The 72,089-nt window shown below is 39.2% G+C and overlaps 1 protein-coding gene, 9 non-coding genes and 1 pseudogene across 10 annotated transcripts; 6 read left to right on the forward strand and 5 right to left on the reverse strand.

The window, feature by feature from the left end:
- Positions 1-14,329: 14,329 nt before the first annotated feature.
- LOC147564531 (U1 spliceosomal RNA) lies at positions 14,330-14,489 on the forward strand. The gene has a single exon (XR_015231687.1). It is a non-coding gene; the product is annotated as a U1 spliceosomal RNA (small nuclear RNA).
- Positions 14,490-14,921: 432 nt separating this feature from the next.
- Positions 14,922-15,119, forward strand: LOC147564532 (U2 spliceosomal RNA). The gene has a single exon (XR_015231570.1). It is a non-coding gene; the product is annotated as a U2 spliceosomal RNA (small nuclear RNA).
- A 3,670-nt stretch (positions 15,120-18,789) lies between these two features.
- On the reverse strand, positions 18,790-23,274 carry LOC147564533 (uncharacterized). The gene is made up of 6 exons (XM_086634566.1): positions 21,987-23,274; positions 21,844-21,868; positions 20,854-21,085; positions 20,110-20,472; positions 19,442-19,961; positions 18,790-18,848 (listed from the first exon to the last, which is right to left on the reverse strand). Exons 1-6 carry the CDS (start codon positions 23,272-23,274, stop codon positions 18,790-18,792), a joined length of 2,487 nt encoding a protein of 828 aa, XP_086490692.1.
- Positions 23,275-24,701: 1,427 nt separating this feature from the next.
- LOC147564534 (U5 spliceosomal RNA) lies at positions 24,702-24,819 on the reverse strand. The gene has a single exon (XR_015231550.1). It is a non-coding gene; the product is annotated as a U5 spliceosomal RNA (small nuclear RNA).
- Positions 24,820-25,384: 565 nt separating this feature from the next.
- Positions 25,385-25,501, reverse strand: LOC147564535 (U5 spliceosomal RNA). The gene has a single exon (XR_015231547.1). It is a non-coding gene; the product is annotated as a U5 spliceosomal RNA (small nuclear RNA).
- Positions 25,502-26,629: 1,128 nt separating this feature from the next.
- On the reverse strand, positions 26,630-26,746 carry LOC147564536 (U5 spliceosomal RNA). Its single transcript, XR_015231542.1, has one exon. It is a non-coding gene; the product is annotated as a U5 spliceosomal RNA (small nuclear RNA).
- A 28,998-nt stretch (positions 26,747-55,744) lies between these two features.
- Positions 55,745-55,904, forward strand: LOC147564537 (U1 spliceosomal RNA). Its single transcript, XR_015231692.1, has one exon. It is a non-coding gene; the product is annotated as a U1 spliceosomal RNA (small nuclear RNA).
- Positions 55,905-56,335: 431 nt separating this feature from the next.
- On the forward strand, positions 56,336-56,533 carry LOC147564538 (U2 spliceosomal RNA). Its single transcript, XR_015231582.1, has one exon. It is a non-coding gene; the product is annotated as a U2 spliceosomal RNA (small nuclear RNA).
- Positions 56,534-58,387: 1,854 nt separating this feature from the next.
- LOC147564539 (U1 spliceosomal RNA) lies at positions 58,388-58,547 on the forward strand. Its single transcript, XR_015231689.1, has one exon. It is a non-coding gene; the product is annotated as a U1 spliceosomal RNA (small nuclear RNA).
- A 433-nt stretch (positions 58,548-58,980) lies between these two features.
- LOC147564540 (U2 spliceosomal RNA) lies at positions 58,981-59,178 on the forward strand. The gene has a single exon (XR_015231572.1). It is a non-coding gene; the product is annotated as a U2 spliceosomal RNA (small nuclear RNA).
- Positions 59,179-68,278: 9,100 nt separating this feature from the next.
- On the reverse strand, positions 68,279-68,823 carry LOC147564541 (secreted RxLR effector protein 161 pseudogene; annotated as a pseudogene).
- Between the last annotated feature and the right edge of the window lie 3,266 nt (positions 68,824-72,089).

Below are 72,089 nucleotides of genomic sequence, written 5' to 3' on the forward strand. Positions count from 1 at the left end.
GTAATTCTTACATAGAAAGTCTGAGTGCTTCCATGCTTCAATTGCAGATACATGCTGAACATCTCCATCCCTTTCAAGAGTCGGCTTCGGTTCAGATAGGTACTTGACTAACCCTAAAGTAGTCAAATAGAACAACATCTTTTGTTGCCAACGCTTAAAGTCAACTCCAGAAAACTTCTCTGGTTTCTCTGCGTGAGTTGGACCAACTTGCTTAACAACGGATTCTGTGGTTGTTGCCATTTTCTGATAATCAAAATAACAGAACAAATTAATTTTTTGTTTCAACCAGAAAAACAAAAAGTAAACAACTTCACTGTCTTAAGATTGTTGTTTTACTGGTATTATGAAAAAACCAAGAATCTGGTCTTCCTGTTTTAATAAAAACAGGGATACACCTTAGAGTGTCTTTCTGAAATAAATTCAGAGATAACTTTAATTCTAAAAGTGTTACTGTATTCTAACAGATTAAACAAGAAAAGAAAAACTAATATAATTTAAAACAATGATAAAATAAAAAGTTAGAGAGAGAAAGCCGAGTCGAGTTGTCTCTTTCCTTAAGACAGTGAACACCCTGGTATTAGTACTAAAACCAGTAAGGTGTTTGTCTCCCAGGATACAACGGCTGTACCTTTCAGTGTGACGACTAAGAGTACTTCGTTTTTCTGAAAGCGTGCGAACTTAGAACAAGCAGTAAGAACGACAGGTGACTTGACTTCTTAAACTCTAAATGCTCTTGTAACTTTGAATGCTAAAACTTTCGTGTTTTATTTGCTGGATTTTGTTTGGTATTTATAGAAGTATTGGTGACACTTCAGACAGGTGCCTTAGAAAAGAATGGATGCTTCCCAACAGTCATATTTGTCTATTGGTTTTCGGGTGCCATGTTGACCGTCAGATCTTAACGGATCTATTAAGATCTCGCGCATTGAACGCCCACCGTTAGATCATCAACGGATCTATCTTAAAGAGCGCCAAATATCCTGACCGTCAGATCATATCTATGATCGTAAAATCCAAGGCTCCAATCGCTCCTCGCGACGATGCGTACGTGCGAAGTGCAAAGTGCGTGCGGGCGCCTCAAAAGCGCCCAATGCGCCCTAAACGCCCATTCGCCCACGCCGCGCGTGCGCGTGCGTGGTTTGCGTGGTGCAAACCACGTGAGTCACCTTTCTATTTTAAAGAACATACCATAAATATATGGAAGGTTCTATATAAGGAAATAAAATGTTTCCTCCTTCATAAATGTGGTACTAACTCAAAATCTCGGTTTTGAGTTAATGGTACCCATACCAAACGAATTTTGTAATAACTCACTCATACGGAATCGGATTTGGACAAAATTTGAGTCTAAATTCAAGAGCTCGACGAGACGAATCCAACTAGACGTCTTGATCGAGATTCCGATGAATATAAGTACCTCAAATTAAGGAAAAACCGGTCCAGCTCCTTTTGAGCTAAGTGCCGATTCCAACAATCCCCCACATGAATGATTATTACATGTTCGAAATCACAGCAAACTGACTGACCTTACTATGCTAAAATGCTGACAGACAGTGGTTCTTACGCGGAATGTCGCTGCATCGGATGAAGGTGGCTTTAAAGCTTTGAACCTTTCCTAGTGATAACTATCAGGTTTACAAGGACAACAGTGAACTGTTAGTCTTGAACTGAGTCCTGGTAATTGTAAGCCAAATATAATTAACACACAGCTAATTCCTTACTTGTTCTAAGTTCTCGGTTGTGTTCTTTGCGGTCATGAACGTTCCTAGTTTCGTGTGTGCATTAGAGAAGTCAGCCTAATACGACCTTCTCATAGAACCGACACCAATTCCCACACATATAGGTGTTTCCTACTTAGGTACACTGCTATACCTTCCTTATAGACAAATTTCTAAATTTTTCGGACACATTAAAAGCTGTAAGCTTAACCTCTGCATTGCAGACAACACTGATTTCATCCTAGGAATGGGAAAGAGAAAAAAAAAAAAAAAAAAAAAAAAAAAAAAAAAAAAAAATTCTCTTCCAGTGTTTTGTTCGAGTCAGGATATAACTTCAGTTTCCCTTTGAACCTAGATCGTGGGATCTCCAGTCTTCTAGGTAGGGTTTCATTATGCCTTTACTCATTTACTTTAGGCAGTAAACCCATTCCCCTTGATGAAGCAATTACAAGATCTCTAGGCAGTCCCTTAGTGAAAGGATCAGCTAGGTTTTCTTTAGATTTTACATAATCTATTGTAATAACTCCTTCAGAGAGTAATTGCTTCACGGTATTATGTCTTCGACGGATGTGTCGAGACTTACCATTATACATTTTACTATGTGCCTGAGCAATCGCAGCTTGATTATCACAATGAATCTTGATTGCAGGCACAGGCTTAGGCCATATTGGTATATCTTCTAAAAACTGTCTAAGCCACTCGGCTTCTTCTGCAGCTTTATCCAAAGCAATGAATTCTGAATCCATCGTTGATCTAGCAATACAAGTTTGCTTAGAAGATTTCCAAGATATGGCAGCCCCTCCCAGTGTAAATACATAACCACTGGTTGATCTTGTATCATCGGTATCGGATATCCAATTTGCATCACAATATCCTTCAAGTACTTCTGGGTACTTGGTATAATGGAGTTCATAGTCCTTTGTATACCTTAAATACCGTAACAACCTTGTTATGGCATCCCAGTGAGTACTACTTGGATTACTAGTAAATCTGCTTAGTTTACTAACCGAAAGAGCTATGTCTGGTCTAGTACAATTCATTAAATACATAAGGCTTCCTATAATCCTTGAGTATTCTAATTGTCTTACTCCATTCCCAGTATTCTTCATAAGATGAATACTTGGGTCTAATGGAGTTACTACAGTCTTGAGATCATGTTTACTAAATTTTTCTAATATTTTTTCTACATAATGAGTTTGAGATAAACTTATCCCTTTACTAGTCTTAGTAAGTTTGATCCCCAAGATTACTTCTGCTTTTCCTAAATCTTTCATATCGAAATTCTTAGAAAGCATTTTCTTAGTAGTGTTGATGACATCTAAGTTATTTCCCATAATTAGCATGTCATCTACATATAGACACAGAATAACACACCCTTTATTTGTGTTCTTAATATAGACACATTTGTCACATTCATTTATTTGGAATCCATTTGATAATAATGTATTATCAAATTTAACATGCCATTGTTTTGGGGCCTGTTTCAACCCATATAGTGATTTCACTAATCTACAGACTTTCTTTTCTTGGCCAGGAACCACAAACCCTTCAGGCTGGTTCATATAGATTTCTTCTTCTAATTGCCCATTTAAAAAAGCTGTTTTCACATCCATCTGGTGAATTTCCAAGTTATATAAGGATGCTAAGGATACTAACATTCTTATAGAGGTTATTCGACTCACCGGAGAGTAGGTATCGAAATAGTCCAATCCTTCTCGTTGTCGAAAACCTTTTGCCACAAGTCTTGCCTTGTATTTGTCAATGGATCCATCTGTTTTTAATTTCTTTTTAAAAATCCATTTGGAACCTAAAGGCTTACATCCAGGTGGAAGATCTACAATTTCCCATGTATGATTTTGCATAATGGAATCTATTTCACTATTTACAGCTTCTTTCCAGAATGGAGCTTCTGGGGTAGCCATTGCTTCCGTGAATGTCTGAGGCTCATTCTCAACCATATAGGTGAGAAAATCAGGACCAAAAGTCTTAGCTACCTTTATCCTTTTACTTTTTCGAGGTTCAACCTCATTTTCTTTTTCATCCGTACTATCTCTTTGAGATGTTTCTGGAATTTGGGTATCTTGTTCCCTATCACGTTTTCTGGTTTCAGAATATTTATCCAAATTTTGTTTATAAGGAAAGATGTGTTCAAAGAACTCAGCATCCCTTGATTCTAAAATAGTATTTGGATGAATGTCTGATATTTCTGATTTGTGTACTAAAAACCTATAAGCACCACTATTCATAGCAGGTCCTATATATACACAATCTATTGTCTTTGGTCCTATCTTGACTCTTTTAGGAAGAGGGACTAATACCTTTGCAAGGCACCCCCACACTTTTGTGAATTTAAAAGAAGGTTTCCTTTCTTTCCATATTTCATATGGTATTTTTCCTGTTTTTCTATGGGGCAATCTATTTAGTAGATGGTTTGCTGTGAGTAAAGCCTCCCCCCACAAGTTCTGTGGTAAACCAGAACTTAGTAACAAAGCATTCATCATCTCTTTTAAGGTTCTGTTTTTACGCTCGGCTACACCATTTTGTTGAGGTGTGTATGGAGCTGTCGTTTGATGAATAATGCCACTTTTGACACATAATTCTTTAAAGGGAGATTCATATTCTCCTCCTCTGTCACTTCTTAGTGCTTTTATCTTTTTGTTAAGTTGATTTTCTACTTCATTTTTATAAAGTTCAAACTTCTCTACTGCTTCATCTTTACTTCTAAGTAAGTAAACATAACAGTAACGAGTAGAATCGTCAATGAAAGTAATAAAGTATTTCTTTCCACCTCTAGTTTGAACCAATTTTAAATCACATATGTCACTGTGTATTAAATCTAATGGTTCTGTATTTCTTTCTATGGAATGAAATGAAGTTTTTGTTGATTTAGACTCGACACATGTTTGACACTTTTCTTTAGTGTCAACTTCGAATCTTGGGATTAAATCCATATTCATTAACTTCTTTAATGAATGGTTATTTACATGGCCAAGTCTTTTATGCCAAATACTACAAGAATCAACAACAATATAAGCAACATTATTTTTATTAATAATTTTTGGAGATACAGTTATTACATTCATCTTGAATAACCCCCCACATAGATAACCCTTACCCACATACATACCACTCTTGCTTAATACAAAATTATTAGACTCAAATACTAGCTTGAACCCATTTTTTGAAAGCAAGGAACCAGATACCAAATTCTTACGAATATCTGGTGCATGAAATACATCGTTGAGGGTAACTTCTTTTCCTGATGTGAATTTCAGAACTACCTTCCCTTTTCCAGCAACTTGAGTAGTAGAAGCATTTCCCATAAAGAGGGTTTCTCCTTCTGGAATTTTGGTATATGTAGAAAACAAGTTTTTGTCTCCACAAATATGTTTAGTGGCTCCTGTATCAACCCACCAATCACTTGGATTTCCACCAACCAAGTTGACTTCAGAAACTACATTACATATATTAAGGTTCTGAAGGTCTTCTGTTACTTCTTCTATTTCTTCCTCCATTCCAGTAACCAAAGCACATAGGTTCTGGAGTTCTTCATCTTCCACAAGAGAGGCCTGATTTTTAGCCTTCTTGTTCTTATTGAATTTGCCGTTTTTAGTACGACAATCTCTAGCAAAATGACCCTTTTTGCCACAATTGTGACAAGTACCATCAAAGCGGTCATTTTTCTTTGATGGCTTACCTGGCCTCATTCTTTTTCTTTTCTGTTTGGGGTTTGATTCACCCTCAACCATGTTGACTTTTGCAGAAGAAGACCCAATCTTATCTATCTTCTTTTCTGCATTACGACTATCCTCTTCAATTCTTAACTTGAGGATAATTTCTTCAAGAGACATTTCTTTGTTCTTATGTCTCAAGTAGTTCTTAAAATCCTTCCAAGATGGAGGTAGTTTTTCAATCATAGCCCTCACTTGGAATGATTCATTTGCAACCATATTCTCAGACTTTAATTCTTGTAAGAGAAGTTGAAATTCCTGGACTTGAACCATTACTGGTTTAATATCAGTCATTTTAAAATCCAGAAATCTACCCACTATAAATTTCTTAACTCCTGCTGTTTCAGTTTTATATTTATTAGCCAAGGTCTCCCAGAGTTCCTTAGCCGTGTCTATACCATAATAGACATTGTATAAACCATTTTCCAGTGAGTTAAGAATGTAATTCTTACATAGAAAGTCTGAGTGCTTCCATGCTTCAATTGCAGATACATGCTGAACATCTCCATCCCTTTCAAGAGTCGGCTTCGGTTCAGATAGGTACTTGACTAACCCTAAAGTAGTCAAATAGAACAACATCTTTTGTTGCCAACGCTTAAAGTCAACTCCAGAAAACTTCTCTGGTTTCTCTGCGTGAGTTGGACCAACTTGCTTAACAACGGATTCTGTGGTTGTTGCCATTTTCTGATAATCAAAATAACAGAACAAATTAATTTTTTGTTTCAACCAGAAAAACAAAAAGTAAACAACTTCACTGTCTTAAGATTGTTGTTTTACTGGTATTATGAAAAAACCAAGAATCTGGTCTTCCTGTTTTAATAAAAACAGGGATACACCTTAGAGTGTCTTTCTGAAATAAATTCAGAGATAACTTTAATTCTAAAAGTGTTACTGTATTCTAACAGATTAAACAAGAAAAGAAAAACTAATATAATTTAAAACAATGATAAAATAAAAAGTTAGAGAGAGAAAGCCGAGTCGAGTTGTCTCTTTCCTTAAGACAGTGAACACCCTGGTATTAGTACTAAAACCAGTAAGGTGTTTGTCTCCCAGGATACAACGGCTGTACCTTTCAGTGTGACGACTAAGAGTACTTCGTTTTTCTGAAAGCGTGCGAACTTAGAACAAGCAGTAAGAACGACAGGTGACTTGACTTCTTAAACTCTAAATGCTCTTGTAACTTTGAATGCTAAAACTTTCGTGTTTTATTTGCTGGATTTTGTTTGGTATTTATAGAAGTATTGGTGACACTTCAGACAGGTGCCTTAGAAAAGAATGGATGCTTCCCAACAGTCATATTTGTCTATTGGTTTTCGGGTGCCATGTTGACCGTCAGATCTTAACGGATCTATTAAGATCTCGCGCATTGAACGCCCACCGTTAGATCATCAACGGATCTATCTTAAAGAGCGCCAAATATCCTGACCGTCAGATCATATCTATGATCGTAAAATCCAAGGCTCCAATCGCTCCTCGCGACGATGCGTACGTGCGAAGTGCAAAGTGCGTGCGGGCGCCTCAAAAGCGCCCAATGCGCCCTAAACGCCCATTCGCCCACGCCGCGCGTGCGCGTGCGTGGTTTGCGTGGTGCAAACCACGTGAGTCACCTTTCTATTTTAAAGAACATACCATAAATATATGGAAGGTTCTATATAAGGAAATAAAATGTTTCCTCCTTCATAAATGTGGTACTAACTCAAAATCTCGGTTTTGAGTTAATGGTACCCATACCAAACGAATTTTGTAATAACTCACTCATACGGAATCGGATTTGGACAAAATTTGAGTCTAAATTCAAGAGCTCGACGAGACGAATCCAACTAGACGTCTTGATCGAGATTCCGATGAATATAAGTACCTCAAATTAAGGAAAAACCGGTCCAGCTCCTTTTGAGCTAAGTGCCGATTCCAACAATCCCCCACATGAATGATTATTACATGTTCGAAATCACAGCAAACTGACTGACCTTACTATGCTAAAATGCTGACAGACAGTGGTTCTTACGCGGAATGTCGCTGCATCGGATGAAGGTGGCTTTAAAGCTTTGAACCTTTCCTAGTGATAACTATCAGGTTTACAAGGACAACAGTGAACTGTTAGTCTTGAACTGAGTCCTGGTAATTGTAAGCCAAATATAATTAACACACAGCTAATTCCTTACTTGTTCTAAGTTCTCGGTTGTGTTCTTTGCGGTCATGAACGTTCCTAGTTTCGTGTGTGCATTAGAGAAGTCAGCCTAATACGACCTTCTCATAGAACCGACACCAATTCCCACACATATAGGTGTTTCCTACTTAGGTACACTGCTATACCTTCCTTATAGACAAATTTCTAAATTTTTCGGACACATTAAAAGCTGTAAGCTTAACCTCTGCATTGCAGACAACACTGATTTCATCCTAGGAATGGGAAAGAGAAAAAAAAAAAAAAAAAAAAAAAAAAAAAAAAAAAAAAATTCTCTTCCAGTGTTTTGTTCGAGTCAGGATATAACTTCAGTTTCCCTTTGAACCTAGATCGTGGGATCTCCAGTCTTCTAGGTAGGGTTTCATTATGCCTTTACTCATTTACTTTAGGCAGTAAACCCATTCCCCTTGATGAAGCAATTACAAGATCTCTAGGCAGTCCCTTAGTGAAAGGATCAGCTAGGTTTTCTTTAGATTTTACATAATCTATTGTAATAACTCCTTCAGAGAGTAATTGCTTCACGGTATTATGTCTTCGACGGATGTGTCGAGACTTACCATTATACATTTTACTATGTGCCTGAGCAATCGCAGCTTGATTATCACAATGAATCTTGATTGCAGGCACAGGCTTAGGCCATATTGGTATATCTTCTAAAAACTGTCTAAGCCACTCGGCTTCTTCTGCAGCTTTATCCAAAGCAATGAATTCTGAATCCATCGTTGATCTAGCAATACAAGTTTGCTTAGAAGATTTCCAAGATATGGCAGCCCCTCCCAGTGTAAATACATAACCACTGGTTGATCTTGTATCATCGGTATCGGATATCCAATTTGCATCACAATATCCTTCAAGTACTTCTGGGTACTTGGTATAATGGAGTTCATAGTCCTTTGTATACCTTAAATACCGTAACAACCTTGTTATGGCATCCCAGTGAGTACTACTTGGATTACTAGTAAATCTGCTTAGTTTACTAACCGAAAGAGCTATGTCTGGTCTAGTACAATTCATTAAATACATAAGGCTTCCTATAATCCTTGAGTATTCTAATTGTCTTACTCCATTCCCAGTATTCTTCATAAGATGAATACTTGGGTCTAATGGAGTTACTACAGTCTTGAGATCATGTTTACTAAATTTTTCTAATATTTTTTCTACATAATGAGTTTGAGATAAACTTATCCCTTTACTAGTCTTAGTAAGTTTGATCCCCAAGATTACTTCTGCTTTTCCTAAATCTTTCATATCGAAATTCTTAGAAAGCATTTTCTTAGTAGTGTTGATGACATCTAAGTTATTTCCCATAATTAGCATGTCATCTACATATAGACACAGAATAACACACCCTTTATTTGTGTTCTTAATATAGACACATTTGTCACATTCATTTATTTGGAATCCATTTGATAATAATGTATTATCAAATTTAACATGCCATTGTTTTGGGGCCTGTTTCAACCCATATAGTGATTTCACTAATCTACAGACTTTCTTTTCTTGGCCAGGAACCACAAACCCTTCAGGCTGGTTCATATAGATTTCTTCTTCTAATTGCCCATTTAAAAAAGCTGTTTTCACATCCATCTGGTGAATTTCCAAGTTATATAAGGATGCTAAGGATACTAACATTCTTATAGAGGTTATTCGACTCACCGGAGAGTAGGTATCGAAATAGTCCAATCCTTCTCGTTGTCGAAAACCTTTTGCCACAAGTCTTGCCTTGTATTTGTCAATGGATCCATCTGTTTTTAATTTCTTTTTAAAAATCCATTTGGAACCTAAAGGCTTACATCCAGGTGGAAGATCTACAATTTCCCATGTATGATTTTGCATAATGGAATCTATTTCACTATTTACAGCTTCTTTCCAGAATGGAGCTTCTGGGGTAGCCATTGCTTCCGTGAATGTCTGAGGCTCATTCTCAACCATATAGGTGAGAAAATCAGGACCAAAAGTCTTAGCTACCTTTATCCTTTTACTTTTTCGAGGTTCAACCTCATTTTCTTTTTCATCCGTACTATCTCTTTGAGATGTTTCTGGAATTTGGGTATCTTGTTCCCTATCACGTTTTCTGGTTTCAGAATATTTATCCAAATTTTGTTTATAAGGAAAGATGTGTTCAAAGAACTCAGCATCCCTTGATTCTAAAATAGTATTTGGATGAATGTCTGATATTTCTGATTTGTGTACTAAAAACCTATAAGCACCACTATTCATAGCAGGTCCTATATATACACAATCTATTGTCTTTGGTCCTATCTTGACTCTTTTAGGAAGAGGGACTAATACCTTTGCAAGGCACCCCCACACTTTTGTGAATTTAAAAGAAGGTTTCCTTTCTTTCCATATTTCATATGGTATTTTTCCTGTTTTTCTATGGGGCAATCTATTTAGTAGATGGTTTGCTGTGAGTAAAGCCTCCCCCCACAAGTTCTGTGGTAAACCAGAACTTAGTAACAAAGCATTCATCATCTCTTTTAAGGTTCTGTTTTTACGCTCGGCTACACCATTTTGTTGAGGTGTGTATGGAGCTGTCGTTTGATGAATAATGCCACTTTTGACACATAATTCTTTAAAGGGAGATTCATATTCTCCTCCTCTGTCACTTCTTAGTGCTTTTATCTTTTTGTTAAGTTGATTTTCTACTTCATTTTTATAAAGTTCAAACTTCTCTACTGCTTCATCTTTACTTCTAAGTAAGTAAACATAACAGTAACGAGTAGAATCGTCAATGAAAGTAATAAAGTATTTCTTTCCACCTCTAGTTTGAACCAATTTTAAATCACATATGTCACTGTGTATTAAATCTAATGGTTCTGTATTTCTTTCTATGGAATGAAATGAAGTTTTTGTTGATTTAGACTCGACACATGTTTGACACTTTTCTTTAGTGTCAACTTCGAATCTTGGGATTAAATCCATATTCATTAACTTCTTTAATGAATGGTTATTTACATGGCCAAGTCTTTTATGCCAAATACTACAAGAATCAACAACAATATAAGCAACATTATTTTTATTAATAATTTTTGGAGATACAGTTATTACATTCATCTTGAATAACCCCCCACATAGATAACCCTTACCCACATACATACCACTCTTGCTTAATACAAAATTATTAGACTCAAATACTAGCTTGAACCCATTTTTTGAAAGCAAGGAACCAGATACCAAATTCTTACGAATATCTGGTGCATGAAATACATCGTTGAGGGTAACTTCTTTTCCTGATGTGAATTTCAGAACTACCTTCCCTTTTCCAGCAACTTGAGTAGTAGAAGCATTTCCCATAAAGAGGGTTTCTCCTTCTGGAATTTTGGTATATGTAGAAAACAAGTTTTTGTCTCCACAAATATGTTTAGTGGCTCCTGTATCAACCCACCAATCACTTGGATTTCCACCAACCAAGTTGACTTCAGAAACTACATTACATATATTAAGGTTCTGAAGGTCTTCTGTTACTTCTTCTATTTCTTCCTCCATTCCAGTAACCAAAGCACATAGGTTCTGGAGTTCTTCATCTTCCACAAGAGAGGCCTGATTTTTAGCCTTCTTGTTCTTATTGAATTTGCCGTTTTTAGTACGACAATCTCTAGCAAAATGACCCTTTTTGCCACAATTGTGACAAGTACCATCAAAGCGGTCATTTTTCTTTGATGGCTTACCTGGCCTCATTCTTTTTCTTTTCTGTTTGGGGTTTGATTCACCCTCAACCATGTTGACTTTTGCAGAAGAAGACCCAATCTTATCTATCTTCTTTTCTGCATTACGACTATCCTCTTCAATTCTTAACTTGAGGATAATTTCTTCAAGAGACATTTCTTTGTTCTTATGTCTCAAGTAGTTCTTAAAATCCTTCCAAGATGGAGGTAGTTTTTCAATCATAGCCCTCACTTGGAATGATTCATTTGCAACCATATTCTCAGACTTTAATTCTTGTAAGAGAAGTTGAAATTCCTGGACTTGAACCATTACTGGTTTAATATCAGTCATTTTAAAATCCAGAAATCTACCCACTATAAATTTCTTAACTCCTGCTGTTTCAGTTTTATATTTATTAGCCAAGGTCTCCCAGAGTTCCTTAGCCGTGTCTATACCATAATAGACATTGTATAAACCATTTTCCAGTGAGTTAAGAATGTAATTCTTACATAGAAAGTCTGAGTGCTTCCATGCTTCAATTGCAGATACATGCTGAACATCTCCATCCCTTTCAAGAGTCGGCTTCGGTTCAGATAGGTACTTGACTAACCCTAAAGTAGTCAAATAGAACAACATCTTTTGTTGCCAACGCTTAAAGTCAACTCCAGAAAACTTCTCTGGTTTCTCTGCGTGAGTTGGACCAACTTGCTTAACAACGGATTCTGTGGTTGTTGCCATTTTCTGATAATCAAAATAACAGAACAAATTAATTTTTTGTTTCAACCAGAAAAACAAAAAGTAAACAACTTCACTGTCTTAAGATTGTTGTTTTACTGGTATTATGAAAAAACCAAGAATCTGGTCTTCCTGTTTTAATAAAAACAGGGATACACCTTAGAGTGTCTTTCTGAAATAAATTCAGAGATAACTTTAATTCTAAAAGTGTTACTGTATTCTAACAGATTAAACAAGAAAAGAAAAACTAATATAATTTAAAACAATGATAAAATAAAAAGTTAGAGAGAGAAAGCCGAGTCGAGTTGTCTCTTTCCTTAAGACAGTGAACACCCTGGTATTAGTACTAAAACCAGTAAGGTGTTTGTCTCCCAGGATACAACGGCTGTACCTTTCAGTGTGACGACTAAGAGTACTTCGTTTTTCTGAAAGCGTGCGAACTTAGAACAAGCAGTAAGAACGACAGGTGACTTGACTTCTTAAACTCTAAATGCTCTTGTAACTTTGAATGCTAAAACTTTCGTGTTTTATTTGCTGGATTTTGTTTGGTATTTATAGAAGTATTGGTGACACTTCAGACAGGTGCCTTAGAAAAGAATGGATGCTTCCCAACAGTCATATTTGTCTATTGGTTTTCGGGTGCCATGTTGACCGTCAGATCTTAACGGATCTATTAAGATCTCGCGCATTGAACGCCCACCGTTAGATCATCAACGGATCTATCTTAAAGAGCGCCAAATATCCTGACCGTCAGATCATATCTATGATCGTAAAATCCAAGGCTCCAATCGCTCCTCGCGACGATGCGTACGTGCGAAGTGCAAAGTGCGTGCGGGCGCCTCAAAAGCGCCCAATGCGCCCTAAACGCCCATTCGCCCACGCCGCGCGTGCGCGTGCGTGGTTTGCGTGGTGCAAACCACGTGAGTCACCTTTCTATTTTAAAGAACATACCATAAATATATGGAAGGTTCTATATAAGGAAATAAAATGTTTCCTCCTTCATAAATGTGGTACTAACTCAAAATCTCGGTTTTGAGTTAATGGTACCCATACCAAACGAATTTTGTAATAACTCACTCATACGGAATCGGATTTGGACAAAATTTGAGTCTAAATTCAAGAGCTCGACGAGACGAATCCAACTAGACGTCTTGATCGAGATTCCGATGAATATAAGTACCTCAAATTAAGGAAAAACCGGTCCAGCTCCTTTTGAGCTAAGTGCCGATTCCAACACCTCTTTCGGGGCAATGGGGCATATAAAGATCTTTTGAGATGAGAAACGTAATTCGGATGAGTTATTGTTACATAAAGTTGCTTCTACGAACTACTAAAACAATTGGCTACAGAGGATTGAATAGACTTAGCACTACTGAACATGATTGAACTGTATATTTTAACCCTTCTTTTACGAAAATCAGACAACAATATAATCACAAACTACTTATTTTTGTGATTAAAAAAATGCATTTGTTCATTAGATAAAGTCATGGAGCTAAAACTTGTTTGTTTTGTCATGTGGGGAGGGACAGATGAAGTGATGGAGATACATGTAGTTATTTGGGCTTGATGGAGGTACACTTCCTCCTACAAGTTACTTGGGGCTAGCCTTGAGCTCTAGTAAGCGGCTTCGCTGGATCTAGCAAGGTTATTTTGAAAGAAACCCTCGCCGGATTTGGCGAGGGTTATAGGTCTTTGATGTTTGATTGTAGATACAGAGGAGAGAGCTCTCTAATCTTTGATCTCAGACATGGAGGGAGGGAGGGAGGGAGAGAGAGAGAGAGATAGGGATAAAGAGAGAGAGAGACATAGAGAGAATTCCTACGAGGCAGCCATCAAGAGAGAGATTGAGTTGGGAAACAGAAGGAGAAGATAACTTCATTAGGGTTTTTAGTTTTGTAGAGTTGGAGAAAGAGAAATTAGGGTTTTTATTAAAAAGAGTAATAAGGGTATATATGTCACATTTTTTATTCAGACTTAATTATTCAGATTAAAAAAACAAATATCTTATTTATAAAAAAACAAATATATATGTCATATTTTTTATTCAGAGAGATTGAGTTGGGAAGGAGAAGGAGAAGTTATCTTATTTATAAAATAATTCAGTCATTTCAGATTCAGCCAATTCAGTTCAGCCAATTCAGATTCAGCCAATTCAGATTCAGCCAATTCAGATTCAGACCTCCATGAAAAAACAAACACAACCTTAGTTGTGTGCTCATTCAGAACTTGATAGTCCCACATCAATAAAAGTGAACAAAAAGCTATAGAGAGTAGTTGTACAAGAGAAGATTGAGGAGTGACTCTAAAACATACTTACCTGGACGGGGTCAATGGTTGATCAAGAAGGACCATGGCCTAGGTTAGTGACCTCCATTGCACTTAGGAGGGGCACTCGCCTAAGATCTACCCAAGTGGTGGAGTCTACGTCATAATTTGTGATAGAGGGGGTACGCGTCCGCGCGGCCCCTGCCACTTTTATGTTTAATGTTTGAAATGGTGGAAGCATATATAGACTAAATTTGTGATATTTTCAACTTGATGGAACAAACTTGCTATCCTCTGTTTGTGTTTACACCAATTGGATTATTGCAATATCTCTGGTGGTACAAGCTCAGTATCTTGTTGTAGACAACAATAGCATTCGTTTTGTATGGTTGTTGTTCTTCATGAATCTAATGAATTGAATTGAATTTGATGTAATCTCGTTAGTTGTAGCGGTCTATCCATATCCTCTAGTTTATGAGCAATAGTCACCGGATGAAAGTCGTTTTTTGAAAATTAATCGAATCAATAAATAAGCATAAATATAGGGTGGGTCGACATAGTCCCACACAGATGGGTTCAAGCAAGCAAGGGAGTTGGAAACAATTATAAAAACACAAGACAGATAATGAAGAAAGAATACCTTTCTCGGCCTTTTGGCTAAGATCAAGTGTAGTATCTGTTCTTATCAGTTTAATATCTGATATGTGGACCATTGGTTCACACGATATTAAATTAATTTTTTTCATGGGGGAGGGTCCATCACAGTAGCTTGCTGCTGGGGCTCTCGAGTGTCGCCTTTGTATTGCACTATTGCATTGGCCTGGCACACCCCCTACCAATCCTTAACTTCCAAAATTTGTTAGTGCCTTCTGTCTTTCAGTACAGATTACTGAAAGTAGTTTCAGGTAGTCCTTCCCTAGTTTTCTTATTCTTCAGGAGATGCAATACCTTGACGCAGTTGCATACACAGTATAAAAGTCTCTTTCCTAAGCTGCCCCCAATTGAAGCTTACTCATAATGCCAAAAAAAAATTAAAGCTTACTCATTGAGGCATCTTTGAAGCTTGCTCAAGGTACTGCATCTCGTGAAGAATAAGAAAACTAGGGAAGGACTACCTGCAACCAGGGCCGATCCTGAGATTTCGGAGGCCCGAAGCCAGTTTTAAAAATGTAGCCCACACGCTTTTCACAAAGAAAAAAGTTATATACTGAAACTGTTTATATTTTTTTTTGCACGTAATGTGAGGTATCGACTCGGGCTCGGAGAGAGCCCTCGTCGATCCTTAATCGACCTCCCGGTCAAGTGGTTCAACGAATTGAAAAAAATATTAGAAAATAATTCTTAGAGAAAATAGCACAAAGAAATTCAATCTTTTTTTTGTGCTTATGGTGATAGTGTTGGTTGTGGTTTGATAGTGATTTTAGTGTAGAGGTTTATTCATGGTGGTGGTTGTGGTGTTGAGGTTTAGTAATGGTGGTGGTGATGATGGGGAGGGTCCATCACAGTAGCTTGCTGCTGGGGCTCTCGAGTGTCGCCTTTGTGTTGCACTATTGCATTGGCCTGGCACACCCCCTACCAATCCTTAACTTCCAAAATTTGTTAGTGCCTTCTGTCTTTCAGTACAGATTACTGAAAGTAGTTTCAGGTAGTCCTTCCCTAGTTTTCTTATTCTTCAGGAGATGCAATACCTTGACGCAGTTGCATACACAGTATAAAAGTCTCTTTCCTAAGCTGCCCCCAATTGAAGCTTACTCATAATGCCAAAAAAAAATTAAAGCTTACTCATTGAGGCATCTTTGAAGCTTGCTCAAGGTACTGCATCTCGTGAAGAATAAGAAAACTAGGGAAGGACTACCTGCAACCAGGGCCGATCCTGAGATTTCGGAGGCCCGAAGCCAGTTTTAAAAATGTAGCCCACACGCTTTTCACAAAGAAAAAAGTTATATACTGAAACTGTTTATATTTTTTTTTGCACGTAATGTGAGGTATCGACTCGGGCTCGGAGAGAGCCCTCGTCGATCCTTAATCGACCTCCCGGTCAAGTGGTTCAACGAATTGAAAAAAATATTAGAAAATAATTCTTAGAGAAAATAGCACAAAGAAATTCAATCTTTTTTTTGTGCTTATGGTGATAGTGTTGGTTGTGGTTTGATAGTGATTTTAGTGTAGAGGTTTATTCATGGTGGTGGTTGTGGTGTTGAGGTTTAGTAATGGTGGTGGTGATGATAGTGGTAATAAAGGTACAGTGATAGAGGTTTAGTAATTGTGGTGGTTGTAGAAGTACAATGCTAGAAGAGTAATCGTAGTGGTGGTAAAAGTATCAAGTAAATTAATTTAAAAAAATACAATTTAATAAGAAAAAACTGTTTATGCTTGAGATTGAACTTGGGGTTGTTTAAACTATCTAACATGCTTTCTACCAATTGAGCTACAATAGACTAGTTGTTTGTTAGGTAATAGGTTTTATTAAGATGAAATAAATCGGGGTCCCTTAATTCTTTCACTATAATCATCTTGTGAGGCCCTTTGGCCCTGAGGGGCAAGCAGGCCTCGCTTCGAACCCTCAGGGCCGGCCCTGCCTGCAACCACTTTTCGATGGTCCATCTATCCACCACTTGTGTAATATTCATAATCAATTGTTCTCCCATAGTAATTCTTTTTTTCCTACAAGTACGTTTTGAGAACCTAAATTATGGAATATGATTCTCAAAGTGGGTTTATTGTCGCGGTAATGGCAACGAGTGTGCGGATTGTTATTTTTTACCAACGCTCAAAATTTCATTTAATTCCGACACTTGTACTTCGATATTAGTAGTTTTAGCTGCTTTCCTTTATTTTTGGTCGCATCGATTTCTTCTATATATTTTTCGGCCAATTCCTCTACATCAAGTGACACTATTGATATCAACACCGACATGGTTATCGTCTACGTCATTTACATCAGGGCTATAGTTAGTATCTAGTTCCACAACAAGGACATGGTTTGAGGGATTCCTAGAGTTTGATGCATTGAACAACCCTCGATACGGGCTTGGTAGACAAAACCAAGATCATATTCTGATGAGCCTCCAACACTTTTATCTAGAAGCAATAGCACCAATACAAACTTGAATATAACAATACTTCTATATTGTTTGTTTGGGGCAGCAGCAAGTGGCAACTCCACTACTAGTAAAACTATTAGTACTGTCTTTTTCTTCTACTTTTGTGTTTGCAGTAGTCTCCGAGTATCCTGATATTAGTGGCCATGGAATTACCTTTGCTTTTTCACCCCCAAAGATGTTGTTTCTCTGGTATTATGAAAAACCAGGGTTATGTCTTCCTGTTTTAATAAAAACAAGGATATACCTTCCTGTGTCTTTCTGAAATAAATTCAGAGATAACTCTTTTATGTCTAAAACTTAAAAAGTAAAACCAGTATAATCAAACAAAGATTAATAAAAAAAAAAGGTTAGAGAGAGAAAAGCCGAGTCGAGTTGTCTCTTTCCTTAAGACAGTGAACACCCTGGTATTAGTACTAGAACCAGTAAGATGTTTGTCTCCCAGGATACAACGGCTGTACCTTTCAGTATGACGACGAGAGTACTTCGTTTCTCTGAAAGCGTGCGAACTTAGAACAAGCAGTAAGAACGACAGATGAATTGACTTCTTAAACTCTAAATGCTCTTAACTTTGAATGCTAAAAAATTTCGTATATATGTTTGCTGGATTCTGTTTGGTATTTATAGAAGTATTGGTGACACTTCAGACAGGTGCCTATAGACGAATGGTTGCTTCCCAACAGTCATATTTGTCTGTTGGTTTTCGGGTGCCATCTTGACCGTCAGATCTCAACGGATTTATGAAGATCTCGCGCCTTGAACGCCCACCGTTAGATCATCAACGGATCTATCTTAAGAGCGCGAATCATCCTGACCGTCAGATCAAATCTATGACCGTAAAATCAAAGGCTCCAATTGCTCCTCGCGAAGTGCAAAGTGCGTGCGGGCGCCTCTAAAGCGCCCTAAACGCCCACGCCGCGTGTGGTTTACGTGGTGCAAACCACGTGAGTCACCTTTCTATTTTAAAGAACATACCATAAATATATGGAAGATTCTATATAAGGAAATAAAATGTTTCCTCCTTCATAAATGTGGTACTAACTCAAAATCCCGGTTTTGAGTTAATGGTACCCAAACCAAACGAATTTTGTAATAACTCACTCATACGGAATCGGATTTGGACAAAATTTGAGTCTAAATTCAAGAGCTCGACGAGACGAATCCAACTAGACGTCTTGATCGAGATTCCGATGAATATAGGTTCCTCAAATTAAGGAAAAACCGGTCCAGCTCCTTTTGAGCTAAGTACCGATTCCAACAATCCCCCACATGAATGATTATTACATGTTCAAAAATCACAGCAAACTGACTGACCTTACTATGCTAAAATGCTGACAGACAGTGGTTCTTACGCGGAATGTCGCTGCATCGGATGAAGGTGGCTTTAAAGCTTTGAACCTTTCCTAGTGATAACTATCAGGTTTACAAGGACAACAGTGAACTGTTAGTCTTGAACTGAGTCCTGGTAATTGTAAGCCAAATATAATTAACACACAGCTAATTCCTTACTTGTTTTAAGTTCTCGGTTGTGTTCTTTGCGGTCATGAACGTTCCTAGTTTCGTGTGTGCATTAGAGAAGTCAGCTTAATACGACCTTCTCATAGAACCGACACCAATTCCCACACATATAGGTGTTTCCTACTTAGGTACACTGCTATACCTTCCTTGTAGACAAATTTCTAAATTTTTCGGATACATTAAAAGCTGTAAGCTTAACCTCTGCATTGCAGACAACACTGATTTCATCCTTGGAATGGGAAAGAGAAAAACTCTCTTCCAGTGTTTTGTTCGAGTCAGGATATAACTTCAGTTTCTCTTTGAACCTAGATCGTGGGATCTCCAGTCTTCTAGGTAGGGTTTCATTATGCCTTTACTCATTTACTTTAGGCAGTAAACCCATTCCCCTTGATGAAGCAATTACAAGATCTCTAGGCAGTCCCTTAGTGAAAGGATCAGCTAGGTTTTCTTTAGATTTTACATAATCTATTGTAATAACTCCTTCAGAGAGTAATTGCTTCACGGTATTATGTCTTCGACGGATGTGTCGAGACTTACCATTATACATTTTACTATGTGCCTGAGCAATCGCAGCTTGATTATCACAATGAATCTTGATTGCAGGCACAGGCTTAGGCCATATTGGTATATCTTCTAAAAACTGTCTAAGCCACTCGGCTTCTTCTGCAACTTTATCCAAAGCAATGAATTCTGAATCCATCGTTGATCTAGCAATACAAGTTTGCTTAGAAGATTTCCAAGATATGGCAGCCCCTCCCAGTGTAAATACATAACCACTGGTTGATCTTGTATCATCGGTATCGGATATCCAATTTGCATCACAATATCCTTCAAGTACTTCTGGGTACTTGGTATAATGGAGTTCATAATCCTTTGTATACCTTAAATACCGTAACAACCTTGTTATGGCATCCCAGTGAGTACTACTTGGATTACTAGTAAATCTGCTTAGTTTACTAACCGAAAGAGCTATGTCTGGTCTAGTACAATTCATTAAATACATAAGGCTTCCTATAATCCTTGAGTATTCTAATTTTCTTACTCCATTCCCAGTATTCTTCATAAGATGAATACTTGGGTCTAATGGAGTTACTACAGTCTTGAGATCATTTTTACTAAATTTTTCTAATATTTTTTTCCACATAGTGAGTTTGAGATAAACTTATCCCTTTACTGGTCTTAGTAAGTTTGATCCCCAAGATTACTTCTGCTTTTCCTAAATCTTTCATATCGAAATTCTTAGAAAGCATTTTCTTAGTAGTGTTGATGACATCTAAGTTATTTCCCATAATTAGCATGTCATCTACATATAGACACAGAATAACACACCCTTTATTTGTGTTCTTAACATAGACACATTTGTCACATTCATTTATTTGGAATCCATTTGATAATAATGTATTATCAAATTTAACATGCCATTGTTTTGGGGCCTGCTTCAACCCATATAGTGATTTCACTAATCTACAGACTTTCTTTTCTTGGCCAGGAACCACAAACCCTTCAGGCTGGTTCATATAGATTTCTTCTTCTAATTGCCCATTTAAAAAAGCTGTTTTCACATCCATCTGGTGAATTTCCAAATTATATAAGGATGCTAAGGATACTAACATTCTTATAGAGGTTATTCGACTCACCGGAGAGTAGGTATCGAAATAGTCCAATCCTTCTCGTTGTCGAAAACCTTTTGCCACAAGTCTTGCCTTGTATTTGTCAATGGATCCATCTGTTTTTAATTTCTTTTTAAAAATCCATTTGGAACCTAAAGGCTTACATCCAGGTGGAAGATTTACAATTTCCCATGTATGATTTTGCATAATGGAATCTATTTCACTATTTACAGCTTCTTTCCAGAATGGAGCTTCTGGGGTAGCCATTGCTTCCGTGAATGTCTGAGGCTCATTCTCAACCATATAGGTGAGAAAATCAGGACCAAAAGTCTTAACTACCTTTATCCTTTTACTTTTTCGAGGTTCAACCTCATTTTCTTTTTCATCCATACTATCTCTTTGAGATGTTTCTGGAATTTGGGTATCTTGTTCCCTATCACGTTTTCTGGTTTCAGAATATTTATCCAAATTTTGTTTATAAGGAAAGATGTGTTCAAAGAACTCAGCATCCCTTGATTCTAAAATAGTATTTGGATGAATGTCTGATATTTCTGATTTGTGTACTAAGAACCTATAAGCACCACTATTCATAGCAGGTCCTATATATACACAATCTATTGTCTTTGGTCCTATCTTGACTCTTTTAGGAAGAGGGACTAATACCTTTACAAGGCACCCCCACACTTTTGTGAATTTAAAAGAAGGTTTCCTTTCTTTCCATATTTCATATGGTATTTTTCCTGTTTTTCTATGGGGCAATCTATTTAGTAAATGGTTTGCTGTGAGTAAAGCCTCCCCCCACAAGTTCTGTGGTAAACCAGAACTTAGTAACAAAGCATTCATCATCTCTTTTAAGGTTCTGTTTTTACGCTCGGCTACACCATTTTGTTGAGGTGTGTATGGAGCTGTCGTTTGATGAATAATTCCACTTTTGGCACATAATTCTTTAAAGGGAGATTCATATTCTCCTCCTCTGTCACTTCTTAGTGCTTTTATCATTTTGTTAAGTTGATTTTCTACTTCATTTTTATAAAGTTCAAACTTCTCTACTGCTTCATCTTTACTTCTAAGTAAGCAAACATGACAGTAACGAGTAGAATCGTCAATGAAAGTAATAAAGTATTTCTTTCCACCTCTAGTTTGAACCAATTTTAAATCACATATGTCACTATGTATTAAATCTAATGGTTCTGTACTTCTTTCTATGGAATGAAATGAAGTTTTTGTTGATTTAGACTCGACACATGTTTGACACTTTTCTTTAGTGTCAACTTCGAATCTTGGAATTAAATCCATATTCATTAACTTCTTTAATGAATGGTTATTTACATGGCCAAGTCTTTTATGCCAAATACTACAAGAATCAACAACAATATAAGCAACATTATCTTTATTAATAATTTTTGGAGATACAGTTATTACATTCATCTTGAATAACCCCCCACATAGATAACCCTTACCCACATACATACCACTCTTGCTTAATACAAAATTATTAGACTCAAATACTAGCTTGAACCCATTTTTTGAAAGCAAGGAACCAGACACCAAATTCTTACGAATATCTGGTGCATGAAATACATCGTTGAGGGTAACTTCTTTTCCTGATGTGAATTTCAGGACCACCTTTCCTTTTCCAGCAACTAGAGTAGTAGAGGCATTTCCCATGAAGAGGGTTTCTCCTTCTGGAATTTTAGTGTATGTAGAGAACAAGTTTTTGTCTCCACAAATATGTTTAGTGGCTCCTGTATCAACCCACCAATCACTTGGATTTCCACCAACCAAGTTAACTTCAGAAACTACATTACATATATTAAGTTTCTGAAGGTCTTCTGTTACTTCTTCTATTTCTTCCTCCATTCCAGTAACCAAAGCACATAGGTTCTGAAGTTCTTCATCTTCCACAAGAGAGGCATTATTTTTAGCCTTCTTGTTCTTATTGATTTTTCCGTTTTTAGTACGGCAATCTCTAGCAAAATGACCTTTTTTGCCACAATTGTGACAAGTACCATCAAAGCGGTCATTATTTTTCTTTAATGGCTTACCTGGTCTCATTCTCTTTCTTTTCTGTTTGGGGTTTGGCGCACCCTCAACCATGTTGACTTTTGCAGCAGAAGAATTATTCTTTTCTATCTTCTTCTCTGCATTACGACTATCCTCTTCAATTCTTAACTTGAGGATAATCTCTTCAAGAGACATTTCCTTATTCTTATGTCTCAAGTAGTTTTTAAAATCCTTCCAAGATGGAGGTAATTTTTCAATCATAGCCCTAACCTGGAATGATTCGTTTGCAACCATATTCTCAGACTTCAATTCTTGTAAAAGAAGTTGAAATTCCTGGACTTGAACCATTACTGGTTTAAAATCAGTCATTTTAAAATCCAGAAATCTACCCACTATAAATTTCTTAACTCCTGTTGTTTCAGTTTTATATTTATTAGCCAAGGTCTCCCAGAGTTCCTTAGCCGTGTCTATACCATAATAGACATTGTATAAACCATTTTCCAGTGAGTTAAGAATGTAATTCTTACATAGAAAGTCAGAGTGCTTCCATGCTTCAATGGCAGTTACATGCTGAACATCTCCATCCCTTTCAAGAGTCGGTTTCGGTTCAGACAGGTACTTGACTAACCTTAAAGTAGTCAAATAAAACAGCATCTTTTGTTGCCAACGTTTGAAGTCAACTCCAGAAAACTTCTCTGGTTTTTCAGCGTGATTTGGACCAACTTGCTTAACAACAGATTCAGTTGTTGTGGCCATTTCTGATAATCAAATTAACACAACAAATTAATTTTCTATTTCAACCAGAAAAACTAAAATATAAACAAGTGGTTCACTGTCTTAAGATTGTTGTTTCACTGGTATTATGAAAAACCAGGGTTATGTCTTCCTGTTTTAATAAAAACAAGGATATACCTTCCTGTGTCTTTCTGAAATAAATTCAGAGATAACTCTTTTATGTCTAAAACTTAAAAAGTAAAACCAGTATAATCAAACAAATATTAATAAAAAAAAAAAGGTTAGAGAGAGAAAAGCCGAGTCGAGTTGTCTCTTTCCTTAAGACAGTGAACACCCTGGTATTAGTACTAGAACCAGTAAAATGTTTGTCTCCCAGGATACAACGGCTGTACCTTTCAGGATGACGACGAGAGTACTTCGTTTCTCTGAAAGCGTGCGAACTTAGAATAAGCAGTAAGAACGACAGATGAATTGACTTCTTAAACTCTAAATGCTCTTAACTTTGAATGCTAAAAAATTTCGTATATATGTTTGCTGGATTCTGTTTGGTATTTATAGAAGTATTGGTGACACTTCAGACAGGTGCCTATAGACGAATGGTTGCTTCCCAACAGTCATATCTGTCTGTTTGTTTTTGGGTGCCATCTTGACCGTCAGATCTCAACGGATTTACGGATTTATGAAGATCTCGCGCCTTGAACGCCCACCGTTAGATCATCAACGGATCTATCTTAAGAGCGCGAATCATCCTGACCGTCAGATCAAATCTATGACCGTAAAATCAAAGGCTCCAATTGCTCCTCGCAAAGTGCAAAGTGGGTGCGGACGCCTCTTACGCGCCCACGCCGCGCGTGGGCGGTTTGCGTGGTGCAAACCACGTGCGTCACCTTTCTATTTTAAAGAACATACCATAAATATATGGAAGATTCTATATAAGGAAATAAAATGTTTCCTCCTTCATAAATGTGGTACTAACTCAAAATCCCGGTTTTGAGTTAATGGTACCCAAACCAAACGAATTTTGTAATAACTCACTCATACGGAATCGGATTTGGACAAAATTTGAGTCTAAATTCAAGAGCTCGACGAGACGAATCCAACTAGACGTCTTGATCGAGATTCCGATGAATATAGGTTCCTCAAATTAAGGAAAAACCGGTCCAGCTCCTTTTGAGCTAAGTACCGATTCCAACAAAAGAGAGGTACCCGAAGCACTACCAAGCTACTTCTATCAATCGAACTACTTCTTGCCATAAGTTATCAATACTTTTTGCGAGAACTTACCAATCGAGCTACTACTTTTTGCGATAACTAATTGATAGAACTACTATTTGCGAAAACTATATCAATCGAACTACTCTTTGCATGCCATAACTATAACATTATATGCACACGACATAAGATTGAAAGAAGTCTAGTTTAGTCTATTTCCGTTTAAATTTGTTGTGGGTTTTCTTAATCAGAAAACCCTCCAAAATTAGGCGTATGCCACTTGGAGCGACAAGCACACGGTATTCTTTAGTAAAAGGCGAAAGAATAGTTCGCTTTGTGCTTATCACATGGCTGCGTGGTCTGAGTTGATTCAATGAGTCGTGTTATGTACAGAAGCTAGAAAAGTTGGTTTCTTGTCATTTGGGATGTAGGATTTTCTTTTCAGATTCAATAACTCTTCAATTCACATTCAGTGTCGTGGTTTTCTATCTTCCAACAAAGCAAAATACAGACCTTAGAGTCAAAGCTTAAATAGATCAAATAAAGATAACTTCTCTAACGCATTGACGAATGTAGAGTCTGCACTTGTGGGTATTACAAAAACTCTTCAAGCGCTTTGGTCGGAAAAATTCAACCAACACCTCCTTTAAACCATAACCCGGCAACCCCATTACCAGCAACCATTGCTAAGCCCCCACAATCCACCACCGTCGCCACCACCTCTCCCCTTATTACTACAACCCTACTGCTGTCCCACAGCTAGCACCAATCCCAAACCCGACCATTCCCCATATACCTTTCCCGCAGCTAGCACCAATCCCAAACCCTAATCAGTTGCGGGTCTATCTCTCCATCACACAAACCTGTTGTTCTGAATTGGAAAACCTTCAACAAAAACTTGCAATTTACATTTGTTAAGGGGTTTCTTTGACAGAAAACCCTCCAAAAATAAGCGTATGCCACTTGAAGCAACAAGCACACGGTATTCTTTAGTAAAAGGCGAAAGAATAGTTCGCTCTGTGCTTATTGCATGGCTGCGTGCTTTTCCTTCAACCAGTCCGAGATATTATATGTAGAGAATATTGTAGCTACTAGTTTGCTACTTAACAATGTGGGACTTTATTTTAACTTGTTTTTCAAATAACATCCATGTGTTTGTGCCTTTGTTGTGGGCCGTGGGGGTAACATTCTTCCTCATTTTCTTTTTTTTGAAAGACATTCTTCCTCATTCTACTACTACATCTGAACCAGTAGATTTTGTAATTAGAATAAATATGATCGTAATAATGTTTTCTTATCGAAATTGGAATGTATCTAAAACGTCAAATAAAAGATATCAAAATTGGATTGTGTCTAAAACGTCGAATAAAAGAGATAGAATGCGTCTAAAGAATTGCAACAAAAATGACATTTTTTAAGCATAATACACCTCTTGGAAACAAAAGAAAAGAAAACCCAAGTAGTGATAAATAGGATTGGACCCAAGATCCTTGAAGCCTGAAACAAAGCATGAATAATGTAGGACTTTTCTTTTCTTATACTCAATCTTGACGTTCTTTTCCATTCTACTCATGTAGCTAATTACCTCATATAAAAATTGGTTATTAGTACATTTCTTCGTCGAAATAGAGCGACATCTAAAACACATATTGTGAATCTCACCTTGGTTGATTGGGAACATTGTCTTTTCGGGGGAGAGACAACATCTACACAAATGAGAAGTGTAGCAAAAACTCAAGTAAACTATAAAATAAATGATGAGTCCGAGGCTCGACAAATTGATCTCCGTCCGCTCTTCACTAACATCCCAGCAACAACACACACTCCGGCCAGTCCGAAGCCCAAGGGAAGCGCCGCTCTTCACTAACATCCCAACACACACTCCGACCCGGGGGCGAAGGGGAGCGCCAAAAGAGGGGCAAGCCTACAGAAACCTTCCAATAAAATATGCTAACTCCTCATCTTGCACAACCTCTCATTTGGTCTACAGGATTGCTATACCTGAATCATAACTTGGCTTGAAATGGGGCAACCCCACTAATAACCTCAAGCTGCTTCAACTAGATGATTTTTACTGGCTCGTACTCCAGTACAAACTAATCACTGATTCAGGAGAATTTGTGCACCCAAACAAAATTAACACTTTTTATTTAAGTTTGTTAAGGGGTTTCTGATTAAGAAAACCCTCCAAAAATAAGCGTATGCCACTCTTAGCAACATGCACACGGTATTCTTTAGTAAAAGGCGAAAGAATAGTTCGCTCTGTGCATATTGCGTGGCTCCGTGATTTGTACTAGTCCAACCAGTATTATTATGAATACAAGCTAGAAATGTTAGTCATTAAATAGCTCCGATGTGGGACTTTATTCATTTCTTCTAGTGTACGAATATCCCTCATTCAAATGTGAACTCATTTCATTCACAATGACAGCAAATGTTGTTTTCTTGTGTTTCTGAGTGTCTTTCTTTTTTATTCTACTAGTAGATTAGGATGAATGATTTTAAAGCTCAAAAGTAGTTACTAGCGTGCATGCTAGTTACAATATTTTCTCTTTTGATTTCTCACTACAACAAGTCTACGTGGTCCGCCTCCTTGGACTCCCACTTGAACTGCCTTGAGAGAAACAAAGATTTCTCTCTTTACGTGGTTGAACATGTGGGAGGCAAAAGAAACCTTTGTTTCTCATGGGTACAAAATTAATAGAAACAACCCTAGCATTATCCATCTTCTTTTTGCGGACGGACGATTTTATTATCTTTGGTAAAGCTTCCTCCCAAAACCTCCAAGATATCCTTGACATAATGAAGAGTACGCCCAATTCTCTGGCCAACGGGTCAACTTTGACAAATCCTCCATATTCTTTAGAAAAAGAGTGCCTCAAGCTATCAGGAATTTGTATACTTCATCTCTAAAAACTTCGATCATGCAGAACCAGGCTAATTACCTTGGCTCTTTCATCCTGCAAAAGGTTAATCGAATAGACAGTCATTCTTGGTTACTTGATCAACACACACTCAACCTCGTGATGCACCCGAAAAGGTTGCACACCCAAGCGGAGGTATCAAGTAGTAATCCGGCAAAGCCGGGATCGATCCAAGGATAGGAGGGTAATTCGAATATCGAAGGGTCTTATCCACCAATCTAGGTATCAAATGCTAACTTAGACTAAAAAGGGAAAGGAAACAAAGATAAATGGGGGTTTGATCGAATAAGGTGATAAGAGAATAAAGCAAACAAGTAAAATAAACTAAACTAAACAATAAAAGTAAACGGGCGAGAGAGATTCGAGAGAAGAGTCGAAGGAACAAGAGTCGGGAGACGGTAAGACTCGATTCGGGCAACAAATAAGTGAGAGAGGTGTCGAAGTCCGGGAATCCATAATGATAAACCTACGACTATGTGTAGTCCGATTTAATGTGTCGAAGTACAATCGATGTTCGACTCCTAAAGTAGATGTCTCTAAGTACTATGTATATCCGGAGATCATACTTAGTCAAACAAACGTCTAAATCGGTTAATCCCGAGTCATCGAAAGTGTCGTATAGTCGCCTAACTATGTGAAGTGCATGACAAGACACATGAAATTATGACTTAGACTACGATCGATATCGGATACTTCGTTTCGTCTATTAACTATGCGAAGTGCTTGACAAGACACATGAAAATACGATCAAAACGATAATCGAAATAAATGAACATCAATTTATAATCAAAACATCAAATCATATTAAACATAGTCACGAATTCATCACATTTCATCTCATATAATCGACAAACTAAAGTTAGCTAAACATGGTGATTGAATAAGAAATGGAAAGGAAATGGTGAGAGAATCCCCCTTTTTCGATGTGGTTCGAGGCTAAGATCGTCGGAAAATATGAGTTTTTAGTTGCAGCCGATCTCCCCTTAGCAATTTTCTGGGTTCCCCATAGCGACCACCATCATCTTCTCCATTTAGAACACAACCTCCATTAAAGCTAAACCCTAGCTTTCTCTCTCTAGAAATTGTAACTCAAAACCAAATCAAATCACATGGGAAGTTAGCCAAAGACATGGGGAGTCAAAGCCCTAAGGTTTCCGGCCAAGAAGGTGGTCGGAAATCATAGAAAAAATCCGGCCAAGTTGAAGGAAGTGGCTGTCCAAGAAAGTCCGGCCAGATCCGAGCAAGTCCCGGCCGTCCCTTGCACTCCCGTACGTCCCGAGCTGCAGCCGTGCACATCCGAGCAGCTGAGCAAGCTTCCTTGCGTCCTTGTGTCCGGTCGGAGCTACTGTCCTTGCGTCCCGGAGCTGCTGTCCTTGCGTCCCGGAGCTGCCTCCCATGCTGCTGCTCCCGTGTAGCTCCCGAGCTGCTGCTCGTGTTGCTGCCCGAGCAGCAGCTCGGCCGGCCAAAGCTAGGCCGGCCTAGTGTGCTGGCCGGCCTATGCTTTGGCCGGATCCTCCTCCTTCCTTCTCTCTTTCTAGCCCTCAACCCTTCAAGCTCTCTAACTCCAAGAACAAAAACCCTAGCCTCTTGCCTCCTTCTCTCTCTCCTTTCTTTCCCAAGCTTGAAGATGATGAATAGTGTTTTTCCTTTACTACTTGTGATCCTTTCTTTTTTACTCAAAACCCTAGTCAATGTTTGACTTTGACTCAAACTTTACTTTGAACCATAAAGAGGGTGCCTCCAAGATTTTTCCTTGTCATCTTCTTTGGGCTTGTGTGGGCTTTGGGCTTGGTTTAGAAACCAAGCGAGTGCCTTCATCTTGTCTCTACATTTAAAACCAAAAGGGGGGTGCCTTCAAGAAAAGACCTTAGCTTCTATCTTTCACATCTTCCCCGTCCGAACTCCGAATTGAATTCCGTTTTCACCGTCGGACTTGTCATTAACTCTTCTTGTCGTTTGATTTGCTTGAAGTCCTTTTCTCTCGTTTGTGACACATGAAATGATAGTGACAATTCATTCCCTTTATTCCGATTTACATGTTTAACTCCAAAATAGGTACCTAACATGAAAAACACATAAAATATTATTGATAACACTCAAAAAGGACTAATTAGTCTAAGTTAGGCTCTCCAAATGTGACATTTTCGTGTCACATCACCTCGCGCCAGTCTGAAGCCTAAGGGGAGCGCCAAAAGAGGGGTGAGCAAAGACAAGCGCGTCTACAAAAACCTTCCCATAAAATATGCTATCACTCCTCCACTTGCACAACCTCTGGTTTGGTCTACTCACATTTCTTTTCTTTTTATTTCGAAATTAAACCTTTCATTAAAAGAAATACCGGTTAAGCTGGTACAACAGGGACTAAAAAAGTAAGGATCTAACTGGAAAGGGGCAAATGTTCGAATTTGCTAAAATATAGACTTAAGTTGAATGTGCTAAGTCACGTGACTCTGAATTGCATTCACGTCTAGTAAACTGAATTGTTGCGTGGCTAACATGAAGTCTTCCACGTGTATGAAGGATCTCGTTATTTAACCTCCACGGGATAGCTTGTGAAGCGTTCAATAGGAATGTTACCAAATAATGTGAGCCAGACTCAACTATAAAAGAGAAAAACCCTAGGAGATTTGCTAGATCTAACCCAACCTTCACCGCTTGTAACCCACTGTGTAATAATGATTTAGGGTTGAAGCTTCGAACCCTTGTTTCTAATGTGTCTCCCATCGAATGTTTTGCTATTGTGCCGCCGATGCTCGTAAGCGGTTGTAAGCTCCGTCGACATTGATTTTGATTACTCCAGCTGCCCTAGGAATCCATGAAAGAGTTTGCAAATCAACTTGGTTAGTAGTTTGAGAGGGTGAAGGAGATGTATACCCGAGTTTTAGGTGTATCATGTTGTAGATTTGAAGGTGGTTGATCGGTCTTTGATGGAAAGCGAGCTCATTTCTTGCTTTCCACCACTGCCATAAGATGAATATACCTTAACCATATCTCATTCGCACTATCTCCTTTGTTGAGTAAATTTTGTATGGTTGATATTGGGTTTGTATCTATATGACTTATAAACTCTGGGTCGGATAAATTCGATAAAGATAGAAAGCCAGAGCATTCGCCAAATAAATGTAGAACTGTTTTTTGGTCCGAGTCACAAACCACACATGTTTGATTAACTTGACTTATTACCCTTCCTATGTTTGCCAATACTGCTATGCCATTGTGCAAAACCTTCCATATGAATAGTAGAATCTTAGGTTTTGCAGATTATCAGGTTGCATTTCTATTTTTTCCAGAGCTTACTACAAGGGAAATCTTCTGAGTGTGACCTTAATGGAGGCCTAGCTTTGATGGAAGAGTAAAAAGATTTGGTTGAGAATTTACACGTATCTGTTCGAATTGGAGTCGATTTTGGCTCGACTTGACTCGTCAAACTCATAAACAAAATGCTCCATTGCATTCGTCTCATCGAGCTCTTCAAGTTAGAGCCAAAAATCACTCGAATCCGATTCCGAATGAATGAGAAATTCAAGTTTGGACGATGATCGATTGAAACAAGGACTAAAGCGTCAAGTTGGACAAGTCACTTTGGGGGTCGTTTGAGCGAAGCACGCGCGTCCAAATTTGGACGGTTGGCGTTCAGTCCGCGAGAATTCGCGAGATCTGGCATCAACGCTTATGATTAGCGGGACAGTGTTGAGATCACGCCAGACGCGTTGGATCAACGAGAACCAACGACCTGCGCTTACTTCACGTCGGGCAGCAAGTGGGCTACGCCCAATCTGTCCATCCAACGACCATTTCGCTCCACTGTTGGGCAGATTTCGGGCCTTAGCTATCTCCATCCAACGGATGGCGTTTGTTTCGCGGTTTTAAGTTAGATCTAACGGATCAGATTGCCACTGACTCTACATTCGATTCAGACTTCAAGTTTAGTCCCTAGTTCCGAACCGTTGTGTCCTAACAACCCAATAGACACATGTACCCATTCACTTCCTATATAAACAACCCAAACCCATTTCTCTTTTCAATCAATTCATTCTCTTCTTCTCTTCTAACAATCAATATCTGATTGGGAAGTATTCTAGTATATCTAGAAACTCTTCTAACAAACAATATCTGATCGGGAAGTAGTCTAGTATATCTTGAAAAAGGAAGAAAGAAGTTTTGAGTGAAATGATAATCTTAAAGCGTCTAGAAGATTCAAGTCATTATCTTTTTCTCTTATCTTTTAACAATCAGTATCTGATTGGGAAGTATTCTAGTATGTCAAGAAACTCTTCTAACAAACAAGATCTAATTGGGAAGTATTCTAGTATATCTAGAAAAGGAAGAGAGAAGTATCCGAGTGTCTAGAAGATCTATTCGCCTCAATCAAGAGCTCATAACATTTACGAAGGTTTGCCCGCTTTCAGAATATAGAAGTACCATCTTAAATTCTGAAAGGATAGTCGTTGTATCCCGAAGGCATACACCCTAACGATGAGTACTGTTACGAGGGTGTAAAATGTCTTAAGGAAAGAGAATTTATTCTCCCCTCAACTCCAATATCCTTTGTCTATCTCGGTTAATCCGAAAGAAGGAATTACTGATAAAGTCGGTATTCGCTTATCGTTTATCTCTCTATAACTTAGAGAAAGGAATCTCCCTACTTCAACCCAGACTCTGTCTTAATTAAGACAAGCCAGAGATAAAGTGAACTCAAACCATAACCAGAAGAACAACAGTCTCTGTATTGCACCATACTAGTTTGTCTTTTTGGGTTGATGTAGGTATTCTTAACTCCATAATTGTATCAACGGTCTGATTGTCAAAATTTTGGTGCAAAGTTGAAACATTATATCTTTTTGTAGTATGACCAATTAAATGTGATACCTTTGAGATATAAGGAGGTAATTCAAAAATAGGGGTTGGAGTACGATTTGGGAGAGTTGGCATCCAAGGATTGGAAAGGATTTTTATATGACTGCCATCACCCGATTGCCATATTACATTATTGAACATTGTTTCCTTAATGCCCAATAATGACTTCCAATGAGGTGTTGATACCTTGGGGGTAGGTGATGATGCATAAAATATCCAGACGTTGACTAACGTCTGAAGAGTCAAAGGTCAGACCAGAAGTCTCTTGGAACGACTCGGCTTAAGGCAGCAGGACAGCTAAACCCCCTGATGGTCCACCACACATTCCCCTAACTTGGAGGTCGGCCTGAAGAAACCAGCTTTGCACAAAACGCCCTCGCCATGGATAAATCAGCCCTGGGATCTCCAAAGGAATAAGGGGGTCTCCACAGGTTCGACCCATATCTTACGCCCAAAACTGGGAAGATATCAGCGTTGCGCGCCCTAATGACTTAATCCCGGACTTTCCAGAAAGATCTTAGTCGGTTACACATCTTGAAATGTTTAAGCCCGATTGGACTCCACGTATCTAAAAGAGGAAACTTCTCCTTTAGAGTTTATCACTCCGGCAAGATATCAACAAAGTATCCTTGAACTTAGGAACTTTCCCTAATCAAAGATCCGGGATAGACTCGAAAAGAAACTCTAGATACTCGAAAGAGGTAACTTATATTACGATTTAACAACAACCGCTTCACCACCGCCACTAAGGACAGTCGACCTACCTTCGCCTATAAAAGGCCCCCCACATCGTCCTTCAAAGGACACGATCTCTGGAGAACAAACACACCCTCTCTCCTAAAATTAAGATCTCTTCATACCAGAAGGATCACCCCCAAAAACAGAGTTCTCATAACTCGCCCTCCAAAAGGATCAATCAATATTCATTCTTTTACTGCAAACAGCACCCTGACTGTCTTGAGCGTCGGAGCGCTTTTCGAACCCTTTGCAGGTTTCCCCCCTTTGGGAACAGGCGAACAAGAGCCAGGAATCAGGAGTTAGAGCAAGGTATCAGAAGCTGGAGCAAGGAATCAGGAGTTGGAGCAAGATCTTGGAGCGCAGATGAGCTCACGGTGGGACACCCCACAGATCTCGGAGCGCAGATGAGCTCGCGGTGGAACTTGAACAACTCAAGACTGATTACCTCCGAAGGGACGAGGATGCAAAACGATTGGAGGAAAGCTTCCGCAAAACTGAAATAGCTAGGAGGGCTGCAACACCCAATGAAAGGAAAGAAGTGCTCAGGACGTTCGTGATGAGTTTGTTAGAACTCAATTATTTGTCGTCAAAATTATGTATGTTAGTTGTTATATTTGACAAAACTGATTGAGCTATCGAGTTTTTCAGAAATAACCCAAAGATGTGAAGAAGTTGACAATAGGAGATTTTGATGCTTGATTTGGTACCTAAGAGAAATTATTTGGAGCAACCGAAGTTAATTCAGGAACCATTTTGTAATAGATGCCCAACAAAGGGTCTTTTACGCAATAGACTAAAGAACATGAACCTAATGTGTACAAGAGGCAAACTTTAGTTACCATAATATGCAACACCAATAGCCCACGTGAAGTGCTTTTAATTTGGCATTGTAATTGGTAGGCTCATTACTTTAAATGGAATTTTACTTTGGTTTTCATACCTATACCAATTTGGTTACCTGTAGCTGAAGTCATGAAATATTATCAAAGGAAGGGGATCAATTCCTTTTCAAGTAAAATGGAAACAAATCCATGCATGGCTGTAAGATTTGGATGATGGCGTGTCTCTTTTGGAAACCAATTAAGTTACCAATTCAAGTAAAATCGAGGCTTCACAAAAACCTTCACTAACACAGACCCTAAGGCCATGTTTGGCGCGCGGGAATGGAATGTGATTCCCGGGAATACCATTCCGGTAATGAGATTCCTGAGAATCAGATTACTTAGTTTAATGTTTGGTTCGACCAGGAATAGGAATTTCATTCCTGATGGAATCCTAACTTGGTGTTTGGTTTGTATAGGAATGGGAATGTAAACTTTTGTAAAAGTTCACTTTTACCCTTACATAAACTACATAAAATACACATTAACTTTGTTATATATTAAAATCATTATTACTTATTCAAATTTATAAATATGAAATAATAACACGATACATCAAGGGTTAGAATTTCAAGATAATAAATAAAGGTCTTAATAAAATTTTATTCGAAATAAAGTTCTTCTCATAAACCTAAATAAAAAAATTTGTTCATAAACCTAAATAGTATTTATTAATACCAAATCCCACAAAAAAAACTAGACTGAATAATTTTTTATATCTAGGGCCTATTTTTTCCAAGTAGCCTCAGAACCCAATATAGACGACATTCAGGTGGCAGTGCAAAGAAAAGAGCTGCTTTCGAAGAGTCACTATTGAGGATATCTGCTGCTTCTAGCATTTGATCGTAATCCAATCCTTCGTGTAACTTGGATAACTCGGCTACCACTTTAGTTGCAGTTTCATTTTCTTGGTTATGAGTAAGAGCTACAACCATCTTATCCATATATTCCTTCGTTCCTTCAACAATTTTTTCAATCGAACTAGCAATGTTTCCCAAACTCGTTACGAATTCATTTGATTTTCGAAAACGTTTCCTCTTATTAGAGTTTGAGGTTTTTGTTGTTGGAGCTGGACTGGGGTTAGGGTTTTCTTCCTCGTTAGCAAATGATGCTTCAGAATCATATTCCCTATTGATTTCACCATCAAACCCATCAACACCATCAACGAAGGAATCATTTTCATTTGCATCAATTTGTTCCTCCTCGTCAGCTGGTGCTCCTGCATCTTTTCCGTTTGCCCTCTCTTTCAAAAATATATCTGCCAAAGCATCATAATGTGGGAATGGCTTACTTCTAAGTCCTTTGGCCGATGGATGAGTCTGAAAAAATAAATATTTAAGTGATAAATAAAGAACTCAACATACACAATAAATTCAATAAGAATACTAATAAGTCAGAAAGTAAATGGACTTACCTTAACCCATTCGTCAAAAATGCTCTTTTCACATATAATCATTTTGTCTTCATCACTCCATGTAAACCCGCTTGCGTTTGAAATAATATCTGAGATAGCTGCTGTCTGTTTTTTTAATATTTTAATTCGTGATTCAATGTGAGGCACCCCTTTAATATTGCATCCTGGTAACTTTTCTTCCATCAATTTTTCTAGAGGAGAAAGATATCCTGATCGGAAACCATTTTCCGCCTTCCAATGTCCACCAATAGCAATTTCTATCAGACACTCGACCAGTTTGTCATCTTCTTTAGGTAGTCATAAATGTTTTGTTGGTCTGGAGCGAGATTGTAGATCAACAGGAGGTGTCATCTGGATATATAAGAAATAAGTATATCACATATAATTAAATAAATAACCAACATCAACGAACAAACTTGTAATAAAAATAAGATTATGTAATTCGGAAAAGAAATAAACCAGTTTTTTATCCAATATGAAAATTAAGCATTTCTAGATGTTTGCCACTCATTGAACATTTTAGATGCTAATTCATCCCTCAATGTAGACCACTGTCCTGAAGAATCGATATGCGATATTGGATCACCATGTGGCTGTGTATAATTTAACATATGTCGGTCTAATGCTTTTTCTAATGGATCTACTGACATTTCTTGGCGAATGAGATTGTGCAAGAGACAACAAGCCATTATTATCCGATTATGCGTCTTAACGGGATAAAATGAAGGACTTCTCAAGATAGCCCATCTAAGCTTTAGTAACCCAAAACATCTTCTATCACATTCCGAGCACTTGAATGTTTGATGTTAAAAAACTCTGCAGCAGTGGTAAGTGTGTGTCCTTCTCGCCAATCATTTAAATGATAACGTTGACCTCTATATGGGGCAAGAAATCCTTCACTATTTGGATATCCAACATCAACGAGATAGTAACAACCTAATAAAAGAAACTAGAAGTTATAATTTTTATCTAAGGTGAGACAAAATACACAAGAAAATAATCACTGAAATCACATGTTTATACCATGAGGAACTTTCAATCCGTTTCTCCTAAGTAAGGCGTCTCTTAGAACTCGGGAATCCGCTGCCGATCCCTCCCAACCAGCCAAAATGTAAATGAATTGCATATCTTGAGAACACACTCCTAATACATTGGTAGCAATATCACTCTTTCTTGTCCGATATCGAGGTTTGTCATTTTCTGGCACATTAATTCTTATGTATGTTCCGTCTAGAGCTCCCAAACAATTCTACATCAAAATTAATTTCTTATTCAATTAAGATGTATTTCTTACTTAATCTAACCTAAAAACCTTATTACTCAAAACATAGATAAGATGTATACCTCGAACCATTTCCATTTTGAATCAGTTGAATTCTCAGAGACAGCTTGAGGTTTTTTCAACAAAACTGATTGCAATCGAATTACCCCATTTAACACGTTATTGAAACATCTACTAATTGTTTCTCCTGAACGAAAAAACCTTATTTTTATAGTTCTATTCTTCACATGGTGGGCAAGTATATATGCAAAAATATCGCGACCATCTCCTCCACCGAAACCTCATTTGTGTCATTCACTTTACCAACAGTGCGCAACATTTTACACAAAATGGTAAAAGTTTTCCTATCCATCCGAAATTGTTCTCTGCATACTAAATCACTATCCCAAACCATTCTCTGCATGTTCTCTGTACGTAATTTATTTGTAAAAGTCGATGATGACTTTAATATGTAAGACCAATAATAGTGTTCGACTTGTGTGACGACCATTACGGATAATAACGTCAACATATTTAACAATAGCCTCAAATTATCTAACATAATCAAGATTTTTCGTTTTCTTGAGGTGATTAGACGAGCCATAACTGCATATGAATCACATGTCAATTAATTAGATCTCTAACACCCACTTCTTTTTTCTATTCTTTTTTCAGAAAATCACTTACTTCTTCTTTACTACCAAATTCCTAATTAATGTTTAGAAATATCATACTGTTTTGTCAACAAAAACGAAAAGAAAAAGTATCATACTGTTTACAACTATCCTATTAATATTGGGTGAATCAATTTTTTTTTTTTTTACTATCATGATTAATGTTTACAACTACCCTACTACTATTGGGTGAAAATCTACTATTTAGTGAAAAAATTGATGGTAGTATGTGAAATACTAAAGTGTCAGCTAGCAGGCAACTTACTCTCAACAAAAGAAGAAACTAGCAGGCAAATTGGTTGGGTTAATAAGGAATGCCTAGGGAAACCAAATTTTTAGTTTATAATTTATAAATTCCCTCACCCTAAAGTTGTCAGAGAAAGAGGATGGGAACCTAGGTGTTATGTAGGTTTACCTAGTTTAATGATTGATCCTACATGTTGATATAAAAGAAAGTAGAGAGAGATTGAAGAGGCAACTGACCTTGACTGAGAGGGAGAGATGGATTACCCGTGAGATTGAAGAAGCAGCTAACCTTGACCGAGAGAGAGAAATGGATTACTCGTGAGATGTGTTATGTATTAAACCCTAGTTTAGTTGAGGTTTTATACCTTGCAATAATTATAAATTAGTAATTTTAATATTTTATTAAGGACATATATATCCATAAATATTACCACAAGTGATTCCGGGGGAATGGGAATCACAAATCCACCCCCCTCCGGATTTGCTATCCCCTCTTTTAATGGGAATCTTATTCCTTCGGGAATAGGATTCCTACGTCATTCCCTGTAGCACCCTCACTTTAGAGGGGTGCCACCAGCAAATATTAGGGGCCCAAATAGCATTATCCCTTTTAATTCCCAAAACCCTTAATCCCTCACAATTCTTTTCTTTCCTTCCTGGTGCAGCCCGTGATTGTGAGAAGGGATTCTAGAGTGAGAAAGTGAAGGAGGAAAAAGGGGGATCTTGAAAGGGTTTGCTAAAGGGTTTAGTTTCTTCTTCTTGGTACTTCATTATCAGGTAGGTTTCTTCTTCCCTAGGGTTTACATAGCGCTCTTTAATTTTTAACCTAGTTTTGGATAGTAGGACTATAATAGCTTTGAACCATTGTTGTTTACTAGGTTATCATCAACTTAGAACTAATTAGTAATACAATAGATATCCATTATGATTAGAGACTATTTACAACAACATAGTAACCCTAGACGATTATAGTTATATTAATGGGGTATGTATATACCCGGACAGCAACCTAGACTATTAGGATTATATAAACATAGTAGAAAATACATCCGGGCAGCAACCTAGACGCTAATGATTATTCGTGTTTATGTTATTGTTATTGATAATTGATTGTATGAGATTATTTGTGTGATATTGGAGCATGAGTGCTACCAATAGTTGTGTGTGATATATTGCTTTAGGTTGTTAACCTAGAAAGCATAGGCTAGTCGGAACCAAGACTGGTTGGCTCGACATGTGAGTCGATTGCAAACACTAGTTATTTATGTGATATTAGATAACTTGGTGGACCATGATCTTGAGTTCCGTTAATGGAATGAACTAAGACTGGTTGGCTCGACATGTGGATCGATTGCAAACACGGGTTTGTCAATGTGATATTGGACAACCCAGTGGACCAGGGGTTTGAGTTCAAATATGGATTGACGATTGTAATCCATAAGTAATCGGTGGTTGGCTCGCTTCCTGTTCATATGTGCTCGTGTTGCACGGATCCCCTTTTTGGGAGGTATCCATAGTTTATGAAGAGGTCTAAGTCGATGCAAACACAAGATCATTCTTGTGGACCACATACTTCTAGTTTGAGAAGTAATTACCAACTAGAGGTTGGCTCGCCTCCTGCTCATATGTAAAGTGCTCGTGTTGCACGGATCCCCTTTTTGGGTGGTATCCTTTGTCTATTGAGGGGTTTAAGTCGATGCAAACACGAATGGCAAGTTGACGCTATCTTGTGGACCTCAAAATTGGTTATGCCCCTCAAAAAGGGAAGTTGTATTGTATGAATCTCTTCAACCGTGTAACAGGTTGACTTCAATTGTGTTGGTACGAAAGGTGTAACATAATGGACTGTTATTATTGTTCTGTTGTTCGATACTTGGTTTTGTGTTGAATTGGTCTATTTAGACCTTAGGTAATTAGAAATCTACTAGCTGGGTTCTGACCCAACCTACTATTTTTCAGGTGATAGAGATCGGGGAGCGCTACCAGCTTGATCCCAGTTCGTCAGCCCAGAGTTTCTTTCTTAGTTTTCGCTTTCGAGATTAGGTAGTTATTTGGAGTTTCACTTTCTAGATAGTTATTTACTTCATTCGTTATTGTCCGACCTACGTGTCGATGATTCAGAACCATTGTTTGGGTTAAGAATGTTTAATGGATTTCTTGTAGTTGATTTATTGATTCTTATGAGCTTCACATTTGATATTATTTGTCTCTTTTGATGGGTATATCAACTATGTTTACTGTTCTGCGGAGAAATGCTTTGAGTTTAGGTTTTCATGGCGGCCGACGTGGAAATCTAGATTTGGGGCGTTACAAAGTGGTATCAAAGCTCTAGGTTAATAAATCCTAGGATCAGTGTGTAGGGTTCAACCCCTCTAAGCGCATAGTACGTAGTTAATTTTTGTACGGAGCTCTTGACTGTCTAAGTTTTGACTTGATTTCCCTTTTGGATTTGAATAGAGTTATGGTTAGCGAAGGGGCTACTGGTCGTGGCAGAGGTCGTCGCAGTGCTCGCACCCGAGGGGGTGGTAGAGGTCGAGGTCGAGGTGTCCTACCTGAGGAAAAGGGGTTCTACAGCACCAGAGGGTACACATGAACAGTCAGGGGGTCATGAGACCACAAATCCTAATCTGAACGGAGGAGAGACAGTGACAATTGATGCAGCCGCATTGCAAAATTTGATTAACATTGCAGTAGAGGTTCAAACAAGGGAACAAGCTCGGATGCAGAATTCGACACTAGAGACGGGAGGTCCTACTGTGAATCTGAGGCCACCGACTGAGATGACCTGGTTGAAGTACTACCATGAGTTTATGAAAATGAAACCGCCAATATTTGATGGGACAGGAGGACCGGTAGAGGCATATGAATGGTGTAAGGAGATAGAGAGGATGTTCGTGGCATTTGATTGCTCCGAGGAATATAAGCAACGGATGGCAGTGTTCCAGTTGAAGAAGAATGCAGCTACTTGGTGGGACACTCAGTATAGGCTAGTGGATCCGTTGAGGTTCACCTGGGAAGAATTTAAGAAGGTCTTCATGGAAAAGTTTATTCCTTTCTCGGCACAACAAACACTTAAGAGGGAATTTCAGGAATTGAAGCAAGGGGAGAATCAATCAGTTTTGGAATATGAGAATGAGTTTCACAGACTCTCCCTCTTCGCTACTCAACTGATTCCCACAGAGGAGGAAAAGATCGAGAGGTTTGTAAATGGGTTGTGTGACAACATTGCTAGGTACATTGCAGGGCAACCTAGTTTCGACACCTATCAGAAGGTGGTTTCTTGTGCTAAGGTTCACGATGCTCGGATACAGGAGGCAAAGAAGCAGAGAGGAATCAAAGTGCAAAGCAAGGGTGAACAGAAGGGGAATAGTAGAAATTATGGGAAGGTTGGTTGGAATCAGCGCAACGACTATAATGGTCAGTGGGACGGTAAGAGGCCTCGGCTCGAGGGAGGCAACCGGGATATGGCAGTGATGACTACAGATAGGCAACCGCCAGTGGCTAATGTTGATGGTGTGGGACAGAGACCCTTTAGAGGGGTTTGTTTTAATTGTCAGGAAGTAGGGCACAGGTCTTTCGATTGTCCGAGGAGGACTAGAGCTCAAACAGGAAATCAGGGGCGTCATCATGAGCGTAACCCACAGGGCAGACCACAGGGACGTGGGCAGCAGCCACAGTTGAACGCTATCGTTCCTAGAGATGACCGCGCACCTACTGATGTGGTGGAAGGTACATTCCTTATTCATACTAAAATGGGTAAAATTTTATTTGATCCTGGTGTCATGGGCACATTTATCTCTGTTTCTTTTGTTCGTAAGTTACCCATAGAGTTAGATCGATGTGGGAGATCTTTTTCGGTGTCTTCTGCTTGGGGTGGTTTGATCGTGATAGACCACATCTGTAAGGGGTGTATTATTAGATTAGGTGAGCGAGACTTCGCTGCAGACCTTTTTGTGCTTGAGTTGGTGCAATATGATGTGATTTTAGGCATGGATTGGCTTGCCTCATACCATGCACTTGTGGACTGTTATGCCAAAACAGTCACATTTTCTCTTCCAGGGGAAGAAGTGTTTACAGTGTCAGCATTGACTCGTCCGATGAGAGAGGTTCACTTGAGTAACGTAGAGCTAGAAGAGCATCCGGTAATGAGTGAGGGGCTTGATAGTATTGATGTGGTTAGTGAGTACCACGATGTGTTCAGAGATGTACCAGGGTTGCCACCACGCAGAGAGGTTGACTTCTGCATTCAGTTGGAACCGGGTACTAAACCTATAGCCCGAACTCCTTATTGAATGGCTCCGATAGAACTGCGAGAGCTTAAGGACCAGATTCAGAAATTACTAGATCAGGGGTTCATACGTCAGAGTAGTTCTCCTTGGGGTGCACCTGTTCTTTTTGTTAAAAAGAAAGATGGGACGATGCGGTTGTGTATTGATTATAGAGAGCTCAATAAGGTTACTGTGAAGAATAAATATCCTTTACCAATGATTGACGATCTGTTCGATCAACTGAGAGGGACCAAGTGGTTCTCTAAGATTGACTTGAGGTCAGGGTACCATCAGTTACGAGTCCGAGAGGAGGACATTCCTAAGACGACATTTGTGACACGTTATGGTTCGTATGAGTTTCTTGTTATGTCTTTCGGTTTGACTAACGCTCCTGCAGTGTTTATGGACCTCATGAATCGGGTGTTCAGGGACTTCTTGGATAAATTTGTCATTGTCTTTATTGATGACATTCTTATCTACTCCAAGACTAAGGAGGATCATGAGGATCACTTGAGATTGGTGTTAGAGAGACTGATAGAACATCAGTTATATGCAAAGTTCGAGAAATGTGATTTTTGGCAAAAGGAAGTAAAATTCCTAGGCCATGTTATTTCGAAGGACGGAGTATTGGTTGACCCTTCTAAGGTTGAAGCTGTGCTTAATTGGAAGCAGCCTACCTCGGTTACTGAGATTCGCAGTTTTCTGGGATTGGCTGGGTATTATCGACGGTTCATCAAGGGGTTCTCAAGTATTGCAGGACCTTTGACGAATCTTACAAAGAAGGGAGTGACATTCTCATGGGATACGAAGTGTGACGAGGCTTTCAAAGAACTTAAAACGAAGTTGACTATGGCACCGGTGTTGGTCATTCCAGAGAGTGGCACCAGATTTGTGATTTATACAGATGCTTCTATTCAGGGTTTAGGGTGTGTATTGATGCAAAAAGATAAAGTGGTTGCTTATGCTTCTAGGCAGTTGAGGCCACATGAGCAAAACTATCCAACTCATGACTTAGAGTTGGCAGCTATAGTGTTTGCTTTGAAGATTTGGAGGCACTATCTGTATGGTGAGAAGTTCGATCTCTTTACCGATCATAAGAGCCTCAAGTATCTCTTCTCACAAAAGGAGTTGAACATGCGTCAGCGCAGGTGGTTGGAGTTGATGAAGGATTATAACTTCACGTTGCAATACCACCCGGGTAAGGCAAATGTGGTAGCCGATGCACTAAGCCGACAACCGAGGGGTATCGTGGCAACATTGATGATGAACCAGTGGAAGATGTTGGAGGATGTAGCAACATACGACATTGACGTGGTTGGGTCATGAATTGACTCGTTATTTCTGGGTAGTATGGTTGTTAGACCATCTTTGTTGAATCGTATTGTGGATGCCCAAATTGATGATGAGTGGTGCCAGAAATAGGTTTCCTTAATGCAAGAGACTGAGACAGAGTTCAGTACCGGGCAGGACGGCGGATTGAGATTCCGAGGGAGACTATATGTACCGGCAGATCCGGTCTTGAGACGGGATATATTAGATGAAGCACACCGAAGTAAGTACACAGTTCACCCCGGAGGTAACAAGATGTACAAAGACTTGAAGAGGCAGTACTGGTGGTCAAGTATGAAGAAAGATGTTGCGGAGTATGTGAGGAAGTGTAATGTGTGTCAGATGGTGAAAGCAGAAAATCGACATCCATCCGGACTCTTGGAACCGTTGCCCATTCCGGAGTGGAAATGGGAGAATATATCGATGGACTTCATCACGGGTTTACCGCGATCTAGTAGAGGCTTTGACGCTATTTGGGTGATAGTTGACAGGTTGACGAAGTCGGCTCACTTCCTACCAGTGAAGACGACAGATAGTGGGGACTGATTGACACGGTTTTACATTAAGGAGATTGTCAGGTTACACGGAGTCCCGGTGTCTATTGTTTCAGACAGAGATTCGTCCTTTACTTCACGGTTTTGGAAGAGTTTCCAAACTTCTATGGGGACATCTTTACATTTCAGTACAGCTTTTCACCCTCAGACTGATGGGCAGACAGAGCGAGTTAACAGAGTACTTGAGGATATGCTGCGATGCTCAGTACTAGATCTTGGAGGCAGTTGGCAAGATCACTTGCCTTTGGTGGAATTTGCATATAATAATAGCTACCAATCTAGTATCGGCATGGCACCTTTCGAGGCATTATACGGGAGACCTTGTCGGTCACCATTGTGTTGGACAGAGGCAGGTGACGCTAAACTAGAAGGACCAGAGGTGATTCGGGACACTTCTGAGAAAATTGCTTTGATTCGAAGTAGGCTCCAAGCAGCTCAAAGTCGTCAAAAGAGTTACGCCGACATCCGACGAAGGGATTTGGAGTTTATTGTTGGAGATGAGGTCTTGTTGAAGGTGTCACCTATAAAAGGTGTTTTACGATTCGGTAAGAAAGGAAAGTTGGCTCCCAGGTATATTGGACCTTTCAGAATAGTTGAGAAGGTGGGAAAAGTAGCTTATCGTCTTGACTTGCCTGCAAGCTTCACAGGAGTCCACAATGTCTTTCATATTTCGATCCTTCGAAAACATGTGAGAGATGGAGATCAACATCCAGTGATAGATTACCATGATTTGGGGCTCCAGCCAAATGTGTCATATGAAGAGGAACCAGTTCGTATTATTGATCGTAGAGAGCATGTCCTTCGACGAAAGACGATTCCCATGGTCAAGGTTCAGTGGAATCACCACAATGACAAGGAAGCCACTTGGGAGCGTGAAGATGATATGCAACTTCGTTATCCTCACCTTTTTTCTCTCGACAGGTAAATTAAATTTCGAGGACGAAATTTTTCTTTTAGGGGGGGGAGATTGTAGCACCCTCACTTTAGAGGGGTGCCACCAGCAAATATTAGGGGCCCAAATAGCATTATCCCTTTTAATTCCTAAAACCCTTAATCCCTCACAATTCTTTTCTTTCCTTCCTGGTGCAGCCCGTGATTGTGAGAAGGGATTCTAGAGTGAGAAAGTGAAGGAGGAAAAAGGGGGATCTTGAAAGGGTTTGCTAAAGGGTTTAGTTTCTTCTTCTTGGTACTTCATTATCAGGTAGGTTTCTTCTTCCCTAGGGTTTACATAGCCCTCTTTAATTTTTAACCTAGTTTTGGATAGTAGGACTATAATAGCTTTGAACCATTGTTGTTTACTAGGTTATCATCAACTTAGAACTAATTAGTAATACAATAGATATCCATTATGATTAGAGACTATTTACAACAACATAGTAACCCTAGACGATTATAGTTATATTAATGGGGTATGTATATACCCGGACAGCAACCTAGACTATTAGGATTATATAAACATAGTAGAAAATACATCCGGGCAGCAACCTAAACGCTAATGATTATTCGTGTTTATGTTATTGTTATTGATAATTGATTGTATGAGATTATTTGTGTGATATTGGAGCATGAGTGCTACCAATAGTTGTGTGTGATATATTGCTTTAGGTTATTAACCTAGAAAGCATAGGCTAGTCGGAACCAAGACTGGTTGGCTCGACATGTGAGTCGATTGCAAACACTAGTTATTTATGTGATATTAGATAACTTGGTGGACCATGATCTTGAGTTCCATTAATGGAATGAACTAAGACTGGTTGGCTCGACATGTGGATCGATTGCAAACACGGGTTTGTCAATGTGATATTGGACAACCCAGTGGACCAGGGGTTTGAGTTCAAATATGGATTGACGATTGTAATCCATAAGTAATCGGTGATTGGCTCGCTTCCTGTTCATATGTGCTCGTGTTGCACGGATCCCCTTTTTGGGAGGTATCCATAGTTTATGAAGAGGTCTAAGTCGATGCAAACACAAGATCATTCTTGTGGACCACATACTTCTAGTTTGAGAAGTAATTACCAACTAGAGGTTGGCTCGCCTCCTGCTCATATGTAAAGTGCTCGTGTTGCACTGTGCTCGTGTTGCACGGATCCCCTTTTTGGGTGGTATCCTTTGTCTATTGAGGGGTTTAAGTCGATGCAAACACGAATGGCAAGTTGACGCTATCTTGTGGACCTCAAAATTGGTTATGCCCCTCAAAAAGGGAAGTTGTATTGTATGAATCTCTTCAACCGTGTAACAGGTTTACTTCAATTGTGTTGGTACGAAAGGTGTAACATAATGGACTGTTATTATTGTTCTGTTGTTCGATACTTGGTTTTGTGTTGAATTGGTCTATTTAGACCTTAGGTAATTAGAAATCTACTAGCTGGGTTCTGACCCAGCCTACTATTTTTCAGGTGATAGAGATCGGGGAGCGCCACCAGCTTGATCCCAGTTCGTCAGCCCAGAGTTTCTTTCTTAGTTTTCGCTTTCGAGATTAGGTAGTTATTTGGAGTTTCTTTTTCTAGATAGTTATTTGCTTCATTCGTTATTGTCCGACCTACGTGTCGATGATTCAGAACCATTGTTTGGGTTAAGAATGTTTAATGGATTTCTTTTAGTTGATTTATTGATTCTTATGAGCTTCACATTTGATATTATTTGTCTCTTTTGATGGGTATATCAACTATGTTTACTGTTCTGCGGAGAAATGCTTTGAGTTTAGGTTTTCATGGCGGCCGACGTGGAAATCTAGATTTGGGGCGTTACATTCCCGCACGCCAACACATGATATGGATTGTGATTCCCAGGAATCACATTCCAATCCCACACAAACCCCACGCGCCAAACATGGCCTAAAGGGATATAAGAGGAGAAAAGATGGGTCAGTCAGGGGGGGAGGCAGCTATTGTGAATCAATTGTAGTGTCACAACTTGGTAGGAAACAATAACCAAGTTGGTAAATCAAAGAGGACAACAACTACAACTTTGAAGGTGGACCAAGATCAATTTCGAAGCATAATATGGGTGATATCTTTTTCTTTCTCTTTGTTTCAACTACTTTGATTATTGTAATGGGTAGCTAGACTCTTCACCTAGAGTGAAAGATGAAACCATAAACATGAATAAATAATATTTTATCATAATGATTCTTTTGAGTATGTGCTTTATTGTATGAACATATTAAACTCTTGTTATTCTTTCACATGATATATTCTTCACCATTTATCCTTCTGATTTGATTTATCATATTTAGATTACAATCTTTAATGGTTTATACTTATTAGTTGATAAATGATAGTTGAGTTGTTATTGTTTTTATAACGAGTTTAATTCTTTAGATGACTATATGCTTTATAAAAAAAAATATATATTTTCCGATATTTGGATGCAAGATGTATACCAAATATTGAGTTATAAAATAGATAGAGAATCATGAATGGTTAGATATCTTTTTATGAGTGTTTGTGGTGGATTCTAAACTCTAGGATTTTTCTCATATTAGCTTTCTTCCGATTGAACTATTATTTTCATTATATTATTTTCTTTCCAAAAACAAATCTCGAAGTTATCATTTTACTAGTTTTAGGTTGAGATAAATTTCCAACTTGTCTTCGTGGGATCGACCCGTACTTGTTAGGTCTACATTACATAGACCCGTGCACTTGCGGAATTTTATTACAAAATAATTTATTTTAGCCTATTATTTAGGTTAGTTTAAATACGCATCAGACGAGCACACTCCACGTGGGACACCCCGCAGATCTCGGAGCGCAGATGAGCTCGCGGTGGAACTTGAACAACTCAAGACTGATTACCTCCGAAGGGACGAGGATGCAAAACGATTGGAGGAAAGCTTCCGCAAAGCTGAAATAGCCAGGAGGGCTGCAACACCCAATGAAAGGAAAGAAGTGCTCAGGACGTTCGCGAGAAGGCTCTTCTCGCCTAGCGACACCTACGCACCTGAGACCCTAACTCTGCAACCAGGCGACCAGATGTGTCTGGAGAGCATCTTGAGGGACCAAGGAGTGCAAAACCCAGACGAACCTTATACCCCCAAGAACGCTGGGATACGCGAGGGGTGCGTGGACGACCCCACCCTCTGCGAGTTGCTCATACATCAAGTAGCGGAACTAACGAGAGAAAAATAGAAGGACAAACTCTGGGGAAGGACGGTAATTCGACAGCCACCTCTCTGCCGGGAAATACCGGAATCCGAAAAACTCGCCACCATCCTAAAAGGGCCATCTCAGGCATGGTACCAAGCGCTAGCCCCGGGGTCAATAAAGTCTTTTGACCAGCTCGCCCAAGCTTTCCGAGGAAGCACCAGTATCAAGAGAGGGACCGACAAGTTGTTCAATGTGGCACAAGGAAAGAGCGAAACACTAGCAAGCTACTGGCAGAGATTTCGCAACCTTATGGTACAGGTTCCTGACCTGGAATCAAACGTCGCTTTTATCGCCTTACAGAGAGGTCTCACAGGATGACGTAATCAAAGATATCTCGAGGAAAAAGCCAGACAGCCTCGCAGATCTGATAGAAAGGTTGCAACAGTTTATCAGGACAAAGGAGAATTACTTGCGGATGAAGGAGGTGGCCAATATTCCTTATGAAAGTGAACGCCACCGAAAAAGAGAACGGGAGGAAGTCAGGTTACCCAGGGAACGAGAGCGAGGCAGGAGGCCCAGGGCTGACTTCGCAGCATACACCCCCTAATGAAAGGAAGGGAGGAAATCTTGCAGGTACTGATAGCGAAAGAAAAGGTGATTTGCCCAAACCCAATGACGATCGAGAGAGTTCGGATCCAAAGATATGACTGCGTGGTGTGCCTTTCACATAGGCTACGACCACAAGACCGACGACTGTCGGCACCTCAAAAATCTAATTAAGGAGATGGTAAGAAAAGGAGAACTTGATAAATACATCCATAAAGAACAACGACCCTACGAATACCGAAACAAAATGTCAGTAAACAGGGCAGGAATCAGATCGGGATCTGAAACCAACGGGCAGGACTTCTAGGAAAGCAAACAAAGGTTCAGAGGGGTCCCCCGGAGTAATGGGGAATATCAATACCATAGCAGGAGGACCTACCCTCGGAGGAGCAACCAAAGGCGAGCAGCGCAGATACGCCAACGATGCAAGGAACCGGCCAGTCTTTTTAATCAAACCTGCCATGGAAACTCCACCCATTATATTTACAGACGACGATCTGGTCGGGGTTATAACTCTGCACACAGATCCGCTGGTAATAACAGCCGTAATTGCCAATTGGAGGATGGGACACATTCTAGTTGATACGGGGAGCTCCACAGAGGTCATGAGCCGAACATGCTTCCATAAACTCGGGGTAAGCGAACGCCATCTCAAATCTTATAAATCTTGCTTGACAGGATTCAGAGACAATTAAGTCGAAACAGATGGAATAACGACCCTGCCAGTACTGATCGGCGGAGGAGAATCAACAAAGGTGATAATGCTAAACTTTGCAATCGTCGATAAGATGTACGCTTATAATATCATATTGGGCAGAAACTTTCTGAGGGAGTCAGGAGAAATAGTTTCCATGACCCACCTTATGATGAAGTTCCCAATTCCGGGAATGAATCTCATCGGGACGGTCAGGGGAGACCAGAAAATAGCCCGGAAATGCTATCTCGTCTCCGCCCAGGGCTGCGAGCAAGAAAAAACGAATCCAGACACCATTGGAGGAGACAAAGTGTTCTACGATGACCCGACGACAGATATGCAGAGCTGAAAAACGAAGGTCATCACTACCCCTATTATCTCCCCTTTTTGAATAAAGCCATTAGGCAGAAGGGGAATAGGCTAGAGTTTTCTCAAGTTGGAGGTTTTATAGGGTTTTTGGGGGGTGGGGTTTGAGAGGAGCTTGAGGGAGCTAGAGAGAGAAGGAAAGAAGGAGCAGCCGACCAAGCTTGGCCGACCATTACACTAGGTCGACATAGCAGCAACTCGAAACTAAGGAAGAAGCGACAACTCGGGTTTTAGTGAGGCACAACTAGGGAACTTGCTCGGAACGCCTACGATTTAGCTAGGGACGGCACGCGACATCTCAGGACAAGCTAGGGATGGCTGCGGCGTAGCTTACTTGGCCATAATCTCTATTTTCTTGGTCGGATCTTCTTCATCTTGGGCCGAATTTTTCCAGCCATTATTTTGGCCGGAAAACTTAGGGTTTTCACTCCCCAAGTCATTGGCTAGCTACCCATGTTATTTGATTTGATTTTGGGTTGAAATTTCTAGAGAGAGAAAGCTTGAGTTAGGGTTTCATGGAGGTTGATATCTAAATGGAGAAAATGATGTTCATTGTTAAGGAGAACTCTGATTTTTACTCGGAGAGACTCATTTTGTAATTTTAAAGGGAAATCAACATTCCGCTAAGTTGAGATCGGCTGCGCCTTAAAGACTAACATTTTCTGATAATCTTAGCCTCGCACCACATTGAAAAAGGCAGCATCTCTCGTCATCTTCTTTTCATTTACTACTTATTCACCATGTTTAGCTAACTTTAGTGTGTCGACTATGGGATGAAGTTGTGATAAATTTGGTATGATTTAATGTTTTAATTATGAATTGATGTTCACTCAATTCGATTATCGTTTCAATCATATTTTCATGTGTTTTGTCATGTTCTTCACATAGTTAATAGATGAAACGAAGTATTCGATATTGATCGTAGTTTAAGTCAAATTTCATGTGTTTTGTTATGCACTTCACATAGTTAGGTGACTAGACAATACCTTCAATGACTCGGGTTTAATCGATTAGGACGTTTGTTTGATTAGCATGATCTCCGGATATACGTAGTGCTTAGAGACATCAACCTTAAGAGTCGAACTTCGTTTATACTTGGACACATTAGATCGGACCACACATAGTCGTAGGTTCATCATTACGGGTTTCCGGTTCGACACCTCTCTCACTTGTTTATTTCCTGAGTCTTGTTCCTCCGACTCTTCTCTCGCGCCGTTTACATTGATAATTTGGTTTAAGTTTTACTTATTTTCTTCTTGCGTTGCTTATTCAATATAACCCCCCTCCCCCCCGTTTACCTTTGTTTCTTTTCGTTTTTGTCTAAGTTAGCTTGTGGCACCTACACCGGTAGATTAGACCATTCGACATCAGAGTTACCCTCCTATCTTTGGATCGACTCCGGTTTTGCCGGGTTACTACTTCATGCCTCCGCTTAGGTATGAAACCTTTCGGGTGCATCATTAAGCAAGATGAGGTACAACAAAACATAATGGCGGTCATCTCAAATGAGTCCGAAGTTGCTGCCCTTGCGGTTAACCATAACGACCAACCTAGGTCGGACAAATCGGATCGCAACCCCCCGAAACGCCAACAACCGTATTGTGATTATTGTCACACCCACGATCATGTTAAAGCAACTTGTTTCCAGCTGCATGGATACCCTAACCGAACTGGCCAGGCACCTCGACAACGACCCAACAGCAGCGCAAGCCCATTTGCGACAAATGTAACTGATCCGTTAACTTCAGGGTTGCCCCTAGCAACTTCACTTTCACAAGAACAATACCAGAGCCTCTTATCTCTTTTGGACCAGCAAAGAACCACTGCAGGCACCACTATGACGTCTAATGGAGCAGCTGAACCGGGTATTAATCTAACATGTATAAACTTCCTTTCCTCTCCATGGGTTATTGATTCAGGTGCTTCAAAGCACATGTGTTATTCATTATCTTGCTTTTCTTCTTATGTTACAACCCCACCCCGAATTATTTTGTCCATTTACCAGATGGTTCTCGAATTCGAGTTCATCACATTGGTACTATTTTTTTTACGAAACAACTTTGTCTTAACAATGTTTTACGTATTTCAGAATTTAAAATCAATTTAACTTCTGTATCTCAAATCACTTCTTCACTGAGATTTCTTGTTACCTTTGATTTCGCTCTTGTGTCTTTCATGACCCATTAACGAGAACGAGGATTGGACTTGGTGATCTCCGTGAAGGACTCTATTTTCTTTGCACGGATCTTAGGATTTGTTCTTTTTCTGTTTGAAGTGCTAGTCTTAGTAGTAATTCTTTCAATGTATGGTATTGGCGCTTAAGCCATCCCTCTCTTTCTAGTTTTCAATATTTAGTTTCCAAAACTCCATTTATGAAGTTTATTTTTATTAATAAAACATCGTGCGATGTTTGTCTATTGTCTAAGTTTTCACGACTACCTTTCGATTAAGTACATCTTCTTCTAGACCATTTGAACTCGTTCATGCGGACTTATGGGGTCCCTTTTCTATCCCATCTCACTCCAGATGCCACTATTTTTTAACCTTAGTTGACGATTTCTCTCGTTGCACTTGGTTATTCTTAATGACACACAAATCCGATACCTTTAAATTAATCTCCAATTTTTCCGTTTTTGTTTCAACACAGTTTAGTACTTCTATCTCTCAACTACCACAAGCACCAAAATTTTTGCTTTCGGGGCACTCTTGGTTGAAGTAGCGTGTGATAGGAGACCCATAAATCTGAGACAGAAGAGGGTCTAGTTCTTGTGGCTGGTTGGGTGGGTGTTTTCTTGTTGGAGTAAAGGCTTGATTGTCGAAAACAAGTTATCCAAATTTGGGAGGTGAATATGTGGAAGAAATAGAGTTGCGGGCAATTGACATGAGTTATAGTATATCCATAAATTTGAGAGGAGACTATGAAGATATTGTGATGTAGATAAGGTGGAACTCTATCATCGTCATCCAGTGCCGAATCAGTCCTCCCTGACCATTGTTGATGTCAATTTCTTTAGTCTATTCGAGTTAGTTGATTAGGGCTGGTGAGCTTTCCTTTTTATTTTTTTAACTTAACCTGTTTGGGTCAATGCAGGGAAATATGGGTTTGAAAAAGAATTGTTGTTCCTTCCCATTAGAACACATATAAGCTTCTCTAAAGAAATGTGGTATTCATTTCTTCCGAGTCAATAGATTGTATGGCGATTCTTTTCTTTAGTATTATATATAAACCATATTATGATATATATCAACAAGTCTATTCTCACATAGTTGTCGGGGGAAATGAAAAGACTTGTGAACCAATGATCGGAATACACATCTTTAGGTTAATCTGATAAGAACCTTCAAGTTCTTCTCTAGGCCAGCCAAAGATAAACGTAATACTAATATAAAACTTTGTTAATAACTTCAATATTCATATCCATATCTAACTACTATGAACTCAGCCATATATATAGGCTATAACTAGACAATTTAGACTCCAACTAGGACTCCTAATTAGACATCAACTAGGATTCAATATTTAGAAATATAGAAACTCCTAGGACTCCTAATTAGACATCAACACAATTTAGACTCCAACTAGGACTCCTAATTAGACATCAACTAGGATTCAATATTTAGAAATATAGAAACTCCTAGGACTCCTAATTAGACATCAACTAGGACTCAATATTTAGAAATATAGAAACTCCTAAATTACTTAGAACTCTAAAATATAGAAACTCCTAATATTAAATAACTATGGAATGTCTTTCAAAATATAGAAACTTCTAATTCTAAATATAGAGAATATCTTTCTCTATCATTCCTCCTCCCTTGACAACATCCTTGCCCTCAAGGATGTTCTCGATCATGTCAACACCGGGTCTCCTTCATCTTCGACGATTGGTATTTCATCATCAATCGGAATATTGAGTATAAGTGTCTTCTTCAAAACAGAAGCGTGAAAAGCAGGATGATTTTTAGTTCCCTCTGGCAATTCCGAATTATACGCTACAGGACCGATTCTTTCGAGTATTTTATATGGACCATAATACTTTGGAGATAACTTTTGAGACACACTTCTTATTGTAGAACTTTGTCGATACTGTTGTAACTTTAAATGCACATACTCTCCTAATTGCCATACCACATCCCTCCACCTTTTGTCAGCATATTGTTTCATCTTATTTTGGGTAATATGAAGATGACTCTTAAGGGTAGGAAGAAGTTGACACAATACTCCAAATGATCCTTGCCTATCAAGTCGTTGCATGGCATGGCTACTAACGGTCTTCACTTTCCTTCTTCTTACACCTTCCAAACTAAATTTTTTACCTCGTACAGTAAATTTCATTGTTAAGTACTTGAAATCCCAAGTTATTGGTCCAAGTGTTTGTAGCCAACTTACTCCCAATACCATATCACAACCACCAAGTTTTAGTATATAAAAATTTCCCGTGAAGGCATACTGATTAATTTTATACTCTAGATTAACACATTGCCCTTCACTAGCAATTCTTGATCCATCTGCTACCATAACTTCAAAAGAGTTTTCAAGTACAATTTTAATACCTAGCTTCTTAGGAATGGAAGCGTCAATAAAATTATGTGTACTACCTGAATCAATTAAAACGATAACTTGAGCTCTTTCAATTTCTCCTTGGACCTTCATGGTTTGTGGTGCGGGGGAGCCGTCCAATGCATGCATAGAAATCTCCACACGTTCTTCTTCTTGTGTGTGCATCTTTTCATCAACTCTCTCCGTTTCAGTTTGATTTGCATCGTCATTCTCTTCTTCTTTCTCAATGAGGAATAAAGTTTGTGTCTTACATCGATGACCGCGATGGCACTTCTCATCACAATTATAGCACAATTGTTGTTTCCTTCTTTCTTCGGCCTCAACTAATGTGAGTCGGCGAATTACTGGTGCTTCATTATTAATCTGGTTTGGTATCGCTGGTGGTCTTGAGTTCAGTGGTTCTGCGTTGATAAAGGGTTTTGGTCTTGTAATATCTATATATCTTTGGTGCCTCAAATAGACGTTTTCATCTTGTAATCTTGCTATAGACATTGCATCATGTAAGTTTACTGGATTAAAGGATTTAGTTTCTAGTCTAACCTCGTCTTTCAATCTACTCATGAAACAACTCATTACAAAACTATCTGGTAAATCATTAACCATGTTTGAAAGACGCTCAAACTCTTCTTGATATTCAATGTAGGACCCTGTTTGTCGTAATTTTGCTAGTGCAGCCCCTGCATCTTCATACATTGTTCTCCCGAAACGACCTACAACCGCTTCGACAAACTCTTCCCATGAACGAAAATAGTTACCTCTTCTAGCCCATCGATACCATTGTAATGCTTTTCCATCCAAGTAACTGATTGCAAACTGAATCTTTTGGTTTTGTGCAGTGTCATAGAACTAAAAATATTGTTCAGCTTGAAAAATCCATCCTTCTACATCTGATCCGTTAAATCGTGCAAAATATAATCTTTCACCTTTAAAACGATCACTTCTTTAAGACACAATCTCTCTATTTTCGACCAATCGACCAATTTTCTCAATCAATAATGATTGATTTACCGTCATCTCAGTCATCTTCTCCGCTAATTCACCTAATTGTTTCTTCATTCTTTCACTTTTTTTTTTGAATTTGTACCAAAAATAAGATTCTCTAACGAAGATAAAAAGTAGTGCGAAAGCGAATGATAGGAGCGTCTGCTCTGGATACCAATTGATAAGAACCTTCAAGTTCTTCTCTAGGCCAGCCAAAGATAAACGTAATACTAATATAAAACTTTGTTAATAACTTCAATATTCATATCCATATCTAACTACTATGAACTCAGCCATATATATAGGCTATAACTAGACAATTTAGACTCCAACTAGGACTCCTAATTAGACATCAACTAGGATTCAATATTTAGAAATATAGAAACTCCTAGGACTCCTAATTAGACATCAACTAGGACTCAATATTTAGAAATATAGAAACTCCTAAATTACTTAGAACTCTAAAATATAGAAACTCCTAATATTAAATAACTATGGAATGTCTTTCAAAATATAGAAACTTCTAATTCTAAATATAGAGAATATCTTTCTCTATCATAATCGACCTAGAGTCTTGGGATGGAGACAAGAGCGGAACATCTGGTTTATCTGTGTAAATTGGAACACATATGTGATAAAGTCAACATGTAGTTATTTGGGCTCGATCGAGCTAACTTCCTTCAAAGTCACTCGAACTAGGCTTCAATTCTAGTAAGTGGGAATATGTTAAGTTGTTGTGCCGTATCAGAACTTGATAGTCCCACATCTATCAAGGAAAACAAAAATATGTATAGAGTAGTTGTACAAGACAAAATGGATGAGTAACATTAAAACATACTTACCTGGACGGGGTCAATGGTTGATCAAGAAGAATCATGGCCAAGGTTAGTGACCTCCATTGCACTTAGGAGGGGCACTCGCCTAAGATCTACCCAAGTGGGGGAGTCTACGTCATAATTTGTGATAGAGGGGGTACGCGTTCGCGCGGCCCCTGCCAATTTTATGTTTAATGTTTGAAACGGTGGAATCTTATACAGATTAAATTTGTAATATTTTCCCCAGGATGGAACCAACTTGCTATCCTCTTATATAGATTAAATTTGTAATATTTTCCACAGATGGAAACGAGTCCACCGAAATCACAAAATAGGCTATTGGAGTAGAAATTCGGTGGGCCAAGACCGAGAGGTCTCTTGTACAATCGGTGGACTCGGGGCGAAAGTTCTCTTGTGAATTCGGTGAGCTCGTACCGAATTCACAGGGAGGGGCCTTTTAACAAGAATGGGAGGCCCCTTTAAAACTTTCCTTAGTCGAATCAATAAGCATAACTATAGGGTGGGTCGAAATAGTCCCACACAGATAAGTTAAAGCAACCATGGAAGTTGAAAACTGTTATAAAAACAAAAAAGAGATGATGTAGAAAGCATAACTTTCTCGGCCTTTTGGCTAAGATCAAGTGTAGTATCTGTTCTTATCAGTTTAATATCTAATATGTGGACCATTGGTTAACACGATATTAAATTAATTTTTTTCATGGGGGAGGGTCCATTACAGTAGCTTGCTGCTGGGGCTCTCGAGTGTCGTCATTGCATTGCACTACTGCATTGGCCTGGCGCACCCCTACCAATCCTTAACTTCCAAAATTTCATGTGTTTCCGGTGGCATCTCAGGTGTAGCCTTTGAGTTAAAGCATCTCAGCAAGTGGGTATTCATGTCATTGGGAGGTTGTGCTGATCAACCTGCAACTAAATTCAATCCACCGACTATGACTCTGTTTATGTATTATTAATAGGTTATAGGAGTGGATGGTTTGGGAGATCATTGCTACAATATACCCTGTAGTTTTGAATCTTTATGTATATTATGTGCAGACGAAAAAAATGACTTTTTTTTGTGAATCAACTAATGCGGCTACCAGAGAGGAGTTTCTCGGCAACTGAAGGGTACTTTTGAGCAAAATCTGCAGAAGCATTATAAGTAGAAGAACCAACTTTATCTCTTCATACCGCTCAAATTTGGATCACTTGGCACATACCGCTAGCGAAAACAGTTACAAAACGAACAAAAACATAACTCCAGACCTCTTTATCCTTGCACTCAAATTGCACTTTGTTCACCTGGGCACTCTTATAATTGAGGGTTTGCCTTTGAGCACCTTCAGTTTTGTTTGCGGCAAACTCGTGCTTGTTCAGGTTCTTAAGTTTGAAGTGGAAATCAACCTCAATATGATTCGTCCTTGCGTTGTAACAAGATTATTGGCTACATGATTAGCACTAACATTATCATGAAAGAGCTTTGAGGAAGGCGAAACATGGATGCCGACTTCAACAGGAGATAACCCCACCCAAAAGGACCTCAGAGGCAACATTGGTCAATGCCTTATACTCTACCTCAACACAGGACCGAGCAAGAGTTTGTTGCATCATCCAAGTTCATACCAGCACAGAAGAACCAAGAAACGCACGGACTTCATAGGTTGATTTCCTCAAATCAAGGGACCTAACCCAGTCCGAGTCAAAATACGTTGTAAGAGAAGTAATATCACCTTTGCGTATCAGAAAGCCGATTGACCAATTTTAGGTGAGAATTGCATGGAGAATGCATAAACTGGGCGAAATAGTTCACCCTAAAGGCAATGTTCCCCCAGTTAAGGTGAGATAATGTAAAGCACAAACAATGTTGCGATACTGAATTATATCTTCAAGTAAATCCCCATCCAAAAAAGAAAATTGAGGACACTGCCGGAAATATGAGTGAGAAAATTCTTGCAATCAAGCATATCTGACTTCTGCAGAAGCTCCAAGGTATACTTCTATAGGGTCGGCAGTAAGAATCCTCAGTTCGATTAACCTCGATACCGAAGTAAGACAGAGACCTAAGCACTGTCTCGTCATAATAAAGCAAGAATGAATGTGTCAGTCTCATTCTTATGACAACTATACTCTAAAAGAAAACCAGCAAAGCGCTTAAACAAAACTCTAACAGCCTCTTTCGGGGCGTATAAAGATCTTTTGAGATGACAAACGTAATTCAGATGAGTTATTGTAACATAAAGTTGCTTCTCCGGACTACTAAAACAATTGGCTACAGAGGATTGAATAGACTTAGCACTACTGAACAAGTAAAAATGATTGAATTGTATATTTTAACAATTCTTTCCATTGTATTACGAAAATCAGACGACAATACTCATAAACTACTTATTTTTGTGATAAAAGAAATGCATATTGTTCATTAATATAGTCATGGAGCTAAAACTCATTTGTTTTGTCATTTGGGGTGGGACAGATGAGGTCATGGAGATACATGTATTATTTGGGCTTGATGGAGGTACACTTCCTCCTACAAGTTACTCGAGCTAGGAATATGTTAAGTTGTTGTGCCGTATCAGAACTTGATAGTCCCACATCTATAAAGTGGAAGAAAAAGCTATGTAGAGCAGTTGTACAAGATAAGGTGTATGAGTAACATTAAAACATACTTACCTGGACGGGGTCAATGGTTGATCAGGAAGGACCATGGCCTAGGTTAGTGACCTCCATTGCACTTAGGAGGGGCACTCGCCTAAGATCTACCCAAGTGGTGGAGTCTACGTCATAATTTGTGATAGAGGGGGTACGCGTCCGCGCGGCCCCTGTCAATTTTATGTTTAATGTTTTAAATGATGGAAGCTTATGTAGACTAATTCGTAATATATTCCACCGGCTGGAACAAACTTGCCATCCTCTTTTTGTGTTTACAACAATTGCAATAACTCGGAATAACAATCGCTTTGTGTGGTTGTTCTTCATGAATCTAATGAACTAAATTGAATTGATATAATCTCGTTAGTTTTAGCGGTCTATCCTTATTCTCTAGTTTAAGAGAAATAGTCCCTGGATGAAAGTCTTTATCCTCTAGTTTAAGAGCAATAGTCACCGAATGAATGAAAGTCGCTTTTGGAATTTAATTGAATCAACCAATAAGCATAACTATATGGTGGGTCGAAATAGCCCCACACAGATAAGTGAAAGCAACCAAGGAAGTTGGCTACTATTATAAAAACACACAAGAGATACAGCAGAAAGCATATACCTTTCTCGGCCTTTTGGCTAAGATCAAGTGTAGTATCTGTTCTTATCAGTTTAATATCTGATATGTGGACCATTGGTTCACACGATATTAAATTAATTTTTTTCATGGGGGAGGGTCCATCACAGTAGCTTGCTGCTGGGGCTCTCGAGTGTCGTCTTTGTGTTGCACTATTGCATTGGCCTGGCACACCCCCTACCAATACTGAAATATTGAAGTTTCTCTATTGTATGACATTCTTCGTTCAGATGAAACAGTTGATCAAGCTTATATTGGAGGAAGCTCAAGAAAAGGACCTTTAGACTGTTCCGAAATGCATCGAAGGTATTGCATCTCCTGTGGAATAAGAAAACTGAAACTAGGTAAGAATACCTGCAACTACTTTTCAATGGTCCATCTATCCACCACTTTTGTGTAATAATATCCATTATCAATTGTCCTTCCATAGTGAAAATAGTAAAAAAAAAAATATTCCTAAAAGTCCCATTTGAGAGCCTAAACAATGGAATCACTTCCAAAGTGTGTTGATAGTCGCGTTGAATATAAGTATATAAGAAGACTTCTTCATTGCCGTCCGGGGCAGCAGCAGGTGGCAACTCTACTACTAGTAAAACTATTAGTACTGTCTCTTTTTCTTCTACTTTTGTGTTTGCAGTAGTCTCCGAGTATCCTGATATTAGTGGCCATGGAATTGAGTTTGTGTTTGCAGTAATCTCCGAGTATCCTGATATTAGTCTCCGTAGAGAGTAATTAGGATAAAATATCTGATTTATTGATTATTAACAAGTTATACTTATAGGATGTACATTATGATTACAAGAAGATATGTTGGATAAATACAATAACGAAAATTCTAAAATCAAATCAACCAAGATCTTCGTCCGTGTTTTCTTTCCTTAGTTGATATGAGGGTGTTCATTGCTCGAGGCACCCACTCCTTTATACGTCTTTCCCCGCTGTTAAAGTACTTCTTGGCTGGAGAGTATTGAACAGACTATGCACTATTAAACATGATTGAATTATATATTTGTAGCCTTCTTCCCATCATCTTTTGCGAACCACTACACGACAATATAACTTACAAACTACTTGGTTTTGTGATCAAACTATACATTGTGCAAGCTTTACAATAGTTCTGATTGATATTGGAGAAGATGAAATCTGGTTGTGTATGTAGATAGGCATTGAAATCATGAGAAGTGTGATTCAGGATTTTGCTAGAACTCATCTGTTTTGGCATTTGGGATGGGACAGATGAAGTCATGGGGTATTGGGGTGTATATAGTTACTAGGCCCGCATGACCCGTGCATCCGACAGGAACAATTTTGTGAAGCACTGTATGTGTCATAAAAGAATTAGAGAAAGATACTTAAGAATTATGATTTCGTTAAGTACTTTAGGAATTCAATTTCTCTGGAGGGAGGTGAGAAATTTGGGCGAACCTTTGGCATTTGTCACATCGTTTGGCATTATCAACTGAATCAACCCTCATGGTCGTCCAGTAGTAGCCAACAGTCAGAGCCCTATTGGCTAAGCTGCGACCACCAGAGTGGTTGCCACATTCTTCCTCGTGTAATTCTTTTAAAACATACTTACCTTATTCTGGAGTGATGCACTTGAGGTAAGGGCGTGAATACGACCTCCTTAGTAGTTGACGGTCGAGTATACAAAATCTCACAACCTTTGCTTTTAGTCTTTTCGCTTCATTTTTGTTTGAGGGAAGGTCGTTATTGGTCAGGTACTTTATGACAGGAGTCATCCAGGTGTCAGCTATGTCTGTAGCTACTATTTTTGGTTGTGGATTCTTCCAGATGGCTGGCCATTGGAGCAAGACTAGGGGGTATGTCCTGAGCTATCTTGGTCTGTATGGACAAGCCAAGGTTTGCCAAAGCATTTGCATGTCTTCAGCTCTGGGTACATGCTCATACTTTATCTCGTGGAAATATTTTTGTACTTCCTTGACATGGTCCAAGTAGGTTGTCATCCGGACATCTTTAGCTTGATACGTACCTTGAAGTTGGTTGATCATCAATTGGGAGTCGGTCCTTACATCAAGGTTTCGGATCCCCAATTCTTTAGCCAAGGTCAGACCTGCAATCAAAGCTTCGTACTCTGCCTCATTGTTAGTTGCTTTAAATTCAAACCTAATTGCTTGCTGGACTATGTCCCCCTGTGGGGAGGTCAGTTGACAACAAGACCAGCTCTGTTCATATTACTTGACCCATCCACGGACAAAGTCCACTTTTGAGGGTCTGGCTCAGTGAGACAGAGCAATTCTTTTTGGGCCTGCACTAGAGAGTCAGGAGTAAAATCGGCAATGAAGTCAGCTAATACGGGATTTAACCGTCGTCTTTGGTTGGTACGTAATGTCGTGCTCACTTAGTTCTACTGCCCACTTAGTCAAGCGTCCAAACATGTTTGGCTTGTGCAGGACGTTCTTCATCGGGAAGGCAGTGACGACCACAATAGAATGGCATTGGAAGTACGGTCTCAACTTTCTAGCGGCTGTCACCAGAGCTAATGCCAGCTTTTCTAGTTGACTGTACCGAGTCTCGGCATCGAGTAAAGACTTGCTGACGTAGTAAACTGGGAGTTGCTTACCGTCCCTTTCTCTTACCAAGACAACACTGACAGCTGTTTCAGTTACTACTAAATAAATGTAAAGGGGCTCACCTGGCTTGGATTTTGAAAGCAATGGAGGTGAAGTGAGGTACTGTTTTAGTTGTTGAAGTGCATCCTCACATGCCGGTGTCCAATTGAAGTCTTTGGGTTTCTTCAAGGTAGTAAAGAAGATATGACACTTCTCGGACGATCGGGAAATGAATCGACTCAGGGCTGCTACCCTTCCTGCTAGTTTTTCCACGTCTTTCACACACTTGGGAGAGGGGATATTTATTACCGATTGTATCTAGTCTGGATTTGCCTCGATTCCTCTGTATGTGACTACATATCCTAGGAACATCCCTGAAGATACACCAAATGAACATTTATTTAGATTTAATTTCATGTTGTACCTTTTAAGGACCTCGAAGGCCTGCTGCAAATGATTGATGTGTTGTGCAGCTTCCAATCACTTGACCAACATATCATCTATGTATACCTCCATTGTGTCGCCAAGCATGTTGGCAAACATCTTGTTCACCAATCTTTGGTAAGTAGCTCCTACATTCTTTAGTCCGAACGACATAACTTTATAACAAAAAATACCCCTCTATGTCAGTGAAGTCGATGCACACCCTCCATTTCCCATTTTTCTTCTTTACGACTACGACATTGGCTAACCAGTCAGGGTAATGGACTTCCCTGGCAGATCCTATGTCTAGCAACTTTTCTATTTCCTCGTTTATCACCTTGTTACGTTCAGGTGCAAACCTTCACCTCTTTTGCCGAACAGGCGGGTGGTCTGGGTCGACCCGCAGTCTGTGTGTTGTAATGGACGGGTCTATGCCTGTCATGTCGGCGTGTGACCAAGCAAAACAGTCATGTTGTGTAGTGAGGAAGTCTATCAACTCTTTCCTAAGAGTAGGACTTAAGCTAGACCCTACCTGTACTTTATGGTCTGGGTAGTCTAGATGGATTTGTACTTCATCCAGATCCTCTACGCTAGGTTGGTCAGGGTCAGGATTATGTGACTGTTTAGTCTGTAATTGCTATAAGGGGGTCTTGGGCGATTTCATTGTATTTTTATTACAATTACGGGAGGCCTCCTTTAATCTCCCCAAGTCCCCAAGGTGTAGGAACCGTACTACCTGATGGAATGTTGAAGGTACTGCTCTCATTGCGTGGATCCATGGTCTGCCTAGGATCATGTTGTAGGCCGGCGGAGAGTCCAACACCACGAATGTAGTCGGCAAGTTGAGTCCTCCAGCATAGACAGGTAGGGATACTTCCCCCAATGTCTGCTTCTGTTCATCACTAAAGCCTGAGTACGGTCGACCGACGACATATGCTTGTCTCGTCTAAGCCCATACCCTGTAAAGCATGTAAAAACAGTACATTAACGAATGATCCATTATCAATTAAAATTCTGTTTACCAGAACGTTAGCAATTATAAGAGATAGGACGAGAGCGTCATGGTGAGGGTTGACGAGCCCTGTGACTTCGTTGTCTACAAAGCTGATGATCTGATCAGTATAAGCTGGTGATGGAGCATCAGTTGAGTGTGTTGCGGGGCTATGAGCTATCCCTGCACTCATCTTGGCGGCTGAATGGGTGACTCCGCTTACTTCCGAACCTCCAGTGATCATCGAACATGTCCTTGTTGGGATTGGCGGATCTGGCTCCTTCATTTGTTCGTCCCTAAGTGCTGGCGTTCTTTTTCCTTTGTCTGTTAGCAAGTCCGTGGTGCCCTCTTTTCAAAAGCTCTGCCACCTCCAACCTCAGGGCTATACAATCTCTAGTGGTATGTCCATGATCCGAATGAAATTCACACCACTTAGAGTTGTCCTTTTTGTCGCTTGGAGTTTTGGTCTTACTTGACCACCTCACGGTATTGCCCATACGTTTCATCACGACCACTATCTCGCTGGGTTCAACATCGAGGTTGTACTTTGGGAGTCTTGCCCTGCGAGGAACATGGACCTTCTCCTCAAGTCGTCTGGAGAAGATCTAGAGGTCTCCTGCTCTCTCTCAGATTCGGGCGCCGAGGTGGGTAGCGGTCTCTGTTGCTTCGGTGCTCTGGCCTACGATCAGGTCTCCTGGATCGTCGATCGCTAGATTAACCATCGTACGAGTACCCCTTACCTCTGTGGCTCTGGTCTTCTTCCCACCTTATCTCTAACCAAGCTCTGGATAACACATTGTCGAGGGTCGTACAGTTGAACTTAGTCAGCTCTTTGTATAATTCTCCATTATGAAGGAGCCCTTTTCTAAAGGCACCCACATCTGTCTCTGTGTTGCAGTACGGGATCAACACCTTCTCCCTGTTGAATCTTTCCACGTACTCTCTAAGAGACTCACCTCTCCTCTGTTGTATTCGGTATAAGTCGCCAGATAATTTCTCTATCTTCTTGTTACTGGCGAACTGCTCAACAAAGGTATCCGTCAGTTTCGTGAAAGATGAAATACAATAGTTAGGAAGATGAAATACAGTAGTTAGGAAGATTGGTGTACCACTGCAAGGCTGGGCCAACGAGGCTAGAGCCGAAGCTCTCACACATGCATGCTTCTCTTAGGTCTCTTGGTATTGCAGCGGTGAACATACATTGCTTGTAAGAAGCAATGTGGTCAGCTGGGTCAGACGTACCATCATACATCTTCATATTCAGGAAACTAAACTTCCTGGGCACCTCAACAAGAGCGATGGCGTCTACAAATGGTGAGTCGGCATAATTTTTTAAATGGACTCGGAACCCCAGGTTGTTGGGTTTTATATGTATCTAATACACTAACTAATGTTGAAAGAGGAATCTCAAACATCTAATGTTTAACACTAGTTATCCATGATCATATGTAAGAACTATTAAGAACTATAATCGGAAAAAACTAACCTTTATCGCAATTTTTCCCTCGAACCTTTCCAATCGCGTGTGAAGATCCAGAGCTCCAATTGTCTTTTTTTTTGAAAGCCAAATAAATAAATGATAACGTTTACAAAGTTCAGTCCCCAAGATAACAATAAGTTCAAATAGGGACGAAATTGAAACTAATTTACCAACATAAGGGCTAAATGTTCAACATTAAATTTGGTTGGATAGAACCGAAGCTGCCAATAAGTGTGCGTCCTGATTTTGAATTCTCGGGCAATACTTCACATCCAACGGTCTATTAGCAATTCTCGCTCGGATACCATTGATTTCAGCTGATATCCTCCATGGGATCTCCGGATCCACGGCCACGATTAATTCTAGCAAAACCCTAGCATCTCCCTCTATTATAAAGGAGGAGAGATTTATTTCCTCTGCTAGGGTTAGCCCAAGCTCCAAGCCGGCGATTTTACTTCTCATCGGAGATATGGGTTCGATTAAGGTTGCTCGTGATACTATCGTAACTCCATCGGAGTTGCGAATTAAAGCCGCACATGAAGCTTGTGATTCTCGAAAGGAACGGTCGAAGTTAATCTTCAGGACTCCTTCTGGTGGGGGACTCCATCGTTCTTCCTGCATGTGAAGGTTAGTTGTTAAGGAAGAGTTCAGAATGGAAACATACCTGAGTGCATCTGTTATACTCCAATAACATCTATTTAGATCTGGTTGTCTCTCTTGAAAATGGCGGTCATTCCTGGTTTTCCACCAAAACCACATGAGATAAGTTACCCTATACCAATATTGTTCCCATTTTTCTTTATCTTTTATCACTAAGTTGAGAGCTCTAATTGGATCTGTGGTAATATGTTGTAGATGGGCTACTCCTGCCTTTTGTAAGAGGATTTGGTACACCGAGCATGATCCGAATAGGTGAGTTATACTCTTCAAGTCCCCTGTTCCACACATCCTACAAGTCTGATCAATATATGAAATCCTAGCTCCTATATTGGTAAGTACTGGTATCCCATTATGTATTAGTTTCCATATAAAGTTATGAATCTTCGGTTGAGCTTGATTCATTTTCCAAAATTGGGACCATGAAAATTCTTGTACTTGATTTGGTAGCTCAGGGGTGACCTTTATTTCTGCATAAAATGATTTTGATGTGAACTTACCATTTTCCTTGGGGCACCAAATCAATTTATCCTTAGTATTAGCAGTGTGAATGGGTATATTGAGAATAATATGTGCTTCTTCTTCACTGAACCATCTTCGAATAAGCTCCTCATTCCAAACCAAATTATCCTGCATGATTAGTTCGGATACAAACACAATACTTTGAGGTAAATTAGTAATGTCTGAAGGTGTTTTATGATTGTTATTAGGTATCCATGGGTCTGATCTTATTTTGATTGATAATCCATTATAGATATGCCATATACTGTTATCCCTAATAATCTCCTTAGTATTGTTCAATGCTTTCCAAAGATGGGAAGAACCAGTCAAAATAGTATGTGACCAAAAATCACCATTCTTGATGTACTTAGCTTGAAGGAGTCTAACCCAAACTTCATTAGGTTTGGTGACAAAGTTCCATGTCATTTTGGCAATAAGAGAGGAATTAACCTCAACAATGGATCGAATACCTAAACCCCCTTTGTGCTTAGGGGCTGAAATGATGTCCCAATTAATAAAATGGAGTTTTCTTTCTGAAGGGGAGTGACCCCACCAAAAACTCCTCTCTATCTTTTCAAGACAATTGGCCACTGCCTTAGGCATAACTTGATAGCTACAAGCATAAGTACAAAAGGAAGATAAAATTGATTTTATTAGAATAGTCCTACCTGCTTGAGTGGTGAATTTTTGCCTCCATCCTACTAATGATTTATTAAATTTGTCAATGAGCCAGTTGTAACTTTCAATTCTGTGATCTTTTTTGAGTACTAGTGCTCCCAGATACTTTTCTCTATCAGTCATCAAGGGGGCATTGAGAGTTTGTACAAATTGCATCGTTATATTTGAAGGGACTCCTTTGCTAAAGTGCAGTGAAGATTTGGAGTAATTTACTTGTTGGACTGAAAATCTACCATACTCCTCCATTATTTGCATTACTGTATTAAGATTCTCTTGTGTTGCCTTTCCAAAAACAATCAGATCATCAGCAAATAGTAAATGTGTAATGTTAGGGGCTGCTTGATTGATCTGGTACCCTGTAAATGTACCTTGATTCTCATAATAATTGAAAAGGAGAGAGAGAAACTGTGAGGTAAGGATAAAAAGATAGGGCGATAACGGACAGCCCTGTCTAAGACCTCTAGAAGCTGTGAAATCACCCACTGTTCCCTCATTGAGTTGAATGTTAAATCTAGAAGTGGTGACACAAGACATGATAAGCGTAAGAATCCGGCCAGAGAGGCCTGTCGCTTTCAGAACACATTCTAGAAATTCCCAACTAACTCGGTCATAGGCTTTAGCCATGTCCATTTTCAAAGAGAAAATCCCTTTTTTTGCTCTAGATGCATGCAGAGCTCCAATTGTCGCTCCTCTACTTGATACACCAATTAGGTTAACTTGATATCCCTTCCTTAATGACTGTTAGGAGTTTAATGGAAGGTTTAGAAGAACCTTTCTTCTTGACTAGATAGATAGAATGAGAACTTTTTCTCTTTTATCTTTTCTCTCTTTTATGTGTGAGAGAATTGATTATCTCAGAGAAAATTCTACACCTTTTCTGAACTCCTAATGGGTCTTTATATAGGCATTCCCTTAGTAGAGTCCCACTCGAATAAGGAATCCTAAAAAGTGCCTCAGAAAAGATAAGCACAAAAGGAGTTTATTTCTCTTTTAAACTCTTTATTAGGGAAAACCCTAATTAGGGTTCCCTTTAGTTATGGCCGGCCATAACAGCCCCTAATGAGCTTGTTTTTGCCGGACCAAGTAGCTTTCTTGGCCGGCCGGCCAAAAAGTGTGCTTTTTGACCTTTTCGGACTTCTCTTTCAAGCCCGATTCTTTCTATCTCTTTTGAGCACCATTAGACTGGATCATATCCATCTATAACTTAGCTCCCACTAGTCAAATCTCTCCGATCAAGTTACCTCTCTTATGTGTAACCCGTTGTAGGATCCGATCTATTTTAGCTACGAATTATCGAAGTAATTCGACGATCGTAAGCGGCTTCTAGCAAAGCATTACGACCGCTAATTGGATCGGACTGGATGATTAACTTTTAATCCAATCGAGTGTGGCCACACATTTTCAGTTGCTTCTCCTCAAGTGGCCCGGAGATACTAATCTTAACCTTGTTAGGACGACATAATCCAGTCTTGTACTCCCACTTAACTTCATGTCTATCATGTCATTCCCGGTAATTCCGCTTTTATAACCTCCTGTTACGGCGCGGCGTTTGGCGGTACCAAAGTTTGACATTCTTTACATAAGATGAGTGGAGTACTCATGTTTATGGAATCTTCTCAATCTTGACGTATTTTCAGTACTCATTGAACAACTCTCTTGTTGGGCCATCCAGTGTATATTCCCAATCATACACTCATGTAATTAACTAGAACTCCCAGTTCTTATAGCCCATGAAACTGCGCTATCAGTCAGTCTCACATGCTAGTCTTCTTGAGTCGCAGTTGTCCATTTCTACGACCTGGACCAAGGACCTTTGATGATGAATTTATTTTAATGGTGTGTTTATTTAGCAACTGATAAGAATCCTATGATTTATTATTATTTAGGTATTTTTTCACGAATATTTTTTTTCCCGGAAACCTTTTTTTTTCTCGAGCACCGTTTTTTCTTTTGGGAAAAACACGGTCTTTACCGTATCACGTGGTACTTCCTTTGGATGTGTTTGGATTTCTAGTCTGATCTTGGTTCCTTAGCTTGGGCAATAGCTCCATTGTTGTCACAATATAAAGTTATTTCATTTTGAATGCTAGGAATGACACCAAGTTCTGTGATGAACTTCTTTATCCAGAGTCCTTCCTTGGCTGCTTCCGAAGCGGCTCAGTATTGTGCTTTAGTGGTAGAGTCTGCTACAGTGCTCTGTTTTGAGCTTTTCCAGCTCACTGCTCCTCCGTTCAGACAGTAGACATAACCTGACTATGATCGGTAATCATCTCTGTCTATCTGGAAGCTTGCATCCACATGACCTTCCACGATTAGTTCTTTCTTTCCACCATACACCAAGAAGTGATCCTTAGTTTTTTCTCAAGTACTTCAAGATATTCTTGGCTGCGATCCAGTGTGCTTCACCTGGATTAGACTGGTAACGGCTACACATGCTCCGAGCATATGAGACGTCTGGTCGAGTGCAGATCATGGCATACATGATAGATCCTATAGGCGAGGCGTAAGGTACCTTATTCATGCGCGCTTGCTCATCCAAGTCTTTGGGACTTTAAGTCTTGCTAAGTGTTGTACCATGTGTCATGGGTAGAAATCCTCTCTTACAGTCTTTCATTTGGAATCTTCCAAGAATCTTATCTATATAAGTTTCTTGGCTGAGTCTAATCATCCTTTTCGATCTATCTCTATAGATCTTGATGCCCAATATATATTCTGCATCTCCTAGGTCTTTAATTGAGAAACACTTCCTTAGCAATTCCTTTAAGGATTCTAGCATTGGAATATTATTTTCAATGAGCAGTATGTCATCTACATATAGGACCAAGAAAACTAGGTCGCTCCCACTAACTTTCTTTTATACACAAGATTCCTCTTCGTTCTTCAGAAAACCAAATTCTTTTATTCTCTCGTCGAACAGAAGATTCTAACTCCTACTTGCCTGCTTCAATCCATAAATGGATCTTCGAAGCTTGCAAACCTTCTCAGCATATTTGGTGTCTTCAAACCCTTCAGGTTGTGTCATGTCACATCTTCTTCCAATTTTCCATTTAGGAAGGCGGTTTTGACATCCATTTGCCAAATCTCATAATCATAATGAGCGGTAATTGCTAGAATAATCCTGATGGATTCAAGCATTGCGACAGGGGAAAATGTTTCATCATAGTCTATACCATGAACTTGTTTGTAACCTTTTGCCACAAGTCTAGCTTTGAAAACGCTAACGTTTCCATCCTTGTCTGTTTTCATCTTGAAAATCCATTTGCATCCTATGGGTGTTACCCCGTCGGGCAAATCAACCAAGTTCGAAACTTGATTCTCAAACATGGATTCCATTTCGGATTTCAGGGCTCCTAGTTATTTTTTGGACTCTGGTTTCGTCATAGCTTCTTTGTAGGTGCAAGGTTCATTATCTTCAATTAACAACATGTCTGCTCTTTGAGATAATTCAATTAGCCTTTGTGACCTACGCGGGGCTTGAATAACAGGTAAGACACACTCAACTTCTTGAGGGTTCTCTTGCGAATCTAATTCGCTTTGCGCGAGAGGCTCTGTGAGATCCATCATCTCTTCCTCTTCTTCCCTTACTATTTGCTCAGAATAGTTGAGAATCGCGACTACTGGCAATGGTGGTATACCATTGTCAATTTGTTGCTCATATCGAATTTCTTCGATCTCTATATTTCTCCCACTTGTCGTCTTGGAAAGGAATTCCTTTTCAAGGAAGACACCATCAGGAGCAACAAACACTTTGTTCTCTGAAGGGTTGTAGAAGTAATATCCCCTTGTTTCTTTTGGATAGCCCACAAAGTGACATTTGTCTGATTTGGGTGCTAGTTCATATCCTTGTAAACGTTTTACATAAACATCGCAACCCCAGACTTTAAGAAAAGACAGTTTTGGAGGCTTTCCAAACCATAACTCATATGACGTCTTTATCACAGCTTTTGACGGAGCTCGGTTTAGTGTGAAAGCAGCCGTTTCGAGAGCATATCCCCAGAAAGTTGTTGGAAGATCGGCGAAGTTCATCATCGATCGGACCATGTCTAACATGGTTCGATTTCTCCTTTCAGATACACCATTCATCTGAGGTGTTCCTGGTGGAGTGAGTTGGGATACTATTCCACAACTTCGAAGATGATCCTCAAACTCTTGACTCAAATATTCACCACCTCGATCCGATCAAATGACTTTTATTTTCTTGTCAAGTTGATTCTCTACTTCATTTTGAAATTGTTTGAACAATTCAAACGATTCTGACTTAGGCTTCATTAGATATATGTAATCATATCTAGTGAAGTCGTCAGTGAACGTGATGAAGTATCCAAAATTATCTCGTGCTAGAGTACTCATAGGTCCGCATACATATGTATGTATCAGTCCTAGCGGTTCAGTAACTCGATCACATGTCCCTTTGAAGCGTGAACGTGTCATTTTACCCATCAAACATGATTCGCATGTATCATATGGTTCTAAGTCACATGAACCCAGAAGTCCATTTGCATGAAGCTTCTGCATACGTTTCAGGTTAATATGGCCTAAACGACAATGCCAGAGATATCCTTGGTTTGAATCATGAGTTCGAAGTCGTTTCGTGTCTATGTTCAGGATTTCGTCTTCTATGTTCGTAACATAAAGACCGCTACAAAGTTTAGCACTAGTATAGAGCATCTCACCTTTGTATAGAGAACAACGTTTGTTCTTTATTACGAGATGATATCCCTCTTTGTCCATTACTGACACAGAGATGATGTTCCTTGAAATAGTTGGTACATAATAACAATTATGCAGCACTAATATCAATCCAGTGTCTAAATTGAGATTATAGGTTCCAACAGCTACAACAACAACTCTTCCTTTGTTAGCAACTCGTAGAACCATTTCACTCTTTGTCAGATACCGTATTCCCTTTAACCCATCTAAATTTGATATTATGTGGGTTCTACATCCGGGATCAAATACCCATGAAGGGGAATCTCCCATATCTGCCAAATTTACCTCTATAACATAGGCATTTATTTCCTGGTCACTTACTGGTTTCTCTTCTACGTTTTCTTCGTTTGAAGTCTTGAGACCACTAGTCAAGTCCTTCTCCCAATCTAGAAAATTATTCAGATCCATCTTTCTTTCTAGAAAGAGTGAATCTAAATCTGAACTAATACTACTTGTCATCTCTCTCTATGAAACAGAAAAAGGATTTGCTAAGTACTACATTCAATTGTTTGTAAAAATCAGATTTTACCATATTATCCAATTAAAACCGTCCCCGTTTAAATAATACGATTCCAAGATCTCATTTCTTCGAAGTTAAACGTACTAGGGCACTGCCCTCAACTTCGTCGTCCAGAGTGAGTAAACTCTTACTGATCATACTCTTATGACCCTTGGTTGATGAGTTTCACATTTCATTGTCAAACTCATCCTTTGCCTCAAAATCTAAAACCCTTTTGCCGATTCGTTGAGTATAACCATTTAGACGCGTATATCTCTTCATAGATCTACCCGTACTGTCCCGAGGTAAAAGTGAAGGAGATGTCCTTCGACCAAGATTGCAATGCGAGCAATTTGTCGGCTAGGACAATTGATGAAGATCATCAAGTCCGGTTGATTTAGGGGTCATGGAGTTTAAGCTAAAAACCAACCACGACCGTCGAATTACGAAGTAATTCGCGGCTAACTTCGATCAGATCCTACAACGGGTTACACATAAGAGTGTCAATTTGATCTAGGATATGACTAGTGGGAGTGAGATATAATAATGGGAGTGTCCCATAAACATATCTCATAGGC

This window comes from Eschscholzia californica, unplaced genomic scaffold (assembly GCF_041429995.1).
Source record: "Eschscholzia californica isolate CP2 unplaced genomic scaffold, dmEscCali1.0.p SCAF_1, whole genome shotgun sequence".
In the NCBI taxonomy this organism is placed as follows: domain Eukaryota; kingdom Viridiplantae; phylum Streptophyta; class Magnoliopsida; order Ranunculales; family Papaveraceae; genus Eschscholzia; species Eschscholzia californica.

Bases quoted from the DNA above. Each gene is read 5' to 3' on its own strand.
- LOC147564533 (XM_086634566.1), bottom strand. From the start codon at position 23,274: ATGGCCACAACAACTGAATCTGTTGTTAAGCAAGTTGGTCCAAATCAC. The intron at 21,869-21,986 runs GTATGTATGTGG...TGATTCTTGTAG, and splicing joins TTTTGTATTAAGCAAGAGTG to TATTTGGCATAAAAGACTTG. The intron at 20,473-20,853 runs GTAGTTAAGACT...GAAATTCACCAG, and splicing joins GAAAAAGTAAAAGGATAAAG to ATGGATGTGAAAACAGCTTT.